The following is a 72,089-nucleotide window of genomic DNA, read 5'->3' as shown; positions in this document are numbered from 1 at the left end:
TCTGTATAGACTACAGTTTTAGAAAGAACAAGATAAGGACGGAATTTATCAAAAGCAAACACCAATGCTAGTAATTCTTTTTCTGTAGTTGTATAATTTTCTTGTGCATCATTAAGCGTTTTACTAGCATAATAAATTGGGTGGAAGTGCTTTTCTTTTCTTTGTCCCAAGACTGCTCCAACGGCAAAGTCACTTGCATCGCACATGATTTCGAAAGGAAATTTCCAATCGGGCGCTATCATGATAGGTGCATTGACTAGCATTTCCTTGAGGGTTAGAAATGCTTGATTGCATTCCTTGTCAAAGATGAAAGGTGCATCTTTTTCAAGTAATTTTGTTAGAGGTCTTGAAATTTTTGAAAAGTCCTTGATAAATCTTCTATAAAATCCGGCATGCCCTAAGAAACTTCTGATTGCTCTTACGGAGGATGGTGGTGGTAATCGAGAAATAGTTTCTATTTTTGCTCGATCGACTTCCATTCCTTCGCTTGAGATTTTGTGACCGAGTACTATTCCCTCTGTTACCATGAAATGGCATTTTTCCCAGTTAAGGGCGAGGTTAGTTTCCTCACATCGGGATAGCATTCGTTCAAGATTATCGAGACATTGGTCATATGAGTCTCCAAAGATAGAAAAGTCGTCCATGAAGACTTCCATTGTCTTTTCGATCATATCATGGAAAATGGCTACCATACAACGTTGGAATGTTGCAGGTGCATTACATAGACCGAATGGCATGCGTCGATATGCGAAAGTTCCGTAGGGGCGCGTGAAAGTTGTTTTCTCTTGGTCTTCTGGTGCTATCGGTATTTGAAAGTAACCTGAAAAACCATCTAAGAAACAATAAAATTTATGACCGGATAGTCGTTCTAACATTTGATCAATGAAGGGTAAAGGAAAGTGGTCTTTCCTCGTTGCTTCATTTAATCGTCTATAGTCTATACAAACTCTCCATCCTGTGACGGTTCTTGTTGGTATTAATTCATTTTTCTCATTAGTTATTACCGTCATACCTCCTTTCTTTGGGACTACTTGGACGGGACTTACCCACGGACTATCGGAGATAGGGTAGATTAGTCCGGCGTCAAGTAGCTTGATGACTTCATTTTTAACCACTTCTTGTACATTGGGATTCACTCTTCGTTGTGGTTGAATTACTGTTTTGTAGTCATCATTCATTAAAATTTTGTGCGTGCACATGGAAGGACTTATTCCTTTAATATCCACAAGCTTCCAAGCGATCGCGTTTTTGTGTTTTTTAAGAAGATTAACTAATTTCTCTTATTCTATGTTACTTAATTTAGAAGAAATAATTACAGGTAAACTACCATCTTTGTCTAGAAAAGCATATTCCAAACCTTTAGGAAGTTCTTTTGAGCTCAATGGGTGGGTCTTTAGAGGACACCTTATTTTGTGGCTCATCTAGATCAAGAACATTAAAGGTTTGTTCTATGGCGATTTCTTCTTCAACAAAGTGGTCTTCTTCTTTAGTTGTATCGGGTGGTTCAGCTTCATCTTCAATTAGGGGGTCATTATTACCAAAAGGATATTTCATTGAACGCTCAAGATCTATGCTCCTTTTGAATGCCCCTAACTGAAGAGGTAGATTGTTGAATTTCCGGTTTTTCAAAGCTTTATGAGTTTGTGCAAAAGGTTTTCCCAAGACTAAAGGAGCGTCATCGAGGATGACAAAGTCGGTTGGGATTACCATTTGATTTGTTTGAACCAAAACATCTTCAACTACACCGATTGATTTTATCACTTTTCGATCGGATAGAAAAATGGGTATTTGAAGTGGAGTAAAGTCACTAATACTTAATTTTTCAAAAATGTAGTTAGGCATTATGTTAACACAAAGATCTTTATCAATGGTGATATTACTAATAAATGAATTTTGAAAGAAACATGGAACCGGTGTAATGTTAATTTCAAAAGGATCTTCTTTTATTAGCGAGGTTTGATCATTAGTTAACTTAACACTTACTATTTCTTTGATTTTAGCACTAGTGTTTAACTCTTTTAAAAACTTGGCATGAGGGGTTACTAAACAATGATTTTCGAAAGTAGGTGACAAGAGATTAATTTCTTCAAAATTAGACTCTTCTTGTAATTTAACATTATCGGACTCACCTTTTTCGTTGTTTAACTCATGTGTCAGTTTTTCACTTTCTTGTTCTTCCATTTTTACATTTTCAACTATCTCTACGTTATTATTACAATTTAATTCTTCTCTTGCGCGGGACTCCTCTTCCCTTGCGCGAGATTCTTTCATGTAACGTTCGATAGTTTTAATGTGTTCTAATATCCTATTGGTTACTTCGGTGAGAGAAAAAGAATTTGGATCCTCAAAGCTTGAATCTGGTTGTTCGATCCTTGGTTCCTCATAGTACTCATATGAAGTAGATGGTTCACACCACTGTTCTTCATTGTGAGTATATGATGGATAAGGGTCGAAACTTTGTTCTTCATAGTACTCATATGAGGTGGGTTGTTCACGCCATGGTTCCTCATAATAAGAGTATGAAGGTGGTGGCTCATATCTTGAGTCTTCAAAGTATGAGTATGAAGGCTCATACCTTGGTTCATCAAAATATGAGTATGAGGGAGGAGGTTCATACCTTTCGTCTTCATAGGATGTGTATGAAGTTGATGGCTCGTACCTGGGCTCCTCATAATGGTTGTATGAATTGGATGGTTGATATGAGTTACTATATTGAACCGAGCGTGTGTTACGACAATTAGTGCAATAATTACCCCTATAATCATCCTCATCATAGGTGTAGTTGTAACCTCCTGAGTATTGATCCATAAGAATCACTCAGCAGACCACAACTGAGTCTCGGGACCAGAAAACAAAAACAAAGACGGAAACAGAAGCTGGACACGGCCCCGTGTTGGGTGAACACGGCCCCGTGTTCAGGGTTTGTATCTGGGCGTTTTAATTAAAGTTATTGGTCACGTTGGACACGGGGGCGTGTTCAGTGAGCACGACCCCGTGTTCAGACTCTGTATCTGGGTATCTAACTAAAAATATGCAGCACGGGGGCGTGTTCAGTGAGCACGGCCCCGTGTTCAGGCTACTGTGAATGCAAACTAATCTAAAATGCAGAAAAATATGCGCGCGTTTTGAAAAGGTTTTGAAAAACTGATTAGGCCGTTGATTTTAAGCTTTCTTAAAATCCTTGTGTCCCCGGCAACGGCGCCAAAAACTTGATGTGTGCGAGGTGTTATATATTTTTGATGTATATTTTAAGCCCTTTTACACTTTTTAGCCAAGTTTTAAATTTATAAAACACGATATTTACTAACACTAGACACACATATGGGCAAGTGCACCCATCGTGGACGTAGTATAGTGTTGGTAAGATACCGACGTCTAATCAAATCAAAAATTTAGAAAAAGGTTTTAAACTAGAAAAATAAAAACTAACTAAATGCTGAAAAATAAAAATAAAATAAAAACAGATAGACAAGATGAATCACTTGGATCCGACTCGTGTATTAGTATAACCTTTGATTATTTTCGCACTTTTGCACTTGTTTAAGAGATTATCTTAGTTATTGTAGTAGGCCCCTCTTTTGAAGGCGACGTTACCCTCAACCCAGTAGTTTGAGTCAGCAAGGATACAATCCTAAAGGGTTGGATTATTGGAAGATAATGAATTAAGTTATTAATGCAAATTATGGTAGGCCCCGCTTTTAGCGGTGACGTTACCCTCGGCTAAGTAGTCTGAGTCAGCAGGGATACAGTCCAAAATAGCCGGATTATAGTATTAATAGTAGTTAACTTATGGGGGGGTCAAAGAGTTTGGATCCCCGCCATCCAATACCTATGGGCATTGAAGGAGATCCTACTAAATTTGACCCAGGTCCCTTGCAGGACCTCTAAACGCTGAACAAGGGCAAGACCCTTACCAAACCGTTCCCTTAACCCCCGACCGGGTAGCCAACATACCTCCATATAGACCGTGGAGATATGAATGGTGAAAATCTTTTATTTTATATAGACAGTAAAATAATGCCAAGACACCACGGACAAACGATAAGGAAAGATCACCTTCAACATAAGAAACTAGTTATTAAAGTCATTAATACAAAACCAAATAAAAAGTGCAAAAGATTAAAAATAAAAAGTATTATACTAAACACTTGTCTTCACCAAGTGATGTAAGAGACTTAGGCAAACATGGCCTTGATTGTCAAGAACTCTTACTATCAATCTTGAATCCCGAGACGACTCACACACTCTACGATGGACAATGGATGATGGTGTTATGGTGGTGGTGGGTGGTGGATGAAGTGTGAGAGAGGTGGTGTGCCAAGGGATGAGTTGGAACGAAACCAAGCACTCCTATTTATAGGCTGAACAGAAGGCTGGGCACGGCCCCGTGTCCGCTGGACACGCCCCCGTGCCCGTCTGACACTCTCTCTCTTCATTAATTGTAATTCGCAATTACAATTAATGCGCCTGCTGTACTTTCGCCACGCCCCCGTGCTCACTGGACACGGCCCCGTGGTGGGCAATAGAAGCTTCTACAGGTTTGTCTTTTCTGCTGCTTCTTGGGCACGGCCCCGTGCTGGCTGAGCACGGGGCGTGTTCAGTCTTCTGTTTTCTCTTCTTTACTTGGGAGGATGCCGTTGAGGGTTCGGGCAATCTACTTTTGTTCCTTTTTTTGTATTTATGCTAGAATTAGCTGTCTTTTTGCTTCTTTTGTGTATTTGAGCTCATTTCATCCTGAAAATACAAAAGGAAGATAAAAACACTCTTTTTCCAACATTAGTACTTAAAAAGGGTTTGTTTTATGCCTCATTTGATGTAATTTATATGTTTCATTTTACACACATCAGGTTCGCGAATAGTGCGATGACAGAAGAGAGTAAACACACAAGTGTTCTCAAGCAATAACAAATAGTAAGCAATGTAATCTAAGAATACCACGAGCAAAGTTCTATGTAATTCTAGCATGTAGGCAATAAACATAAACCTTATTACCTAGGATGTTGAGTCTTGCACGTGGAGCGAGGCGTCGTTGTGGATCGTTTAGCACTCTACTGGTTATAGTATGGTTTTAATAAAAACGTTTTCCCCATATTAAACCAAGTTCTCTATAACCAATGGCTCTGATACCAATCTGTCACACCCCCAAAATCCACACGCGGAGTATCACCGCTTGGGAGGCGTGACATGACCAGGATCAAGCCACCAATCATATAGAACAATGTAAATTGTAAAAGTAATTGTAATTAAACCAAACCAATCCATATGAAAGGTGTTCCAAAACATATGTATAATAACTAAGTTTAGCGGAAGCAATTGAGTAAAAGCCCAATGTAAATAAAGTATGTAAAGTCATAATGTTTAATCAAGCAATCACGATCCTTGTCCACAACGACCGCGCCTCCCCATGCAAGCTCCATGAATACCTAACGACCTGCAAGGCATGTAACAGAGAGTCAACAACTAGTTGAGCGAGTTCATAGAAAGTAAGTGCATACTAGTAAGTTCGTTTGTAACGTGTGGCTCTACTGGGCCGATAGTATGTTCTATTGGTGGGGGCTTCCCATGTTGCATATACACTAGACTATTCGTAACCATAAGTGTTCTTCACAACCGAAAACAGTAGTACGTACAAGCTTTACGTAGGTTTTACGTAAGTGTCCTTCTTTACCCGAGGACAGTGGTACGCGTGGGGTTTACGTAGGTTTTACGTAAGTGTCCTTCCTGACTCCGGAAGACAGTAGCATGTGTGAGTTTACGTAGGTTTTACGTAAGTGTCCTTCCTAACTCCGGAAGACAGTAATATGTACTTGTTTACGTAGGTTTTACGTAAGTGTCCTGCTTAACCTGAGGACCATGGTAGATAGTCTAGTAATCGTGTATGTACGAGTAATTGTTCAATTCCATCATTCAACCCATTCCCTATCCCCGGGAATCCCATGCCTTAGTAAGAGTGTGAACTCACCTTGGTTTGCTCGGTATGTTATTGCTTCTAGTATTGACAAATAGTTAGGCCCGTTACACACGACCTAAGGTACATTGCACATAAACTTAATATAAGTGTTTACATTCAATTAGGGTTTACAAGTCCTTGATGTCTAAACAGTTGTGATTCGTGTGATATTCGTGTACAGAATAATGTGACACAGATTGTTCATACCTACAGTATCACACAGTCATATACAGTAACATACAGTAGCATGTTGTAATGTACAGAACATACAGTAGGCTCTGTACACTGGTGTTTACAAGTAACTCGTTTCATACATTACTTTGTAAGGTTCTGATTATACATAACATATGTAATTCTGACCACCATCAAAGCATAACACTCAGACAAGGCATTAAGGCATGAAAGTTCGGACACTATATCACAAGTAAAAAGGTCGGACTAGGCATGATAAGCAAATTCGGACCTTGAAACATCATATAAAGTTCAGACCTTTTTATATTCATAAAATTCGGACCTTTTGTGTCTTACAAGGTTCAGACATATCACAGTAACAAACTCGGACAGGTGCACTCCTTTAAGAAACTCGGGCCCTACATGCTTGTTACAAAACTCGGACCCTAAGCTTGTTACAAAACTCGGACCCTAAGTACACCTGCAAAGAAATTCGGACAATGTATTTAATTAAAAGTCGGACATCATCATGTGCCAAAAAAAACTCGGACTCCTTGTGCAACATATATATAATTCGGACCTCATGTAATATTAATTAAAAACTCGGATCCATTTCATCATATAATATTCGGTCAACACTACAATATAAAGTTGGACCCCATATATATATCTTAACAAAATTCGGAGCTTGTGCCATTTATTAAAAGTTCGGAACATCAAACATAAAAAAAATACAACCGATCATACACCAGATTAAACGGATTCCCTATTATACAAACCAGTTCAAAATCATATGCTCATCATCATTACTTTTGTCAATTTCAACACCAATGGCAGACAAGTGCAGATCCTTTTCATATTGCTATTTGACCAATTTATATATTGGTTGCAAGTTTCACTATCATTGGACCATCTTCTTGCATATTATATCTAATCTAAATCACATGCAAATTTCCAAACACAGTAGCCGCCCATTTAAGAAATTGTCCTTATCTATTTGACTACAATTTGAAAACATCACCCATGCACCATAATCATGACTCATCGATTGTATCATAGGCAAGATCATGTTCATAATATAGCCATACATCCTGTTAACATACTGATTAATGATCCCAAAAATAACATATCAAAACATCATTTAATTGCACGTTACAATCATAACAAAATCATGTAATTTCGAGTCCTAGCATCAATATGAAATCAATATCATCCACATGGACAGAATCGACTGAATAGAGTTACTACGAACATCACCCTATCGGCCATCTATTCAATCGTATTCTCACAACAACAATACGCTGGTACATGCATACATATAAGATAGTTGAATAAGTACTAACCCGACAACGAATTAAAGCGATCTAGAGAATTAATCATGCAAGAAAGGGGGTCAGCGAGATGCTCTCCTTGTTGTCGTTCACCAAATAAGTTTCTAGGGTTTGCAATGTTTATGAACAAGTTATATCACCCACACATGATTATGTATACATAAGGGGGGTTTGGGCCGAACAGTTTGATGAGTGGGCCGAGATGTAGCTTGCAACAAGAACAAGGGAATTGGGCCGGTTACAATAACTAACATTCAACCAATTAACATTGCTTAATAATTTAAAGATAGATAACCAGTGCACACAAAAGAACACAACGAATTTAGAAAACTAGTTGTGAGGAGAGACCTGGAAAACTCGGGTTGTCACAATAGTGGCGCTTCACGACATATGACAGGGAAGACTGGGTTGCTGTATGATGTAAGAAATATCAATAGTGGTTACGTAGGTTTTGCGGGTAATCAAGGAGGAAGGATTGTAGGTGAAGGAACGTTATCCAACGGGATTGTGACGTTTGAGAGAGTTAACTACATTGCTGAGCTGGAGAATAATCTGCTGAGTATCTCCCAGATCTGTGACAGGATGTATACTACTCACTTCACTGACAAAGAATGTTTGATATTGAAACCAGGATTTGTAATCCCTGAGGAATGGATTATCATGAGGGCACCGAGGGTTAATGATCTGTACGTGTTGGACATGAGTGTAGCTACTACAACCACGGGTCAGGCTCATTGTTTTGTGTCCAGAGCAACTGAGAAAGAATCGAGATTGTGGCACCGAAAGATGGGGCATATTCACCTAAGGAAGATGAATCACTTGGTGCACAACGATTTGGTTACAGGAGTTCATGTCAAAGGTTTTCATCTGGAAGGGGAGTGCATTAGCTGTGTTAAAGGCAAGCAGAAGAAAAAGTCGCACCCTACAAAGCAAGTCAATTCAGTTTCGAGACCTCTGGAAAGACTTCACATGGATTTGTTTGGTCCTGTGAATGTCAAAAGTATTACAGGAGATTACTACTGTTTGGTTGTAACTGATGATTATTCCAGATTTTCGTGGGTATCTTTCTTGAAGACGAAAGACGACACATTTGACAGTTTGATGGCGTTGTTCAAGAGAATTGAGAATCTGTACCAAAGGCGTATTAAAAGGATTCGAAGTGATAATGGTACTGAATTCAAGAACAGTAAGATGGAAGAATTTTGTGATGAAAGAGGTATATTTCATGAGTTTAGTGCTCCGTACACTCCGCAGCAGAATGGAGTTGCAGAACATAAAAATCGGACACTAATCGAGACGGCTAGAACTATGCTCGCAGATTCAAAGTTACCAATTAATTTTTGGGCTGAAGCTGTTTCCGCCGCATGCTATACGCTCAACAGGGTTCTCACTGTCAAGAAGTTCAACAAAACGTGCTTTGAGCTAATTAATAATCGCAAACCGAATTTGAAGTATCTAGAACCGTTCGGGTCACCCTGTACAGTTATAGAGCCTCACGGAAAGTTTGGTCCGAAGTGCATTGAGGGAATATTTGTTGGTTATGCAAATCCAATGTGACGTGTCTTCGTTCCAAGTGAGAAGCGGATTATTGAAGCTGCAAATGTTGAATGTCAAGGTTATACTATGCCGCCGCAGAATCCTGGTGATTCATGGCGTTATCATTATGACAAACTTTGGGATTCGTTTGACATGAGAGAAGAATCAGAGGAAGATGAAGATTTCTTTGATGAGCTGGATATTTTGCGAGAATATGAGTCGCAGCAAAGGTTCCCAGCCGATTATTCTAGAAGACCTCGGGAAACTTCAAATGATGATGAAGCAGGTCCTAGCAATGCTGGTGAAAAAGATGATGAAGTTGCTCCTGGTAATCAGTCGGCAGTAAATGATGATCAAGAAGCTAATAACATGCCAGTATTTGATCATGGTGATTCAGATTCTGAGGGGGAGCAGATCCAGATTTCAAGTCAAACAAACCAAGTTGGTGAACAAGATGCAGAACAGAATGTTACTAATCTGGAGGGCAATGTAGATGTTTCAAGCAAAGTTATGCCGCGAACTCTTTCATATCATCCAGAGGAGCTGATCATAGGAGAATTGCAAACAGGCGTTCGCACGAGACGTCAAATAGACCAGGGCCTTACATGTTTTTATTCTACAGTAGCACCTTTACAAACTGAATTTTCATTAAGTTGTTTTATTTCGCAGATCGAACCGCGAACTTACAAAGAGGCGCTTAGTGAAGACTCTTGGGTCATTGCGATGCAAGAAGAGTTAAGTCAGTTTGAAAAGTTGGGAGTGTGGAAGCTAGTGGATTTACCGGATGGTCACATGAAAATCAATACAAAATGGGTATTTAAGTGTAAGAGAGACGACAGAGGAGTTGTTGTACGAAACAAGGCTCGACTCGTTGTTCAGGGCTTTAGTCAACAAGAGGGGATTGATTTTACTGAAGTGTACGCTCCTGTGGCACGTCTAGAAGCTATCAGAATTTTCCTGGCATTTGCATCTTGGAAGAACTTCAAAGTATATCAGCTAGATGTAAAATCGGCGTTTCTCTATGGGAAGGTCAAAGAGGAGGTTTATGTCGGATAGCCGCCGGGCTTCACCGATCCGATCCACAAAAACAAGGTCTACTTATTGGACAAAGCGTTGTATGGTTTACACCAGGCCCCGAGAGCTTGGTACGAGACGTTGTCTCAACACCTACTAGCCAACAAGTTCATTCGTGGAAAAGTGGATGCCACTCTCTTCACCAAAGTAGTCGACGGTCATCTTCTAATAGTACAGATTTATGTGGATGATATAATTTTTGGGTCAACAAATGAAAGTCTGTGCAAAGACTTTGAATCAGTGATGAAGCAAAAGTTCGAAATGTCATCAATGGGGGAGATGAAATTCTTTTTGGGTCTTCAAGTTGAACAACTACCTGAGGGAATTTTCATTCATCAAACGAAGTACGTTCGTGATATTCTAGAGAAATTTGGGATGTCAAGTTCTACTCCAGTTGCTACCCCACTTGCAACAAATCATGGGATTCACCCAGATCTCACCGGAGACAGGGCTGATGAGACGTTCTATCGTTCCATGATAGGTTCTTTGATGTACTTAACTGCTTCACGTCCTGATATCATGTACCCAACGTGCCTCGCAGCAAGATATCAATCTAACCCGAGAGCTTCGCATATGATTATTGTGAAGAGGATATTGCGCTACCTGAAAGGAACTCCGTCATTGGGGTTGTGGTATCCTAGGAAAGGCGATTTTACGCTCGAAGGGTATTCCGATTCGGATTTCGGATGCTGCAAAGTCAATTCAAAATCAACAACTGCAGGATGCCAGTTCTTTGGACCTAGATTGGTTACCTGGCAGTGTAAGAAATAAACGTCTGTGGCGTTGTCTACATGTGAAGCGGAGTATGTTTCTGCTAGCAGTTGCTGCTCTCAGATCCTGTGGATACAGCAACAGATGCGCGACTACGGTTTGCAGTTTCTTAACACACCTCTTTTTGTTGATAATGAGGCCGCTATTAATATAACAAAGAATCCAGTACATCACGCTAAAACTAAACACATAGAAATTCGACATCACTTTATTCGCGATTGTTTCGAGAAAAAGTTGATACGAATTGACAAAATCCACACTGACGAACAAAAAGCTGATTTACATACCAAAGCGTTTGATAAAAATCGGTTTCAGTATTTGTTAAAACTGAATGGTATGAAATTGCTTTCGGTGTTGGATGGAATTGTGGGCGTTGATGAGAGTACTGTTGTGGATGAGGACGAAAAACATTCTGCAATGGTTTGTCGATTTTTTACCTGTTTTGGTATTTAGGGGGAGTAGATATTGCACATAGTTATGTTTTAGAAAATACAAAAACAGTAAAAAAATCGAAAAAATTCAAAAACAATATAAAATCTGAAAAAGAGCTTGTGTATATAGGGAAAATGATAGTACATCGGTTTGACAGTTACAGTACGCTAAAGATTTGTAAAGTATAAAGAATTAAACAGTCTCACTGATGATGTGTCGATAGGTTTTCGCACATTTAGTAGATTTATTCGGGATATAAACCTAAAATTTCAAACTTGCGAAATTTGTGGGGAACACTACTTGGATATATAGGTAACCCCTGAAATCTCGTTTGAAAGGTCTCTTATTCTGATATGCTAGGTTTTTATACTCGATGACGTCTGGGGTATTATTCCGGGACTTCTGCTGAATGGAAGTTCTGACCTAGTCCTTGGATAATACTTTGCTTCAAATGCTTGAAACATAACATTAGCCCTCAGCTGATTAGACAATAAAATTGATAATCATTGTTGTTGTAGCTAAAAGATCCTCTAAAGGGGACATACTGAAAAGTCGAAACTGATATCTCTCTGCGCATACGGAAGTATCGACCTGAGATCCCTCAGTCCTCGCATTACCTAATTTATGTACAGATATCATTGTAGTATAATCACTTGTAAGATTGAATTCTGAGATTCTGGATACGGGAGTATATTCAAGAGGTGGGACACATGAATGAGTTAAGTTCATAAGACATCTAAATCGTATCCTGAATAGATTAAACTTTGTGTGAGAATTTAAGATGGATCAGTATATCGACAATTGATGTGAATTGTTTAAGTCTGAGTATGAATTAAAGCTTAACGGTACTGATAACTTGTCTGATAACTGATATGATTCCCTGACACGCTCGCCAAAAATAAGTTTGTAAATAGTTTACTTTGTTTACTTTCTGCAGTTTAAGTTTCTGTATTTCATTTCTTAGTTTAGAACACATTATAAAATCCAAAAAGATTTTTCATTTCTGCTTTATTTTAGACAAACCAGAGTGGAAAGTTAATTGTCGGATTCTTGCAAGTTGAAGCAGATGCAGGAGATTCTAGACTGAAGAATGAGAAGAGCTTATACTAGATAAAATTTGTGTGTTAAAAGTCAAAGCAAGTTCATTAACTTGATACTTGTTATTTTCAGAAAAATGTGAAAAATGTTGTTTTAAATCAGTCTAATTCGTCAAATGATCAACCAGGGTCATTAAGTTGAACTTGGTAGATTAATCGAGTAATCAGGGTCATTAACTTGGACCTGAATACTTGAGTGGATTTCTAAAGCTGATTGAGTTTGTGATTTATTGTTGAAAAGATGGAATTGTAATGTTATTGGTTGAGTCACAGGTATTGGACTTCATTATTTCCAACGGAAGCTAATTGTCAAAGCTTGAACCAGATCAAGACCTCAGATTCTAGTATACTGAGAGGGGGAGTCTGTGAAAGGGGAGTCTGGATCAACGGTTAAAGGGAAGTCTGAAGATGAAGCCAGGACAAGATTGTGAACCTGTGAAGATAGAATGCTTATGATGTGAAGACAGAGAGTTGGAGAAAAGACCAAGACTGAAGACTCAGAGCTGAAGACTGCGTCAACATCCAAGGGGGAGTCTGTTGGGGCATGGAATGTCTGTTGACTACGTCTACATTAAGTCTTAGGTCAAGATATGTCAAGATAGGAGCTTGAAAGTCAAAATTAGTGTTTTATATTATAGGTTTCGCTTATATGTACAAATAGGTTAGAGGTTTCGCTTATTTGTCAGTTAAAGGTTTCGCTCATATGGTATTGAGGTAGTTTCGCTTATTTGGCATGTCATAAGAGCGAAACTACAGGCACTATATATAGTCACTTTGAGCGAAACCACATTATGAAGTCGTGTACGTTGGAGCGGAACCTTGTCATGCTTTGTGTAATCAAACTCTGTCAAATTTGAATCAGAAAGCATATATAGAGAAGGAATTGAATAGGAAAAGCTGTGTAACTTCATGTGCATTGATTCCGCCTTTGTATTTGAAGATGAACTACCTTGACTGACATTTCAGGGTCATAGAACGGTCCAACAAGCGTCGTGATAAAAAGAACCAACATAAGAAAATTATAAAGCGGCATGACAAGCTTAGTTAAAATTTGATTATATATACTTGATCACATAAAAACCCATTCCCACAAAAGTGAGTTTTGAGCCTTTATTGAGCATACAAATATACATCTTTACGCTAAATGCTCATTTTTCGTTTCTTGTGTGAATAGCCGCTTGGTTCTTACGACTCTAGAACTTGCCACGACAATTCATTCCCGGTCCTTACCAACTTAAACCCAAGTAAGTAAATGATGGAGGCATTAGGACTAACCCTTTTTTCTTTCAACACCATTATTTTTATTTTTCTTTTCACCTACCCAAAAATTCCCCCTAGTTAACCCCTTTGAGCCTAAACATTTTCATTTCTTAACCCAAAACCCTTTTACCCACCAAAACCCCTTTTCATTTTTTTACCCTTTATTTTAGTAACAAAGCTCGGTTTTTGTGTGACTATGAAAAAAAAAAGAAAAAAAATATATATATACAATTTTATGATGAAGTTGGAAATAAACAAACAAAGCTCCTAAAAAAAGCTTGTTTGAATAAATACTTCATTGAAAATAAAAAGTCACAAAAACAAAATGTTTTACGAAAAAAGACGCTTTTTACGCCTTTCGCTGTCACACCCCTTTCTGCGGTGGAAGCACGAGGTGTGATCATGAAAGGTTCTCATTGCATACGAAAGGTAAACATACTATATGCTCGAAAATAACTTCAAACATTACATTGCCAAAAACATAAGTCAAGTGTTTACAACACAAGATAGCATATTGTCTTAAAGGTTACAACTTTATTTAAAACAAAACATAGACGACATCCATAAGCATGCGTAGGACCGCGCGCACATCCACCTTTAGTTACCTGAAATACATGTGAGTTTTGGAAAAACATCAACATAATGTTGGTGTGAATTCATGCTGTGATTGTTTTTGAATGTTTAATATCCTTGAATGAAAACATAGTATAAAACTTGTAGAATGAATGAATGTTTGAATGTAACTCGTAAACGTATATGTAACTGGGTACTATGACTGTTTGAATGTGTGAGATTACTAGTGGTTTGCAAGGCCACTAACATATGTCACGACATAGGAAGCCACCAAACCTAGGCATTTTTGTCGACTTGACTGAGACACAGAAGCACTCTTTGGTAGAAGTAGGCCAAGAGTGGGGTTGCTTGAAACCCATTAGATCTAACCTTTTGTTCCGCGGTCTGAATGTATACGTTGATTAATGGTGCTTATGGTACCCTATTCGAGACATGGTCTAGAATGTTTCACTTGAATGTTTTCGTACCCATCATAACACATGTAAACATTGTAAAATTTGTAACATGTATTTCACCCCCGAAGTGTAAAACAAAAACAGTTTAAAGAAAAGGGGAAGCATGAACTCACAACTTTGCGTTCCTTGCGTCGTAAACTTCACCGGATTTGCTTAATTAACGTCGTGACCTATACGTGTTTTCTTAACGTTAGTTACTAGACTTGTATCGTACAAGTACAAGTCACTGTCTTTTATGTATATGTTTTCTTGTGTTAAAAAATAATTCGTATTTTTAACTAAGTGTCTTACTTATATTACTTTCTAGAAAATAAATATAAGTTTCTTGTATTTTGCACTTTGCACCCGAGTTAGGTATCTTGTATGTTGTATATGTGTTTTTGTTACAAAAATTATGGCGAGGTTTATATTCGAAAAGCATAGTTTAGAACACACTAGCAACATTTTTTCTAGAAAATATTTACTAAGTATGAGGGTTTTTAGAAAATGTCGCCATAGTCTCCTTTGTGAATGGAGGTGTCTATGCTAAGTAGCACATCATTTTCTTTAGCATATAACACTTTAGATCGTTCTCAATTAATCAACCCGACATTTCTGACATGCAAGATACTACTTTTGTCGTTTCAGTTTTAATATATAAAACTGGAATGTTTTCAGACATTTTAATAAAATGGCTATCTTATTCCAATAATTCCTAAATTTTTACAGAATGTCTTACCCGAACCAAATATTATTTGTAAAAATATCGGGGTCCAGTTCATCATCAATATTTTATAGAAAATCATTTACCAAACTGCGATCAGATTTGTTATTTTCTGACCGCAGCCTACGGAATAATTCATTTAAAATTCATCGTAAGTCCGTTTTACGAAATTCCAGTTGGAGGGTCATTCTGACATCAGTGATCATCTACGATATAAATTTTAGGGGCTGGTTCTACTCAGGTTTCAAGTTATGACGGAAAACAGAACGCTTATTTTCAGCAGTAAAAATGCAGCTCTAGCTGCTGTTACAAAACGACACTTTAAAAATAGTAAACGAAGTCCAAAAATTACGGTTCCAGTGCCATTAGAACCGTATTTCATAATACATAAATTTAGACTTCAGAAAATACATTTTTCGCTTAGTTAGGGCCCGGTTACAGCCCTTCGAAGTTGGCTGAAAATGCAATTCAGCATGTTTATTCATAGTTTAGACGCTACTAAATCGTATCAACTAATGTCCGAACAACGGGTTTATCAAGAAACCAACGATCAAATATCATGTATGATTTAACCCAACCCTCATCTAACAAGGTTTCATCTTCATATAATCTTTTATGTTCAAATTTCAAGTAAAGTTTCATATTCACCATCTTAGTGTTCTTGTTCTTGTGATTTAGACAAAATCATCATACTACAACTTGTAACTACAAAAACAAGATGATCAAGGGTGTACAAGTAACTTACTACTGGCACAAGGCTAGGGTAGAATCTAATGATGAAGATGATGAGAAAAAGATGAAGAACAAGCAAGAAAAAGGCCCTCTTGAAGCTCCACAAGTTGCAAGCTCCTACAACCCTTCTTCTACACTTGAAAGATGTTCAAAGATGGATGAATATGGTGGTTATGTGGTGGTGATGGTGGCGGTTTGGGGAGAGCCGAAAGTGGGAGAGAGAGTGAAGTTGGGAGGGTGATTTTGGGAAATGATGAATATCTAGGCAACCATACATATATAGATCATTCATATATTATGGCAAGATCTTCAAGCAACAATCTACTAAATAATTGGAATAAAATCTAAGATAAGATTGTGAGTATGGTAGGGTGATCTATGAGCCATGATTATATAAGATATGCTCATATATTATGTGTACATGATCAAGCAATAATCCAATAAACAATTGGAAGATAATCTAGACAAGATATGAGAGTATGGTGTAAATCTTGGGGTGGGTCCATTTGGGACCAATTTTAGTTAAGATGTAGGGAGTGGTCTAAGTGTAACTTTTGGTTATAAAATCATCTTGTAATCCAAATCTAAGATTATGATCTTTAGGAGATCTTGGTAGATCATATGGAATCCAAGAAGATATGTAGGAGATTTGGGAAGATTTATAAAAATCTTATGGTGGGGCCATGCTTGGTCTGAAAATCAGCAAAGGGGGGGGGGGTTTAGTGTAATTTTTGAACCATGTAGTTACCTTGAAATCATATACCAAGTATCTAGTTAGTGTAGTTAGTTACTAGATATTTTAGTGTGTGTTAGGGTGTTCGGGGACCATGACTACCTCAGAAATAATTAAACAATGCTTTTAACAATATTTTGATGTTCCGGGTTATGTTCGGTTGTTCGGTTAGATACCGGTTCGTTAAGGCGCTAAATTGCACTGTTTAGTGTCCTTTATGTTTCCTTTTGTAACCCTTTCAATTTCCAACACTTAGGGAAATATTCTGGACGATATGACATAATTCCTGCATGATATTTATTTGTTTAAAAGCTGATTATAGCTGAATTTAATAAAATTCCGCACTTAAAGTGCATTTCGGGTGCTTTTTAGTACGTATTAGCTTCCGGAATGTCTACATGTTAACCCTTGTATGTACTCTTGGGTTTTAATGTATTCTTGTCGTTGAACCTACACCTAGGCCCTAGTTCCAACGTCTGACTACTTTCTGCAGTTTTGCTGACACAGTGTGTCTTACCGGTGAGTTTACTAGTGTTTCTAACGCAACGCCCTCGATTATGCATAAAGCAATATTTTATATCATACAACGTGCATGAATTCACTTGTTTAGCATCAAATCAGTCAATGTTGACATTTAAGCACATAATTGCAATCATTAAATAGTAATTAAGGTGTACGGAGGTTACCGGTTTTGTGCCAGTTGTCACATTCGTCCTATTCTACTAACCACTAACCTAACTACCCACCTTTAGCCCAAGCCTAACCCTTCACCCAAAAAGTCCTCCTGATATTTACAAAGGTATAAAGTTAAAAAGGAGGAGGATTGATTGCTTGGCAAGCTTATGGTAGGAATAAGTTCCATGCCGCTCTCGAGTGATTCACTAAAAATACACCTTCGGCCGAGTGTGAGTGATTTCCCCCGTGAGATATGTGAACTTGTATATATATGGAATTTTAAAAAGATGTGTTATGCCTTAATAAATAATTTATCTTATGAAAAGTTTTTAATAAATCATGACGAAAAGGATTGTAAATAAATAAAGATAAAACCTAAAAGATCTTGGAAAATCCCGACACTCTATGACAAGCCCCAAAAACCTTCTCTTCTGCCTATTCCATTTGGGAGTGAATAAAGCCACATTGTAAAGAGTTTTGCTTGAGGACAAGCAAAGATTCAAGTGTGGGGGTATTTGATACGCGCAAAATGCAACATATAAATTATATCAATTGTGGCATAAAACTAACCCTTTTTTAGTACTAATGTTAGAAAAAGTGTGCTTTTGTCTTCCTTTTGTATTTTCTGGATTAAATGAGCTCAAATTAACAAAGAAGCAAAAAGACAGCAAAATCTAACATAAATACAAGAAAAGGAACAAAAGTGGATTGCCCGACCCCTCGACAGCATCCTCCCAAGCAAAACAGAGAAGACAGAAGACTGAACACGCCCCGTGCTCAGCGAGCACGGGGCCGTGCCCAAGAAGCAGCAGAAAAGACAAACCAATAGAAGCTTCTATTGCCCACCACGGGGCCGTGCCCAGCGGACACGGGGGCGTGGTCAGAGTGCTGCAGGCGCATTTATTGTAATTGCGAATTACAATTAATAAAGAGAGAGAGTGTCAGACGGGCACGGGGCCGTGCCCAGCGGACACGGGGCCGTGCCCAGGCTTCTGTTCAGCCTATAAATAGGAGTGCTTGGAGCCATTGCAAATCATCCTTTGGCACACCACCTCTCTCACACTTCATCCACCACCCACCACCATCACAACACCATCATCCACCACCATCATCCATTGTCCATCATAGAGTGTGTGAGTCGTCTCGGGATCCAAGATTGATCGTAAGAGTTCTTGACAATCAAGGCCATGTTTGCCTAAGTCTCTTACATCACTTGGTGAATACAAGTGTTTAGTATAATACTTTTTATTTTTAATCTTTTGCACTTCTTAATTGGTTTTGTATTAATGACTTTAATAACTAGTTTCTTATGTTGAAGGTGATTCTTCCTTATCGTTTGTCCGTGGTGTCTTGGCATTATTTTACTGTCTATATAAAATAAAAGATTTTCACCATTCATATCTCCACGGTCTATATGGAGGTATGTTGGCTACCTGGTCGGGGGTTAAGGGAATGGTTTGGTAAGAGTCTTGCCCTTGTTCAGCGTTTAGAGGTCCTGCAAGGGACCTGGGTCAAATTTAGTAGGACCTCCTTCAATACCCAAAGGTATTGGATGGCGGGGGTCCAAACTCTTTGATCCCCTCATAAGTTAAACTACTATTACTACTATAACCCGGCTATTTAGGACTGTATCCCTGCTGACTCAGACTACTTAGTCGAGGGTAACTTCACCTCCAAAAGAGGGGCCTACCATAATTTGCATTAATAACTTAATTAATTATCTTTCAATAATCCGACCCTTTAGGATTGTATCCTTGCTGACTCAAACTACTAGGTTGAGGGTAACGTCACCTTCAAAAGAGGGGCCTACTACAATAACTAAGATAATCTCTTAAACAAGTGCAAAAGTGCGAAAATAATCAAAGGTTAGACTAACACACGAGTCGGATCCAAGTGATTCATCTTGTCTATCTGTTTTTATTTTATTTTTATTTTTCAGCATTTAGTTAGTTTTATTTTCTTAGCTTAAAATCTTTTTCTAACATTTTGATTTGATTAGACGTTGAGGATAAACCGGTACTAAAAGCTCTTGTGTCCTTGGACGACCTCGGTATCTTACCAACACTATACTACGTTCACGATGGGTGCACTTGCCCATATGTGTGTTTAGTGTTAGTAAATATCGTGTTTTATAAATTTAAAACTTGGCTAAAGAAAGTGTAAAAAGAGCTTAAAATATATACCTAAAACATATTACACTACACACGCATCAATCATTCAGCATTTGTAATTTTTATGTCTGCTTATACCATGAATAGGTAATATCTGGCTTTTGTAACTATCATCCTGAGCTATAGTTGGAAAGATTCTTTCATCTTCTTCGTCTGCAAGGTTCTTCCATTTGACGTTTGATTTGTATGTTTATATATCTGTGTTGATTTCTTCTTATTTTTATACAAAGTTTTAATTAAACCCTAATTTCTAATTATAATCTCATCATATGGTTCCAGGGTTGTTTTCATCGATGGTCATCAAAGTTGAAATCCGCTTACCTGCGGATAGATTTCTGCCATGAACTGGTATGTTTGAATATGTTCAGAAACTAAGGGTTTTTTTCTTAACGGTGATGATATGAGTACAACATCTGTTGATTATTGATCTTTTAATATGTTGATTATACGTCTCGTCAAATAGTAATAAAACAATAAAATAAATGAAATTTAACGTATACGGGCCGTATACGTCTATACGACCCGTATAAAAGCATCGTATAATAGTTATACGACCACACTAAAATCTTATTCTAACATGGTATATACGGAATGTATAAGGTTATACGATCCGTATAGAATAAAATGAACTAACAAAGGCTGTTGAGCTGACAAAGGTTGCTGGCACAGCCTTTGTTAGTTCTATTTATTTTATACGGGCCGTATAACCTTATACGACTATATACACTGTGTTAGAATAAGATTTTACCATATGTAATTATTAGGACCCTCAAATAATCCAACTTGAATTAATATAATGATAAAATATGTTTCGAACAATTTCTGGGTTTAAGAAAAAACCTACTGGATAATAGACTAGGGGAAAATATGTAAGGTTTCTTGAGTTTTGTTTTTCTTTACCTTTTTAATTTGATTTGATTTGTCATGTAGAGGAGAGAGACAAAAGACCTGCGAAATGTCAAGATTACCAACCATGTACATTTTTCTATTAAACAATGGGAACTTGTATATTATCACCTACTCTGTAAACGAATAGAACGTTCATTAATTATTCGTGAACTTGTTCGGCGGAAAGTTCGTTTATATTCGTTTATTTAATAAACAAACGAACATGAACAAACAGGGCCGGCTCAACCATTTTGGTGGCCAAAGGCGAAGTAAAATCTTGTGGCCTTTTTCCCAAAAAAATGTATGTGATTGAAAGTTAAACTTGAAGGGCCCAAGTGTAATTATTTGAAAGATTATGTTAAAATTTAAAAACAAGAAAAAAAAATGGTGAACCAGGGGATTCGAACCAGGGTCTCAACAACATCCATACATACACAAAACTACAACACTACCAACCATCAATCTGTTGATAACCCATACTCTAAATCTTTTATAAATGGAGTGTGGTTTCATCAAATTGGGGAGGTCCAATAGTTTTGGTGGCCCAAGGCCCAAGCCACATTTGGCTTACCCTTGGGCCGGCCCTGTGAACAAAAAATTTTTGTTCGTGAACGAACATGAACACATCTTGTGTTCGTTCATTTATGTTCGTGAACATTCGTTTATGTTCGTTCATTTATGTTCGTGAATGTTTGTTTAAATTTTGGTAAATACATGAATATTTATATTTGTATAAATATTAGGTTTTCTAACTGATGTGTGTAAAATGCAACATATAAATTACATCAAATGAGTCATAAAACAAACCCTTTTTAAGTACTAATGTTGGAAAAAGAGTGTTTTTGTCTTCCTTTTGTATTTTCAGGATGAAATGAGCTCAAATACACAAAAGAAGCAAAAAGTAGATTGCCCGAACCCTCAACGGCATCCTCCCAAGCAAAGAAGAGAAAACAGAAGACTGAACACGCCCCGTGCTCAGCCAGCACGGGGCCGTGCCCAAGAAGCAGCAGAAAGGACAAACCTGTAGAAGCTTCTATTGCCCACCACGTGGCCGTGTCCAGTGAGCACGGGGGCGTGGCGAAAGTACAGCAGGCGCATTAATTGTAATTGCGATTACAATTAATGAAGAGAGAGAGTGTTAGACGGGCACGGGGGCGTGTCCAGCAGACACGGGGCCGTGCCCAGCCTTCTGTTCAGCCTATAAATAGGAGTGCTTGGTTTCATTCCAACTCATCCCTTGGCACACTACCTCTCTCACACTTCATCCACCACCATAACACCATCATCCACCACCATCATCCATTGTCCATCGTAGAGTGTGTGAGTCGTCTCGGGATCCAAGATTGATAGTAAGAGTTCTTGACAATCAAGGCCATGTTCGCCTAAGTCTCTTACATCACTTGGTGAAGACAAGTGTTTAGTATAATACTTTTTATTTTTAATCTTTTGCACTTTTTATTTGGTTTTGTATTAATGACTTTAATAACTAGTTTCTTATGTTGAAGGTGATCTTTCCTTATCGTTTGTCCGTGGTGTCTTGGCATTATTTTACTGCTATATAAAATAAAAGATTTTCACCATTCATATCTCCACGGTCTATATGGAGGTATGTTGGCTACCTGGTCGGGGGTTAAGGGAACGGTTTGGTAAGGGTCTTGCCCTTGTTCAGCGTTTAGAGGTCCTGCAAGGGACCTGGGTCAAATTTAGTAGGATCTCCTTCAATGCCCATAGGTATTGGATGGCGGGGATCCAAACTCTTTGACCCCCTCATAAGTTAACTACTATTAATACAATAATCCGGCTATTTAGGACTGTATCCCTGCTGACTCAGACTACTTATCCGAGGGTAACGTCACCGCCAAAAGCGGGGCCTACCATAATTTGCATTAATAACTTAATTCATTATCTTCCAATAATCCAACCCTTTAGGATTGTATCCTTGCTGACTCAAACTACTAGGTTGAGGGTAACGTCGCCTTCAAAAGAGGGGCCTACTACAATAACTAAGATAATCTCTTAAACAAGTGCAAAAGTGCGAAAATAATCAAAGGTTATACTAATAAACGAGTCGGATCCATGTGATTCATCTTGTCTATCTGTTTTTATTTTATTTTTATTTTTCAGCATTTAGTTAGTTTTTATTTTTCTAGTTTAAAACCTTTTTCTAACTTTTTGATTTGATTAGACGTTAAGGATAAACCGATACTAAAAGCTCTTGTGTCCTTGGACGACCTCGGTATCTTACCAACACTATACTACGTCCACGATGGGTGCACTTGCCCATATGTGTGTCTAGTGTTAGTAAATATCGTGTTTTATAAATTTAAAACTTGGCTAAAAAGTGTAAAAGGGCTTAAAATATACATCAAAAATATATAACACCTCGCACACATCAAGTTTTTGGCGCTGCTGCCGGGGACACAAGGATTTTAAGAAAGTTAGGAATCAACGGCCTAATCATATTTTTATTTTTCTTTTAAATTTTTAGGATTTTCTTAGTTTTTCAGCTTCTGCAGAGCTCAGCACGGGCCGTGCCTGGTCGGACACGGGCCGTGCCCAGCATCGTTACTGGCAGTTTTTAGTTTTCCAAGTTACAGAAGGCTAACCACGGGGCCGTGTTGGTGCAACACGGGGTCGTGTCCAACTTTCCAGTAACTGGGATCTGGAAAACAATCACTGTAACTCCGACCACGGGCCGTGTTCGCTAAACACGGGGCCGTGGTGAACCTTCTGACCAGCATTCTTTTCTATTTTTATTGCAGGACTTGGAACCAGATGCCAATCCTACCTAGTGTATGAGCTCCAGTTCTAATAACGACATAAAAGAACCTCTAGAAGAACCCGAACGCTTTCTCAGAAAAAGATTAAAAGCTAAAAACCAAGAGAAAGTTTCGGGTGATCCACCTCCAATGGCGGACCAACGTACCCTCATGGATTATCTACGACCCACCGTAGGTAACCTAGGCGCCGCTATCAATGCTCCGAATGTTGAAGTTAATAACTTCGAACTTCGGCCGCATTTGATACAAATGCTCCAAAACTCCGCAACCTTTCATGGGCTTGCGGACGAGAATCCCCATCTACATATTACTAATTTCTTAGAAATATGTGATACCTTTCGGATCAATGGAGCATCAAATGACGCCATCCGCCTCCGAATGTTTCCTTTCTCACTAAAAGACCGAGCGAAAGCTTGGCTTAACGCCCTCCCAGCTGGATCGGTAAACACCTGAGATGAACTAGCCCAAAAATTTCTATATAAGTATTTCCCTCCCGCTAAAACGGCTAAATTAATGACTGAAATTAATACATATTCACAAGAGGACGGGGAATCCTTATATGAAACTTGGGAAAGGTTCAAGGAACTATTACGCAAGTGTCCACATCATGGCCTTGCGATATGGCAACAAGTATCCACTTTCTATAATGGACTGTTGCCACACACAAGGCAGACACTTGATTCTAGCTCCGGGGGACTTTTAGGTAATCGCCGCCCGCATGAAATATATAACCAAATTGAGGAAATTGCTCAAACCAATTTTCAATGGCACACCCCCCGAGGCAATAAGTCTATTGCCCCGGGCGCCCATAAGGTTGATGAAAGCACTTCTTTACAAGCCCAAATCGAGGCCCTTTCTTCAAAAATAAAAAAATTAGAAATGACAAAAACAGTCTCGGTTATGGCTTGTGAAGGGTGTGGTGGGCCACATGAAAATTGGAGTTGTATGAAAGAAACGGACGATCAACAAGAATCGGTAAGATACATTGATAATAGACCTAGGCCGTCGGGTCCTCCAACGGGTACCTACAACCAAGGACGGCGTAACCACCCTAACCTTGGTTGGAGAGAACCCGACAATAGTAGTAACCAACAAAATCTAAACCAACGAACAAACTTTCAACAACCAAGAAACGAGTCACAAAATTTCTCTCAACAACAAGGTGGAAGAGAAAGGCTTGAAGATACTGTATCTCGCCTCATCTCCGACACCGAAAAGAAAAACTCGGATCGATTTCAACAATTGGAATCAAATTTTAGAAATCAACAAGCTAGTATACAAAACACTGAAAAAACAATTAAATCAAATAGCTCAAAATTTCTCCGAGAGACCACAAAGCGCGTTACCAAGTAATACTGAAACCAATCCAAAGGCACAAGTACATCTCATAGCATTGAGAAACCGTACCGTGGGTTCCGAAGAGGCTCCACCAACGCCAACTGAAAGAAGCCAATCCACGGCTCAGCAAGAAAAGGCTTCTCCACCAATTCAAGAGCCTACTAAAACTCCTCCGGTCCCATACCCCGGTCGGTTAATTCGTCAAAAGACCAATGAGCAATTCGCAAAATTCAAAAATTTACTAAAACAATTGCATGTTAATATTCCATTTATTGAAGTGGACGAGAAAGGCTTGAAGATACCATATCTCGCCTTATCTCCGACACTGAAAAGAAAAACTCGGAAAGATTTCTACAATTAGAATCAAATTTTAGAAATCAACAAGCTAGTATTCAAAACATAGAAAAACAATTGAATCAAATAGCTCAAAATTTTGCCGAGAGACCACAAGGTGCATTACCTAGCAATACCGAAACAAACCCAAAAGCGCAAGTTCATCTCATCACGCTACGAAACCGCACCGTGGGGCCCGCAGAAGCGCCACCACCAACAGAAGAAACGGTACCCCCGCCTCTGCAGGAGAAGAACTCCCCTCCGTCACCAGAGCCTACCAAGGCTCCTCGAGTCCCATACCCCGGTAGGTTAATACGTCAAAAGACCAATGAGCAATTCGCAAAGTTCGAAAGTCTATTAAAACAATTGCATGTCAATATTCCTTTTATTGATGTCCTAACCCAAATGCCCAAATACTCTAAGTTCATGAGGGACTTCCTCACTCATAAAAAGAAAATTGAAACTTTGCAATTAGTTAACTTAGGCGAAGAATGCTCTGCCCTCGTACTCAATAAACTTCCCCAAAAGAAAATCGATCCCGGAAGCTTCACGATTCCCTGCTCAATCGGGGAGTCCCCCGTTCGTAATGCACTAGCCGACCTTGGGGCTAGCATTAACCTCATGCCCTCATCAATGTTTAAAAGACTCGGCCTAGGAACAACGAGTCCTACAAAAATGAGCATACAACTTGCTGATCGATCCGTCAAATTCCCGCAAGGTGTCATTGAAAATGTCTTGGTAAAGGTAAGCAAATTCGTCTACCCAGCCGACTTTGTCATACTCGATATGGAGGAAGACACCGAGGTCCCCCTCATACTAGGGAAACTATTTCTTGCCACCGCACAAGCGGTGGTAGATATGAATGACGGAACACTCACCTTGAGGTATGGGGATGATGAAGTAAAATTCGGAGTTGGGAAAAGAATAGAGGACGACGACCCGGTCAACTACATGAAGGTTATTGATTCGAGTTTGGATGCTGCTCTCCGACGGTGCAACATGGGACACCAAGCATCCCACTCAGAAAATATATAACCTCACATTGGGTCTAGCCAAGGACCCTTATAAACGTGGCGCACCACGGAGGCATTCCGCGGAACTATCCTTAGTTTAGTTTAATCTTTTAATTTTAATTTGCAGGAATAAAACACACTCGTGGTGGTAATGGATGAAAAAGGGAACGAGAAAAATGGCCCCATGCACAAGAACGAGGCAACCCGACACAAATCTCCATTACAGAAGGCTCAACACGGGCCGTGCCCAACCAACACGGCCCCGTGCTGAACCACCTGCAGAAAAACGCCCAGTTCAGGTAACTGGACACGGGCCGTGTTCACCAGACACGCCCCCGTGTCCAGGCTTCTGTCTCATTTCTTTAAATTCTGTTACTGGCACCTGAACACGGGGCCGTGTCCGGTCCCCACGGGGCCGTGTCCAGACTGCCAGTAACATAAATCTTTGCTTTTTAACACCATATTACACATCCAATCAACCTAAAAATTTATTTTTGGGACACATTGAGGACAATGTGTAATTTAAGTGTGGGGGGGAGCTAACACCTCGAAATTTTGCAAGTCCGAACAACAAGCCTTACACAAAACTCTATTGGAACCACTAAACACCCCAAATTTTTTCAAAATTTTTCATTTTTTTTTTTACTTGTCTAAAGTTTAAGTTAGGAATCCTAATATTAATAAGGTTATATTTTTACAAATTTTACAACCGAGAGCATCGTGATAACAAGAACCAACATAAGAAAATTATGAAATGGCATAACAAGTCTAGTTAAAAATTTGATTATATATACTTGATCACATTAAAAACCCATTCCCACAAAAGTGAGTTTTGAATTGAGCATACAAATTTACATCCTTAGACTAAATGCTCATTTTTCGTTTCTTGTGTGAATAGCCGCTTGGTTCTTACAACTCTAGAACTTGCCACGATGATTCATTCCCGGTCCTTACCAACTTAAAACTAAGTAAGTAAATGATGGAGGCATTAGGACTAACCATTTTTCTTTCCACACCATTATTTTTCATTTTTTTTACCACCTACCCAAAATCCCCCTAGTTAACCCCTTTGAGCCTAAACCTTTCGTTTCTTTACCCTAAACCTTTTTCACCCACCAAAAACCCTTTTTATTTTTCACCCTTTATTTTAGTAACAAGCTCGGTTTTTCGCAAGCTCGTTCTTTTGTGTGATCTTTCCTTTAAAAAAAATCACTAAGAACAAAGTGTTTTATGAAAACCGACGCTTTTACGCTTTTCGCCCTTTTTACTAACCACTAACCCAACCACCCACCTTTAGCCCAAGCCTAACCCTTCGCCCAAAAAGTCCTCTTGATATTTACAAAGGTATAAAGTTAAAAAGGAGGAGGATTGATTGCTTGGCAAGCTTATGGTAGGAATAAGTTCCATGCCGCTCTCGAGTGATTCACTAAAAAAAAATACACCTTCGGCCAAGTGTTGAGTGATTTCTCCCGTGAGGTATGTGAACTTGTATATAAATGAAATTTTAAAAAGGCATGTTATGCCAAAATAAGTAATTTATCTTATGAAACGTTCTAAATAAATCATAACGAATAGTATTGTAAATAAATAAAAATAAAACCCAAAAAGATCTTGGATTCCCGACACTCTATGACAAGCCAAAAACCTTCTCTTCTACCCATTCCATTTGGGAGTGTAAGCCACATTTAAAGAGTTTTGCTTGAGGACAAGCAAAAGTTCAAGTGTGGGGGTTTTTGATGTGTGTAAAATGCAACATATAAATTACATCAAATGAGGCATAAAACAAACCCTTTTTAAGTACTAATGTTGGAAAAAGAGTGTTTTTGTCTTCCTTTTGTATTTTCAGGATGAAATGAGCTCAAATACACAAAAGAAGCAAAAAGACAGCTAATTCTAGCATAAATACAAGAAAAGGAACAAAAGTAGATTGCCCGAACCCTCAACGGCATCCTCCCAAGTAAAGAAGAGAAAACAGAAGACTGAACACGCCCCGTGCTCAGCCAGCACGGGGCCATGCCCAAGAAGCAGCAGAAAAGACAAACCTGTAGAAGCTTCTATTGCCCACCACGGGGCCGTGTCCAGTGAGCACGGGGGCGTGGCGAAAGTACAGCAGGCGCATTAATTGTAATTGCGAATTACAATTAATGAAGAGAGAGAGTGTCAGACGGGCACGGGGGCGTGTCCAGCGGACACGGGGCCGTGCCCAGCCTTCTGTTCAGCCTATAAATAGGAGTGCTTGGTTTCATTCCAACTCATCCCTTGGCACACCACCTCTCTCACACTTCATCCACCACCCACCACCACCATAACACCATCATCCACCACCATCATCCATTGTCCATCGTAGAGTGTGTGAGTCGTCTCGGGATCCAAGATTGATAGTAAGAGTTCTTGACAATCAAGGCCATGTTTGCCTAAGTCTCTTACATCACTTGGTGAAGACAAGTGTTTAGTATAATACTTTTTATTTTTAATCTTTTTCACTTTTTATTTGGTTTTGTATTAATGACTTTAATAACTAGTTTCTTATGTTGAAGGTGATCTTTCCTTATCGTTTGTCCGTGGTGTCTTGGCATTATTTTACTGTCTATATAAAATAAAAGATTTTCACCATTCATATCTCCACGGTCTATATGGAGGTATGTTGGCTACCTGGTCGGGGGTTAAGGGAACGGTTTGGTAAGGGTCTTGCCCTTGTTCAGCGTTTAGAGGTCCTGCAAGGGACCTGGGTCAAATTTAGTAGGATCTCCTTCAATGCCCATAGGTATTGGATGGCGGGGATCCAAACTCTTTGACCCCCTCATAAGTTAACTACTATTAATACTATAATCCGGCTATTTAGGACTGTATCCCTGCTGACTCAAACTACTTAGCAGAGGGTAACGTCACCGCCAAAAGCGGGGCCTACCATAATTTGCATTAATAACTTAATTCATTATCTTCCAATAATCCAACCCTTTAGGATTGTATCCTTGCTGACTCAAACTACTGGGTTGAGGGTAACGTCGCCTTCAAAAGAGGGGCCTACTACAATAACTAAGATAATCTCTTAAACAAGTGCAAAAGTGCGAAAATAATCAAAGGTTATACTAATACACGAGTCGGATCCAAGTGATTCATCTTGTCTATCTGTTTTTATTTTATTTTTATTTTTCAGCATTTAGTTAGTTTTTATTTTTCTAGTTTAAAACCTTTTTCTAACTTTTTGATTTGATTAGACGTTGAGGATAAACCGGTACTAAAAGCTCTTGTGTTCTTGGACGACCTCAGTATCTTACCAACACTATACTACGTCCACGATGGGTGCACTTGCCCATATGTGTGTCTAGTGTTAGTAAATATCGTGTTTTATAAATTTAAAACTTGGCTAAAAAGTGTAAAAGGGCTTAAAATATACATAAAAAATATATAACACCTCGCACACATCACTAACTACTGATATAAAATAACTAATTAGTAATTGAGTTTCTAGTAATAAAAAATGAAATTTTAATTTTTTTCTTAGATCGTAACCTATCACTTACTTAATATGCATATAAAAAAACTACTTAATCTTGTATCTGTGAATCCTAATTTAGATGTGCTTTCAGATGAACTGTAATATATTAGACAATGTTTGTTTGTGCTCACTAATGTTACATTGTGTTTGTTTATATTTGTTCAATTACATTCATTTGTGTTCGTTTATATTTGTTCAATCATGTTAATTTATGTTTGTTTATGTTTATCAAATATGTTCAGTTAATTTTTTTTTTGTTTATGTTCGTTTGTGTTTGTTTATGTTTGTGAACTATTTGTTTAGGCTTTAAATGAACGAACATGAACGAACACAAACATACCTGATTTCTTAATGAACGAACACGAACAAAAAAATGTGTTTGATTATGCGTTCGTCTTCGTTCGGTTCATTTACAGGCCTATGACACATGTTAAATTGCAGCTTTGATTTAGACCATCCAAACACATCTCATCAAAGGTTGGTGTGAGTTCCTTTTGTTATCTTAACTAAGAGTGGCTTTCACTTTAGCACCAGAACACCTCCCCCTTCCACCTCACTATCATTCCCCCCTTAACTGAAAAAGTACATAATAAAAAACACACAAATTCATAAAAATTGAAAATACGACATCCTTAAACGACATAAAGAACCTAATCCTCAATGACATGGACTAACTCTTAGCATTTGACAATGTGGACCAACTGAGTGCCTTTACTGTGATTTTGGTGGAGCAGACGATGATCATGACACTCAATTGTAATTGAGGCCCAAGTGGTTCCGCGGGCATCTAAATTCAAGTATTTAGAATCGTTTGTTCAGAGTAAGAGTAATGGAGAGATAGATAGTAACGTAGCTCACTGTATTCAGGTTGGATGGTGTTGGTGAAGAGCAGCCACAGGGTTATTGTGCGGCAAGAGGTTCCCAGCTAAACTAAAAGGGAAATTGTGGGCAGGGGCGAAGGTTTGTTGGTGTCCGGGGGTGCACCCGCCCACCCCAATATTTCGGCTAGAAATGTATAGGTTCCGGTTTTTTCGTCCGGAAATTTTAAAAATTATATAGGATCGCCTCCTCCCAATTATTTTTCCTAAATATTTATACAATATATAAATTAAAGTAAAGTTTGTTACCTCTTTGTATATAAGTGATAAGTAGTTTTGTAAATATATTTTAACTCTTATTTGTTTAACCCTAGGTTACCAACCACACAATAAACTTAATCACAAATTTTTATGTCCAAGAACGGGTCCTTTGAATGAATCAAATTTTTTAGTTTTATTTGGAACTATTATTATTTGACTTGACCCGAATTGATAGCCGACCCGACCTGAAACATAACGATAGGAAAAAAAAATTGGGTCCCATCACTTTACGCCCCCTCGAAACTTTTGGTCAAGCTCCGCCACTGATTGTGGGTGTGGTTCCCTCCCCCTCCCCATCCCACCCCCTTCTCCATATTTTTTTCTTTTCATTTTATCTACATTAATTTTATTAAAAGTATAAAAATAAAATTATTGATTCATTAATTAACTGAAAAAGTACATAATAAAAAAACACACAAATTCATAAAAATTGAAAATACGACATCCTTAAACGACATAAAAAAGCCTAATCCTCAATGACGTGGACTAACTCGTAGCATTTGCCAATGTGGACCAACTGAGTGCCTTTACTGTGATTTTGGTGGAGCAAACGATGATCATGACACTCAGATCACAATTGAGGCCCAAGTGGTTCCGCGGGCAGCTAAATTCAAGTATTTAGAATCGTTTGTTCAGAGTAAGAGTAATTGAGAGATAGATAGTAACGTAGCTCACTGTATTCAGGTTGGATGGTGTAGGTGAAGAGCAGCCACATGGTTATTGTGCGGCAAGAGGTTCCCAGCTAAACTAAAAGGGAAACTTTTAGAGTTGCAATTAGACCTGCTATGTTATACGGTACAGACTCTTAGGTAATTAAGAAAATTCACGCACGTAAGCTAGAAGTGACAGAGGAGAATGTTATGATGGATGTGTGAGCATGTTGGACAAGATAAGAAATAAGGTATTTTAGGAAAAGATTAGAGGTTGATAATATTTCAGATAAGATAAGGGAGGGGAGATTGAGATGGTTTGAGCATGTCAAGAGGAGACAAGCAACAACCACGATTAGAACGGTCAAAATGCTCGCTGTAGAGGGAAGGGGGAGTAAAGGTAGGCCGAAGATGACTTGGGGTGAGCGGATTAGACAGGATTTGCTAGATTTGCACCTTTCTGAGGACATGGTCAAGGATAGAACTTTGTGGAGACATAGGATTAAGATTAAGGACTTTTAGAAGGTTGGCCTAGTTTTGTTTTAGGTTCTTGTCTTAGAAGGTTAACTTTCAGTTTCTTTTAGGACTGATATGACAGTTTCATCATTTCCTGATTGTCGTAGTTTCACAAAGAAATACTTTTTATTTATATGTGTACTTTCAATATTTTTTATTTTTACTTTTTTAGTAGTTGTGTGCCTGCGTATACTTTCTGGAATCTTATATCTTGGTTATGGTTTTTGGAGCCGAGGGTCTCACTGGAAGCAACCTCTCTATCCCCTAGTTAGAGGTAAGGCTTGCCTACATCCCACCCTCCCCAAACCCTATCAATAGCTTGATTATAGATGTGATTATACTACGTAAAGTTGTTGTGGTACCGGTACCAGTTGGAACCGAGCTCATCCCGAACATCAAGTATAAATAAAGCACAACTCCATAACATAAGACTAACATTAAAGATTCCACATCTGTTACAATATGTTTAACTAAATCATACCGTTAATTTTAGCCCCACTCTATAGATCAAATGATACAAAACCATTTTAAGGATCCTTCATAACTAAAAGATTAAATTTACACATCTAATTACTTTTATACGGCATTGGTTCATATCACAAATTCAGTGATTTAAAAGCAGTGGACCTTGCTTGCAATGAAACTCTAGCGTAGGTAAGAACATATGAAAAAGCATTTAATTTCCTAGCATGGATATTGTCAGGGAACCAGTTGAAACTTTAGCATGCGCTCATGAGCACGCACCTTTGGCTAATTAGCAAGACGTGACACATTGTTGCTCATTTTGGTAAACCGCTCAAGCTCTCTTTTTCATGACTTGTGTGGATGGTATGCCAAATGCATTTGACCTTTGAGAAGTTGGTAGCAGACCTCGTGCGATGGCTAAAACCGCAAAACCCATGAAGATGTAGTAAAAAGTCAGTAGCCTTTTTGATGCTCTTCCAGATCCCATAAGTTCTGCTAAAATTGCAACCTGCTAAACAACAGAAGAATATGAGAAGATTGGATTGCTAGCTACTCCTTTAGTGATTCATAACGTGTAGAAACTGCGACCCGTTGACTTTTAAATGAGTCAATTTGGGTTATATACCTTCTTTAGCGGGTCAAATGCACAAACTTTAGAAGATTGAGTAAAAATGATATGTAAGTTACTCAAGGTAACCTTCTAAAATATGCTTTAGATACAACTTAGATTATTACTTTGATACAACAACTTTTGTAATCACAACTGATACTTTAACAATTTGTAAAAAAACAAGATAATAAACAAGCAAGCGTTAGCTAGACAACCTAGCGTCCGTTAAACCATGGTTGTTAAGATCCCGGATCTTGATTTTAAGATCTTAATTTTCTACAACATAAAATCCCAAACTTGATCATGGGATTTTAAGATCTTGATCCGATCGAATTTTGCAAAGATCAATATATCCATCATGCTGTCAATAAAAATTCCATGAAAACTAGTCTAGATTTCTGTTCAAATTCACTTGCTACTGCATCAATCATGTATTTAACTTTATCCACATTTTCAAAATCACAAAATTGTGACAGAATCACACTTCAAACCTCCAACCCCATGTTTATATAACATGTCAGACATAGAGATGGCAAAACGTGTTTAACAGATTAGAATATAACACGATTAACACGGGTACCAACCGCAAACACAACCCGTAATATAACATGTCGTTTACTTGATCCCACATGTAAATTTTCAATAAACGGGTTACACGACACAGCCCATATAACATGTTGAGTAACAGAAATGACCTGGACATTTTAACATATAACAAGATAGTATAAGGGGTTGTTTGGCAACTTCTTAATGGTTAAGGGTTTAACCAGTAAGAGGTCAGAACCATTAAGAGTCAGTATAATGCTTAACCATTCATAGGCAAATGTCTGACCAATTCAGATTAGTGGTCTTAACCATTCAGACTCAGTGTAATACTTAACCATTTAGAGGCAAATGTCTGAACCTGCTCGCGAAACAAACAGTCTGAACCATTAATTGTTGAATCAGTAAAAGTAAAAGGTTTGAACCATTAAAGCCTCAATTGGCAACATATTCAAACCAAAACCCCATAAAATTCTTAAATAAAAAAATGAGGGAAAATTAGGAATACCAGTGCAGTAAAAAAATAGACGCCATACATCAAACAGGTGGTGGGCACCCAAGATTTTCCATCCACAATGCCATAAATCGAAGCTATCGAGATGGGCCACGCGAAAAGAAGCTCGAGCCAGGCAATACCAACGTAGAAATGGGGTTTTTCAGATATCAAGTAATTTCCCAGTATGTTGGCGAACCAGTTTTTGAAGCGTACGAGGATGTCCGGGAAGATACTGGATGGAAGACAGACCTGAGCGTCCAGAAGTGGAATTGCAAATGAGATTATGAGGAAATAGATGAACAAGATTGTGTCGATTAGCTTCATTTGTCTACTTTTGGGGTATTTTGTGCATCTTGTTTTGATGTTTCAAACTTAGTAGGGATCGTGGTTGGGTGATGGGTAGAGTTGACTTATAGATATTGCAGCTTTCCCGGGTACTTCTTGCTGGTTAAAAATAATATTGTAATTAAGCTTATAGTTATGTGCATATCGTCACGTCAACGTCTAAGGATGCCGATAGTAAGAGGATGAAGGATGGGCCTTCCCTATTTCTTTAAAAAAAATAATTTTAATAAATTAAATATGTAATCTATACTATATAATAAAATAAACCTGTTTTGTTACACTTGTCATTCTCTCATTTAATTGATTAAAATTATTAATAATACTAAAAAATAATAATATTTAATCTAAATTAATACAAATCTCGAGTAAACTTCCGTTTTGCTCCCTGTGGTTTGGTCACTTTAGCGGTTTTCTCCCAATCATTTAAAAATAGTCATTTTACTCCCTGATGTTTTGGTTTTATTGCCAGTTTGCTCCCTGCGGGGAGCAAAATGGAAACACAAACAATTTAGATGGAGTTAGAGGTGGGGAGCAAACTGGCAAAAAAACCGAAACATCAGGGAGCAAAATGGCTATTTTTAAAGGTTTGGAGCAAAACCGTTAAAGTGATCAAACCACAGGGAGCAAAACGAAAGTTTACTCAATTCTTATTATTAATAATATTTAATCAAATCTAAAATCTAATCTAATCTAAAATCTAATCAAATCTAAATTAATACAAATTCTTTTTTTAAATATATTTTTTTTATTATTTGGTATATAAAATCATATTTATTCAACCCATGTAATATATATTTTTATTATTTGGTAAACAATATTACATTTATTCAACCCGTTTAATACAGTTGTTTTAAAGATATATTTTTTTTATTATTTGGTATATAATATTACATTTATTTATTCAACCCATGTAATACACGGGGGTTTTTAAAAATATAACTTTTTTTTATTATTTGGTAAAAAAACAATGTTACATTTATTCAACCCGTGTAATACAATGGTTTTAAAGATATAATTTTTTTTATTATTTGGTATATAATATTACATTTATTCAACCCGTACAATACATATGGTTCTTATAGATATAACTTATTTTATTATTTAATATATAAAATTACATTTCTTCAACCCGTGCGATAAAGGAGGCTTTTAAAAAGATAATGTTATATTATTTGATATATAAAATTCATTTATTCAACCCGTGTAATACACGGGGTTATAACCTAGTATATATATATATAGGGATGGTTCAAATGAAAAACACTTTTACGGTGAAAACTCGAAAACTAACTAAAAAAAGCCTAAAAAACACACCAAAATTTTTTTTTTCGATTTTTTTATAAAAATCGCAGGTTTTATATATATTTATAAAAATCGCAGGTTTTATATATATAAAAAAACTTTTTTTCAAAAAAAAAAATTTGTAGTACACATACACATGTGTAGTATTACACATGTTCACTACAAAAAAAAATTTGAAATTTTTTTTATATATATAAAGCTACGAAAATTGGTATGCAAAAAAAAACTTGATATGTTTTTTTGGCCTTTTAATTAGTTTTCGAGGTTTCACAATAACTAGTGGTTTTCATTTGAACCTACCCCTATATATATATATATATATAGGGAGGGGCTCATGCGAGAATCACCCTTATTGTGAGAACCTTGAGAACCAATGTGAACACAACCTAAAATAGCTAAAAAAACCTAACCCCCATCCCCCTCCCTCCCCAAAAAACCTAAACCACCCCCCCCACCCCCCACCCCAAAAAAAAAAAACCTAACCCCCCCCCCCAAAGCTAAATGCTAAAAACTAAAACCCCCAAAAAAACCTAAAAAAAACCTAAACCCCCCTCCCCCACCCCCCAAAAACCTAAACCCCCCCCCCCACCAAGCTAAAATGCTAAAAACTAAACCCCCAAAAAACCTAAAAAAATCTAAATTTTTTTTTAATATTTTTTATGCTCAAATCGCTACTTTTAGTGGCCAAAAAAAATTTTTTAAATTAAAAAAAAAATTTGGCTTCGAAAAGTAGCGATTTTTATATAAAAATATTAAAAAAAATAAAAAAATTTGTGTGATTTTTAGCTATTTTTAGGCATTTTTGGTGTGTTCACATTGGTTCTCGCGGTTCTCACAATAAGAGGTGGTTCTCGCATGATCTTCTCCCTATATATATATATAGGGGAAGGTTCATTTGAGAAGAAGTTTAATGTGAGAAGAAAAAGAACAATGGGCATATTAGTAAAATACTATTTCATTTATAACTCATAACATTAATTTTTCTCTCTTTAATTAATTAGTCAACTAATCATTAATTATCCTACATATAATCTACAAAACCTACACATATCAAAATTTTCCTACATATACCCTACACATTATAGAATTTTATCCTACACAATCGAAATTTATCCTACACACCTCGAAATATATCCTACACAACTCGTAATTTATCCAACACAACTAGTAATTTATTCTACACTTTAAATTAAGTTGTTTTTTAATTTAAAAAAATATATATTTTGAAAAGGAGTTACAATTTAATTTAGTTAGTTATTAAATGGGAAGAATACAAATTAATGATTTATGTAAGTTTACCAATATACCCTTTTATTAAAATTAAATGCAAATATTAAATGAAGTAAAATAGAGCATTCTTATTGGTTGAAATTTCTTCTTACAAAAAAACTGTTTTCATTTGAACCCTCCACTATATATATATAGGGTCGAGATTTAGAGAAAACGGTAGAAAGTATGAGAACGGTGAGAATGCTTATGGATCGATCGATCAAAACAATCTATGGACTAGATTAGCGCGGTGGCGTTTTCGTAAATAACATCAATTTTATTACGTGGACGCGCTTCATTAAGGGTAAAAGCATCTTTTGACTACTCCAAACAAAACGCCATCTCATGAAAATAAAACGCCAAAACAAAAATCACACACCATTCTAGCTAAAAACGCCATTAGATATAAAACGCCAAATTTAATTATAGTAAAATCCCGCCTAAAAAAACCACCCAAAAAATCCCATATATACAACAACTCATACCTTCAATTAAAAAACACACACAAAAACCCCCAAACGCCATATTTAATATATACCATTCGTCTGATAAACGCCAGAAAACCCAAACATCAAATATATTGTTGTCAATAAAGTGTAGTTGTATGGTGTGGACAACATTGTCAGTTATCTTTCTTAACTGAGGATTAACAATGTTATCCATCACCATACAGCAACACTTTATTGATTTTAGCATGATCAAGTTTACAGTTTTAAGATGGTTTATTTTGTAGCTTTCTTTTTCTGAGTAAAACGCCAAAAAGATAACATTTTGGCTAAAAGGATGTAAACTCAATAACATTTTGCTGCATGAGATGGACAAAAATTATAGAAAAAGAGGCTGATTTCATACGAAAGTCGAAACAGCAAGTGAAGATGCTTCAAAAGAAGAAAGAGACTGGTGACAGTGAAGATTTGGAAGATCAATATTTATTTTGTTTAATTTTCTTTTTCAGTTGATTGTTATTTAATAAACAACGCCATATCTAATAAAAACGCCAAAATGTCTTACACCTTTGGCGTTTATCAAACCATCATAAAATTAATTTGGACAAGTATTATAAAAAAACAAAAAATAAAAATAAAAATAAAAATAAATTAAATAAAAAACAAACTTGAAAATGTAACTAGAAACAATAAATACAAATCAGTAATACTGAAGATAGGGAAAATTTATTATATTAGAATCTAAAACGCCAAACTTGAAAGATGGGACGTGTTACGGACTTCAGAGATAAATCTTGTCAAAAACAATAATTACAAACAGTAACTGAAAAGAGGAATACTTTATTATAATAACGCACGGCCTAACTTAGGCGCCAAAAAGAGATCCTATAAAATGATACGTCTCAGCAACTTCCATTTTGATCAAACCAAAAAAACAAACTCCAATACTACTAAATACCACTCACTGTAAAACGCCAAAAAAAAAATCAAAGATGGCTAATATGCTTTCTTGGATATTCAGTATTGTTATTCGTCAAGTTTCACTGAATGAATTGTTAGCGGGGGCGAGTAACTCAGTAAGATTTCCTGACCCCTGGGTTACAATGGCATACGATTTGAATAAACGCCATAAATGCCAAAATGTTAATACGGTGAAACCATTAAACGCCATTAATTATTGAATTTGGTTAACGCCAAAAATCTTAAACCCCAAAAATTCAAACAATATTCGGAAAAGCAGAACTAGAAAAGCAGAAGATGAAAGGACAAAAAAGCCCCTCCGCCCTTCTCTATGCCACGTGCCACGTGTTGGGCCAGGATGCGTTCTCACCGTTCTCACACTTTTGAGTGTTTTCTCTTGATCTCGTTTCTATATATATATAGTGGGTGTGTGTGTGTGTGAAATACAGTCCCGTTTATGGCGTTTATTCAAATCGTATGCCATTGGATCCCAGGGGGTCAGGAAATCTATTTGAATGGCGTTTTCCAAGGCGTTTTAAACAAGATGGCCCATTGTTCTATTATTTTTTATAAACATTTTGGCGTTTGTGTTCTCTTGGCGTTTTACTATTGTTAGATTATATTTCATCCACAGGAAAAAAAAAATACATGGGAAGAAAATAAATTAAAAATCCTAATCGGATCTCTCTTCACAATATTCACTGTCATCAGTCTCTCTCTTCTTTAATAGTACCAGAACTGTCACCAAATATATGGCGTTTTATGTAAAACTTAACAAACCCATTGGTTTGATTTTTTTGCCTGCTCGTCTGTTGAACTGGCTTTTTTTGTGAATGTTTGGGGACATAGATCTATGACGTGTGAGTGGGTTTTTCGCTTTTTTCTTTATCTTGATCTTCATCTTTATAATCAACCCACTCTTCAGTATCATTGATCGCTTCTTCTCATCCAAACTTTCTTCAAGAACAAAAAATACAAAATGCCATATGACTGGCATCAGTATCTTTTTCTTGAATTTTTGTCCATCTCATACAGCAAAATCTTTCTGAGTTACTCCCTTCTGATCAGAGCCGGCCCAATGAGTATATGAACCTAGGCCCAAGCCTAGGGCCACCAATTTTCCAATTTGAAGGGCCAGCAATTTTCTAATAGATGAGGCCCAAATCTCTCATTTGTAAACATACATAAACCTAATAACCCAATTCTAATAGATCAGGCCCAAATCTCTCATCTGTTAACATTACATAAGCCTAATAACCCAATAGCACTAAGAGACGTTTGAAAGCATGGGCAGCGGTGGGTGCAGAAGCCAAAGCGGCGATATATCACAGACCCTCTCTGTAGTGCTGTTTAGTTTTGCTCAGTTTTGCGTTTTTATGGTTGGCGATTTAATCTTGTGGCTCTCACTCAGGTTAGACATTCACATCCTCATTTGTTGAATAGGGAACTAGGGTGTATTTTCCAATTTGAATCTCTTGTTTAGGGATTATGCTTATTTCATTATTTGCTGATTTTAAGTTGTTGAATTAGGGCTAATTTGTTGATTTTAAGTTGTTGAATTAGGGCTAATTTGTTGATTTTAAGTTGTTGAATTAGGACTAATTACGATAATTTCATCAAACAATTTGCTTCAGTTAAAGCTAGAAAAGTATATTTTATTTAAAGATATACTATAATTATAGAAAACATATGACTTTCAAAAAAAATTTAACTATGCGAATTATAAACTTTTTAGTTTATAATTGCCGGTCCCAAGCCCGGATAAAGGAGTAATGTTTTGTTACTAAATATGTTGAAAATGATAATTTTGCAAAAAGGCCACCACTTCGTAGTTCGATTAGGGCCTCCGAAAACGTAGGAACGGCACTGCTTCTGATAACAATTCATTCAGTGAAACTTCACGAAGAACAATTATGAATATCCAAGAAAGCATATTAGCCATCTTTGATTTTTTTTATTTTTTGGCGTTTTACAGTGAGTGGTATTTAGTAGTATTGGCGTTTGTTTTTTTTTGTTTGATCAAATGGAAGTTGCTGAGTCGTATCATTTTATAGGATGTCTTTTTGGCGCCTAAGTTAGGCGGTGCATTATTGTAATAAAGTATTCGTCTTTTCAGTTATTGTTTGTAATTATTGTTTTTGATAAGCTTCATCTCTGAAGTCTCTAACACGTCCCATCTTTCAAGTCTGACGTTTTAGATTCTAATATAATAAATTTTCCCTATCTTCAGTATTACTGATTTGTATTTATTGTTTCTAGTTACATTTTCAAGTTTGCTTTTTATTTTTATTTTTTTTTTTGGGGGGGGGGTTATAATACTTTTTCAAAGTAATTTTATTATAGTTTGGGAGTTTTTGGGGGCGTTTGATAGGATAATATCGTTTAAAACAAGCATTTTGGCTGTTTTGGCGTTTTTATTATATGTGACGTTTTTATTATATAACAATCAACTAAAAAGGAAAATAAAATAAAAGAATACATAAACAATTGATCTTCCAAATCTTCACTGTCACCAGTCTTTTTCTTCTTTTTTGAATCATGTTACCTGGCTGGTTCGACTTTCGTATGATTCATTTTGTTTTTTGTTTTTCAAGTAGTTTTATGTGTGGCTGTTTGGAAGCACACAGTCTGACATCAGCATCTTTTTCTTGAAGATTTGTCCATCTCATGCATCAAAATGTTATTGAGTTTAGACCCTTCAGCCAGCAATCTTGAATTTCACAATGAACGATGTTTGATTTTTTTAACCTTTTTGGCGTTTTACCGATAAAAAGAACGCCATGAAATAAGAGCACCTTAAACCTCAAAATTTGATCATGCTAAAATCAATAATGTTTTGCTGTATGAGATGAACAAGAATGTTAATCCTCGGTTAAGAAAGATAACTGACAATGTTGTCCACCCCATACAGCTAAACTTTATTGACAACAAAGCTCAATAATGTTTTTGTATGTTTTGGCGTTATAAATTGGATGGAAGTTGAGGATTAGTCAATAAGATTTTTACTCAATGAAATGGACAACATTCTCACTTAAGGATTTTGTCCATTTCATTGAGCGAAATATTACAGACAACCAAACTGAATTTCAAAAAAACGTTTTGGGTTAGAAGATATTTGATGTTTGGGTTTTTGGCGTTTCTAAGGCGAATGAGATATATCAAATATGGCGTTTGGGTTTTTGTGTGTGTTTTTAATTGAATGTCTGAGATGTTGTACATATAGGATTTTTTTGGCGTTTTTTAGGCGGTTTTTTTAGGCGGGATTTTACTATAATTAAGTTTGGCGTTTTATATCTAATGGCGTTTTTTCTTAGAATGGTCTGTGATTTTTGTTTTTGGCGTTTTATTTCATGAGATGGCGTTTTGTGTGGAGAAGTCAAAAGACCCTTTTACCCTTAATGAAGCGCGTCCACGTAATAAAATTGATATTATTTACGAAAACGCCACCGCGCCAATCTAGTCCATAGATTGTTTTGATCGGACGATCGATGAGTGTTCTCACCGTTCTCACACTTTCTACCATTTTCTCGAAATCCCGACCCTATATATATATATATATATAGAGGCTAATTATAAGGAGAAAACCCACTCCAGTTGACTAAACCCAAGAAACCCAATTGTGTGGACTAGAAACATCCACGCCATTTATGTCAAATATGAGATAAAGGGCAATTTTGGAATTTTACACTAGACAAGGAGAAGCTTTTTTTGCTGACATCCCTTCATCACCATCACACATCTCTACCTCATCCCAAACACTTCTCTCTCTCTCTCTCTTTCTCTCTCTCTCTTTGAATATCTTTCTTCTTCAATACACCATTCTTTCTTTCTCTATTAACCAGATCTATCTTCTTCAACACACCTTCCACATTTTTTTTGAAAAAAAAATTCTGCAACAAAGAATCAGAGTTGAAAATCCAGATCCACGATGTCTCTTTCTCTCTCTCTCTCTCTTCACAAGATCCAGATTCAGCAACTTGAAGAAAATCGCACATGAATATGAATATGAAGATGATGATGATGATGATGATGATGATGATGATGATGAATAAGATACAAAGATGACGATGAATCAGATATGAATCTTGTTACTTTTTTTAAATTCTCTTTATGTTTTTTTTATCTAAAATGACACATTTTTTGTAAGTGTTTTTAGTTGAATCGGGTATTTAAGGTATGAAATGTGTAAAAATGTGTTATTTATGACTTTTCTCTCTCTCTTTATATCTTTATCTTCTATTTCATTTCCAGTTCTTAAAGATCTTCATCCAGATCTAAAAGTGATCTGAATCCAAAATATGATCCAGTTCAAAAGATCATCATCCAGATGCTCCAACTTTTTTCTGGATATGTTTTTTTTTGTTCAAGAAGATGAATGTTTTTAATTTCTTGATTTATCAATTTTTTGTGTAAAATTTTTTCAAGAAAAAATGCATGTTATATTTTTCCGTGTCACATAAATAATGTACGTTTACATAAAATAAAGTGAATTGTTACACCTTTTCAGATTATTGTAAAAATAAAGTGTGTTGTTACATGCAACTTTTTTCTGGATATTTTGTTTTTTTTTTTTGTTCAAGAAGATGAATGTTTTTAATTTCTTGATTGATCAATTTTTTTGTGTTAAATTTGTTCAAGAAAAAATGCATGTTACATTTTTCCATTTCACATAAATAATGTACGTTTACATAAAATAAAGTGCATTGTTACACTTTTTTAGATTATTGTAAAAATAAGTGTGTTGTTACATTTTTTTATGTTACAAAATGATAATCAGTTTCAGAGTTAACTAGGATCATACCAGGTCTTTTGAGGAACATCAACAACCTGCAAGTTGAACTGTTTACCCGTGAGCAAGAAATTCGGAAGAAGAAGAGGGTTATATGGTTACTGATATTAGCGTTAGTGATTGGCAGCTTACTTGTTAGCATTGTTTGTTGTGATTAAGAAATAGGTGGTACTTAGTTGGATTATCCTTGTTAGTATGTTAATGACATTTTCGGTAGTATGTATTTGTTGATGTTTGGTTGAATATGAGAATTTTCTATGTTATGGATTTTTTGGTTTTGTTTTTAACATGTTACATTTTTTTCCCTGAGATTTATGTAGACTTTTGATGTGTTGAATCTGAGAATTTTATATGTTATGGATTTTTTGGTTTTGTTTTTACCATGTTACATTTTATTTTTGCCTCAGATTTTTGTACATTTTTGCTGTATCCGTGTTACATTTTTTTTCACTGAGATTTTTGTACATTTTTGCTCTATGTGTGTTTGATCATGTGCTTTTGTTGATGGTTGCTTGAATATCTTTTTTTTTCATGACAACGTTGTATATTAATTAAGAAAATTAGTATATAGAAAAAGAATTCACCATTTTGACGAGCATTTTCGGAAATTTTCTTTATACCAACAAAATAATAACAATAAATGACGGTTATTAATGACAAGAAAATGTGGTGATTGTAGTTAGCAAGATTGAGTTAATAAAAAATAATCACAACATAAAAAGAGGAATCGAACCCAGCCCTCATGCACAATAAACAAGCGCAATAACCAGTAAGCCAAACAAAATTGGTATAAAGGAAATATGAATTTGTACTTTTTACCTTTTTTTATATTATCTTACATTGGGAAATGACATCTTGAGAAAAATAATGTTGGTGATTATGAAGATATGGATCAAGATTCTTGCAAACATTGGATAAAAATGACTTTATTGTTTGTAATTATTTACATATATTTGTTCAAGTTTTTATTATGTATATAATAAAAATAACAGATTGAATAAACGACTTTTGGGTTTCAACAATATTAAATTTGTGATAATAACCCAAGTGACCAAGAATCTACTGCTTTTTTTTCTGTAAAAAAATTTTTTAAAGAATTTTGAGAGATGGAGGATGATGGGATGAAGAGAGAGAGAGAGAGATTGTTAAAAAAATGGATGTAATAATGATCATGCAGACAACTGAGAAAAGTTCCATTCTTCCAAGAAGAAAATTGTCACACATTATTCCCATTTTACCCCTTATGTGTACTATTACTGATTAGAATATTAAAAAGTAATATATATTACACTAAAAGACATCACAACCATCCATCTTTTTTAATCAATGGTAGATCTTGGGTTTTCAGGGTTTAGTCAACTGGAGTGGGTTTTCGATTTATCCTTGCCCTATATATATATATATATATATATATATATATATATATATATATATATATATATATATATATATATATATGTAACTAAAATTAATTTAAACTCTAAAATAAATATTAATTCTTACATTACATTAAAAACAACCTAAATTTATAAAAAAAAATAATTCAAAAAACTACTAGTCTTCATCCAGCATGTCGTCATTGGGTTCGCTTTGTGCGTTCTCAATTTATTCCACCAAGTCCGCTTAAAGGTTTGATGTGTGTACTCGTTACGTAGGGAGAATCCATTTAAATCTTTATGTTCTACACTTACCAGAATAGAATTCCTGTTAGGCACGTTTTATTCGTACTCACAAATCGCTCTACCTTCGTCTTCGATGATCATGTTATGCAGCAACATACAAGCATACATAGAGTATCGCAACTTCTGTGGTGTAAAAGCACGTGTTGGATGTTCAAGGATGTGCCATTTTTTATAGAACCCAAAACACTGTTCAATGTCTTTTCTCGCCGCCTCTTGAAACTTGGCAAATTTCTTTCTTTTATTGTCTATCGGGTGCGGAATAGTTTTAACGATTGTAGAGTACGTTGGGTATATTCCATCCGCAAGGTAGTAACCGTGCCTGTATTCCACCCCCCGAAACCGTAAAACTGGTGTCTGGACTAGTTCTTGTTATGACATTATTAAAGATCTCTGATTGGTAGATGACGTTAAGGTCGATAAGTGAACCAGGAACACCAATAAAGCATGCCAAATCCAAAGATCTTGTGACGCAACAACCTTTAGTATTATTGTTGGATGACCATGATCGCTTCTAGTATTATAGTCGAGTGTCATTCCGTATGCCAGTTGGCGAATGGCCGTCGTGCATTTCTGTAAAGTGGTGAATTCCCTATGGTCCCTGGCATCGTATCGAATGATGTGATAGTATGTGCCTCTTCTTATTGAAGTATCTATTTATAGCCTTTAGACAAGGGTTAATGGGTTATGAACCCATTTTTTGTCGATCTAGAGGAAGAATAGTTAGTCTGGAGGGTGTGGTATAAAGTTCCTAAGGGCTTTATCACGTCACGTTAAATCCACCTAGTCTGGAGGGTGTGGCTTTAAAGCCCCTCCCTTTAACTTGCATGCAATAGTTTAAAGCCACCATCATCTTTACCTAATTATTTTTTATTTAAATTTAAACATTATTTAATTTTGATATATTAATTTGAAACTCATAATTTAAAGAGTAAATTGTCAAAATCGTCCCTGAGGTTTAGGCCTGTTTGCCATTTTCATCCAAAATGATTTTCTTTTTGTGCCAAACAGCCCTTCACCTTTGGCATTTTTTGCCGTTTTCATCTGAACCACTAACTTAGTTTACTTTTTATGTTAAGTTGAAGGGTATTTTGATAAAACTCGCAAATATAAAACGTCAGGGACGATTTTAGCAATTTACTCAAACTCTTTTTAATTTTTTTTATTTAATTAATTTTGTCACACGTATATAAAACAGAACATACATGCAGTTTTTATAAAAAAAATAATAGTCTTGTCACATAATTTTTATAAATTTTCATACAAACCACTAACTCAATTTATTTTTTCTGTTAAGGTAAAGGATGTTTTAAATTTTATAAATTAAGACAGAAATTAGTATCCAAATTTTTATATAGATCAGTTTTATAAAGAGAAAACGATATATAAAATAAATATCAATGGTGTGTAGCACATAACAATCGATTACAACTTTTAGTATTTAATCAAGTGTAGAGATAGAAAAAAAAATTGTAAAACGTTACATACTTTTAAATGTGTTGAGCACATAAGAAATATGTTGGCAGAAATAAAATATTTATTTAATTAAGATTATGAGGATAACTAACTAATATTTATTCCGAGTGGTTTGAGTAAAGAAACTTTTGGTTCATGGCATTATACTTACTACTTGGTGGGTAATTTTAAGGGTTGGTAACGATACATTGTTTGATTGGGGGAGGGGGGGGAGTGGCTTCTGTTTTTTGTTAGAAACGAATTTAAAAGAGTAGAAGATAAATTATAAACTTGGTACATATGATAAGATTTGTTTATTTGACATTTTTTATAAGGTCACTAGCATTTTAGTTTTATAAAATTTAGAGGTTGAATAGATTTTATTTTTATAAAACTGATGTATATAAAAAATTGGAAATTAATTTTTGTCTAACTTTATAAAATTTAAAAGATCCTCACCTTAATAGAAAAAAAAATAACTGAGTTAGAGGTTAGATGAAAATATATAAAAATTATGTAACAAAACTATTAGCTTTTTATAAGAACTGCATGTATATTATGTTTTATATATATGGGACAAAATTAATTAAATTAAATAAATTAAAAAGAATTTAAGTAAATTGCCAAAATCGTCCCTGAGGTTTTATATTTGTCAGTTTCATCCAAATATCCTTCAACTTAACAGAAAAAGTAAACTAAGTTAGTGGTTTGGATAAAAATGACAAAAAAAAAGCCAAAGGTGAAGGGCTATTTGGCACAAAAAAGTCATTTTTGATGAAACTGGCAAATAGAAAAAAAAATTGTAAAACGTTACATATTTTTAAATGTGTTAAGCACCTAAGAAATATGTTGGCAGAAATAAAATATTTATCTAATTAAGATTATGATGGTAACTAACTAATATTTATTCCGAGTGGTTTAAGTAAAGAAACTTTTGGTTCGTGGCACTATACTTACTATTTGATGGGTAATTTTAAAGTTTGGTAACGATACGTTGTTTGATGGGGGGGCAGTGGCTTCTGTTTTTTGTTAGAAGCGAATTTAAAGAGTAGAAGATAAATTACAAACTTGGTACATATGATAAGATTTGTTTATTTGACGTTTTTATAACGTCATTAGCATTTTAGTTTTATAAAATTTAGAGGTTGAAGTAGATTTTATTTTTATAAAACTGATGTATATAAAAAAGATTGGAAATTAATTTTTGTCTTACTTTAAAAAATTTAAAATAACCTCACCTTAATAGAAAAAAATAACTGAGTTAGTGGTTAGAAGAAAATTTATAAAAAAAAAATATGTGACAAAACTAGTAACTTTTATAAGAACTGCATGTATATTATGTTTTATATATATGTGACAAAATTAATTAAATAAAAGAAATTAAAAAGAATTTAAGTAAATTGCCAAAATCGTCTCTGAGGTTTTATATTTGTCAGTTTCATCCAAATATCCTTCAACTTAACAGAAAAAGTAAACTAAGTTAGTGGTTTGGATGAAAATGACAAAAAATGCCAAATGTGAAGGACTATTTGACACAAAAAAGTCATTTTGGATGAAACTGGCAAACAGACCTAAACCCCAGGGACGATTGTGGCAATTTACTCTAATTTAAATAAAAATAATATAATGGCATAATTTAAATAAAAAACACAATGTCGTAATTTAAATAAAAAAATACAATGTCATTAAAAAAATCACTCGTCGTCTCCTTCTTGTTAACGATAAACCCATAGGTGCTCGGTCACGTATCCTCGCTCGGATAACTTCTTTTTGAAAAAAATTTCACAAATGTCTCCCTCTCCGGATAAATATCGTCGACAAGACAGTCGACAAGACAGTACCCAGACTTATACTCCACGTCGTTTGCATAGAATGAAGTATCTGGTGCAACACCATCTATGACATCGTCGAAAAGATTCGAAGATTGTAAAACTGCGATGTCATTGTTTGCACCGGCCATGCCAAAGTACGCATGCCAAATCCATAAATCTTGAGACATGGCCGCTTGTAATATTAGGGTAGGACGAATCGGATGAAGAGTGAGATGACATTTTTAAAAATGATTGGAGAGAATTTATGTATTTTTTGTGATTGGTGTGTGTTTGAGTTTGTGATTGGTGTGTGTTTGAGTTTGAATATATATTAGATTTAACTTTTTTTATATATGACCGTTCACCAACGGTCAATTTTTGACCCACACATCTTTCCACGCGTTAAAATGGACGTTACTCGTTAGCACGCTGGCGACATAGCCATAGCGCCCCTGTCATAGCGGGCTCGGGGTAGGGTGGGGTACCAGAGGGCGCTACTTTTGATGAGTTGGTGGGGTGGCGCGAAGCCACACCCCTGGCCTTAGGCCGTGGGGTATGGTGGGGCGGGGGTTGGGGCTTGGGTTGGGCATTTGGTGACACGTGTCCGCGGAGCCAGCCCACTGCCAGGTTACGTGTCCGCGGGGTATGGCGGGGCGTGGGTTGGGCTTGCGTTGGGTGAACCGCGTGGCATAAATGGTTTTTTTCTTAAAAAAATACAAAAAATTTATAAAAAATCACACAACATTTATAAAAAAACCTACAACTTCATTAAAATTTTAAAAATTACATAATCCTAAAAATTACAAAATAAAAAAACCTAGAGCGTTAAAACAATTTCAAAAAGGTCGATCTTGTCGAACGCCTTGTTTTCCTTGCCTCGAAACTCTATGTTCGCCACCGCCACCCGGTCCTCGTGGCTTAACTCGCCACCGGAAACCGCATCGTAGTAAGCCTTGAAACGCTCGAGCTTGGGCCGTAGCTCGCGCCATTTATGTTGGCACGCGTTGAGGTTGTGGCGGTCGTTACCGACGTTTTGTCGGTAGGCCGCAAATGCTTCCGCCCAATATTTTGTTTGGCCCGGTGGCCGCCCCTTCATAGCGTCGACGACGCTAGTTACGAGTGCCATTTCTTCTTGACGGGTCCAGGATGTCATTTCTTCTTGGGTTCGTGGGATGGGGGGGACCAGCGGGGTAGCGGGTTCAAGACAGTGGGTGTAGCCGGTGGGGTGTTTGGTTCGTGGGATGGGGGACCGGTGGGGTTGGGGTTGCAATATATAGGGCCTTTGGGTGACCCGGGTGGCGGTTATAGAAGATGGGGGGATGGGGGGGGACCAGTTTGAATTTTAAATTTCAAAATTTTAAACACCCGACGTGGCGGGAGCAAATGATAGTCCGCCAGCTAGCTTGGCCAAACCGCTCCACGCCCGGCTTGAAAGCCAAGCCCCAAGGGGCCACGCCACAACCCAAGCCCACCCGGGATGGTGACTTGGACGTTTTACCCCAACCCACGCCAAAACTCCCGCCCCCATACCCACGGCCTTAGTCATCAGTCAAGCATGCATGTTCTTACTCATTTAGTGGCTTAATTTTCTGTTTGCACTTTGTTTTCACTCAACAGGTTGTTGTCCCATGCGATATTATAATGCAAAAAGGAAAACATATTACAAGTTTTGCAAGACTTTCTGTGTTCAGGCGGTATTGTTATTCATGGTTATGCATAATATATTAATATATTAGGGAGACTTAAATTATGTGAATAATTTTCTCAAATCATACACTTGTTACTTGTTTATTCATAACCTGAAAACATTATGAAAATTGAAAACATTTCAACTGGCCTAATACTCTTTAAATTTTCATTTTATTTTTCACACCCATACCCAATTTCAAGTTTTTCTTTCGATTCTTATTTATTCTAGCCATTACATGCGACTATTTACTTATTTAGGACACTGTAGATGGAGGCATATTTTTAGGGGTAGGGGGGGGGGGGGGGGGGAAGGAATCACAAAAATAGCCAACACTTGGTCAAAATTTCAAAAATAGCCTGTTGACACCCCAAAAAATGTCGTTTCACGAATCCCCACCTGGCTCAAAAAATCCATTCAAGCAACCAACCCTTTTTTGCCACGTGTCCATTTGTCCCCTAGTCTCTATATCTCTGTCACACGTTGCAGCACGTTGCAGGAGGATAAAAGTTGGTACCAGCATAAAACCATTTCTCTCACATCTATTTCAACTGAAATCTGCCGCCAGTGTGTGTTTGTGTGTGAGAGAGAAACACATTCATCTCCACCGCCGGGGGGTGGGGGAAGGAATCACCAAAATAGCCAACACTTGGTCAAAATTTCAAAAATAGCCTGTTGACACCCCATAAAATGCCGTTTCACGAATCCCCACCTGGCTCAAAAAATCCATTCAAGCAACCAACCCTTTTTTGCCACGTGTCCATTTGTCCCCTAGTCTCTATATCTCTGTCACACGTTGCAGCACGTTGCAGGAGGATAAAAGTTGGTACCAGCATAAAACCATTTCTCTCACATCTATTTCAACTGAAATCTGCCGCCAGTGTGTGTTTGTGTGTGAGAGAGAAACACATTCATCTCCACCGCCACCATCACCTCCACCACCACTGCTCCGCCTCCTTAACCCATACCCGCCTCCACCAAACCACCATAACACTACAACCGCCGAACCAAAACGCCACCCCTTTTCCTCCTTCCCTCCTCTGCCAACAAACCCACCATCACCAAGCACCACCTCCCGTTAAAGATCAGTGTTTTTGAGAAAGAGAGAGAGAGAGTACTGGTTTTGAGAAAGAGAGAGAGAGAGAGAGTACTGGTTTTGAGAAAGAGAGAGAGAGAGTACTGGTTTTGATGGTGGCGGTGGAGTGATGGTGGCGGTGGAGGTGATGGTGGCGGTGGAGTGATGGTGTGCCACGAGCCGGCACAGGTATGCTATGAGCCGGAACAACACAAGGTTCGAGCCGGTTCAGGTATGCTACGAGTTGGCACAACACAAGGTTTGAGCCGGTTCACCTGCTCGGAGCCGTTTCAGCTGATCCGGCCGTTTGTCGGACACGTGTCTCCATCAGATTGGTCATCGTTGAAGGAACTCCTTGAGCCGGCACAACACAAGGTTCGAGCCGGTTCAGTTGATGGTGCCGGCTCGTGGAGCCGGGTCAGTTGGCCAAAATTGAAAAAATGGCGTGGTCAAGGCTAGTTTCGTGATTTTCCCTTTTTAGGGGCTCAAATTGGGAACGATAATATATAGAGTAAACTGCAATTTTACCCTATGGGGTTAGATGCGATTGGCAACCTTACCCCCTATTACGAAAATCTTGTTGTCTGACTCCCTGACGTTTTCTGATTGCATCAATGTACCCTCCTGAGGGGTAAAACAGTAACCTTACCAAAATGGTATTTTCGTAATCGTACCCACATTTATATAGTAAACTTCAATATTACCCCCTGTGCTTTACCTAAGCCGACACGTTTAAACCCTGTTTTATTAAAGTGTCTTCTCTGGCGATATTCCAACCACCGGAGAAGCGTATTCCGACACTCCGGCGATATTCCGACCATCGGAGAAGCCTCAAAATCTTCTGGTGAATCCACATACTCACCAGCTCAAACTCTGTGACTTTGGAAGTGCAAAAGTTTTGGTAATAAGTTTGTCTGGTTATAAATTGCAATGGTATTGTTATCTCTATAACGTTTTAGGAAGTTGATCTTATTATTGATGTCTTTGTCCGCAATATAGGTGAAAGGTGAACCAAATATTTCGTATATATGTTCCCGATATTACCGTGCACCTGAACTTATGTTTGGGGCAACCGAATACAGAGCTGCAATTGATGTATGGTCAGTTGGCTGTGTTCTTGCTGAACTGCTTCTAGGACAGATTCTTTCCCATAATAACATCCTACTTTTAATTGTGGATTTTTTAATTATGATTATTATAATTATTATTTACTTTTTCCTTTGTGCCTTTTTGTACTCTTTAGCCTCTGTTCCCAGGTGAGAATGGAGTTGATCAACTTGTAGAGATCATCAAGGCAAGTTATATTCATTTTTTAAAATACAAAAAAGAAAAAAAATGAGTTTTCTGAATTTAGTAATTCCTGTGTCTGTAGGTTCTTGGTACACCAACCCGTGAAGAAATCAAATGCATGAATCCAAACTACACAGAATTTGAGTTCCCACATATATCCTTTCTAACTTAATGTTTAACAGACAACTGCATCCTGCATTTTTCTTCACCATCCATATGCTCCTTATTTTCAGATTTCTGTAGAACCAGTGCAAGGAAAGAAACTTGAACACAATGGCATTAAAATAGAGCTCCTTGGTCAGATTGGTGAGTTTCCCTATTATGTATGTATGTATGTAGTATATAAAAAGTGTCAATCCGGAACTACTATCGCACGGAGTTAAGTGCTCCGGTGGTCGGAACATCGCCGGAGAAGACACTATAATAAAACAGGGTGTAAACGTGTTTGTGAAGGTAAAACACAGGGTGTAAATGTGTTATTTACTTCTATTTTCTTATTATTATCAGGGGCAAAAAAAGTCTTTTCACGTTTCAGGGGGGGTACATTGATGCAATCAGAAAACGTCAGGGGTCAGACAACAAGATTTTCGTAATAGAGGGTAAGGTTACCAATCGCATCTAACCCCAGGGGTAAAATTGCAGTTTACTCTAATATATATCTTTCTTACTTATTATATGCAGATGATGTCTTGATTATTACTTATAGGGTTATTGGATTTTATCATCCCCAACTATCGACCTTTGGCCGTTGCCACCCCCAACTAACACTTTAACGCCCGGCACCTCCAACTTGACTTTCAGTTTATGCTGGCACCACTCTGTCTGTTAGTTTTTGATCCTACGTGTCACCATCTTTCCTACGTGGACATGATTACATGGCGATTATGTGTCAAGCACCTCCATCCCTGTTCCAAATCTTGTTTAAACCCCATTTGTCTCTTCTCACTTCCTCACTTATTATCCAAAAACAGCCACAACAAGTCAAAATCAGTTCAATAGTCAAACATGTATCTACTGTAAATTGGTAATCCCCCCCCCCCCCCCTTCTCATACGAGTTTCTCCGGTAACAATGGCAACAAACTCAAAAGGCCAAGCATGGTATACGAAAACCGGCAAACCGGAACTGTTGTTTCTTTCTCTGTTTGTATAAATCTGTTCACCTAAACTTGCTTATTCTTTGAAGGTTTAGTAGCACCGGTTTACCAAGCGACGTCGTTGTGGATGTTGACGACATGGTTTTCCATCTCCATAAGGTAATCAGATCCAAAATGCTTTTAGCTTATTGTTCAAGTGTTGAATAATATGTAAATTAAGTGTTTTATGAAATGCTTTCAGTTTCACCTAATGGCAAAGAGTAAAAAACTCTTATGACTTTAAAACTGAACAAGAGGATAATTTCACCTCTAATGTTGTTAATGAGACGACAAAGTTCTGTTACACCGTGAAAATTGAGTTATCGTCTGCTGTGAAACGAACAAGGTGTATGGACATCTAGGTGGTTGTCATCGGCTGTGAAACGCTAGCCGCCACTTATCGGGTCGCCGATCTAAACTCAGATGCCGTCGACTTTGGACCTTCTTCAAACCACTATCACAGCCGTAAAGGGGCTGCTTTGGAACCGATAACTTTCGTCTGAACGCAGTGGTTGTGTTGGAGATACAATGTTGGCCGGTGGTGGTAACGGAGGGTGGCAGCAAGAGGGATGAAAAAGATTTAAAGAAATCTGAAAGATGAAGAAATGGTTTGTACCAAGATTTAACCAATATGTGTTCATTATATTTAATAAGGGATCCACCTCATCTTGCCACACTGGAAATGGAGTGCCATGTAGGATAAAAAATTAACTAAGTTAGTGTTTGGTTAACGAGGTGGTGCCAGCACAAACTAAAAGTCAAGTTGGAGGTGTCGGGCGTCAAAGTGTTAGTTGGGGGTGGCAACGGCCAAAGGTCGATAGTTGGGGGCGATAAAATCCAATAACCCTTACTTATAGGGATGGTCTTTAACGATATGATTCTTAAATGTTTTTACTTGGCTTCAGAGTTGAAGTCTAATTTTCATAAGTCATGTTTGTACTTTGTGCATGAGGGTGTTTCCCACTGTTGGAACTCATGACCTCAAGGTCACAAAGCAGCAACCTTACCACCCGCTCTAAGTGAAAAGACTAACGCATGGAAAACGTCGTGATGAATTCTATCATCGGTTACAATAATAGCATGCACCGCGTTTATAAAAAAAAAAAATCAATGGTGATTAAGTTATAGATTAGCATTAGTTCATAACACAAATTTAGTGATACAATCATACAAAGGCTGCAAAACTCAAAATGGAATTTTCATATACATCAGCAGAAGATATGAAGATTAGTGACATGTGGCCCGCTAATGCTAATCTTGGTAAACCATTCAAGCTCGTTTTTTCCTGGCCACCGCAGGTCGTGTGACACTCGCGTTCGACTTACTAGAATGCGGTAAGAGCCCCCGCAAGATAGCTAAAACCGCAAAACCCAAGAAGGGGTAATACATTTTCAATAGCTTTTCTGATGCTTTTCCAGATCCCACCATTTCTGATAGAATTGCAACCTGGAAAACAAAATGCAAGAAAATGAAATGATTATATTTTTATGGCTTTCTTGTCTCCTTTTTAATAAACATTCAGAATTAATAATATGTTATTATTAAATATGATTAGAATAGGCGGCATTATTACGATAGTGTGATTCATTGCAGCCTTAAATCAAATATTTATTTAACAACCTTATAACGAACATATACAATAAATAGTAATAACCCATGTTAATGAGACACAAAAATTGCAATTTGCATAGAATGCACCCTTACCGGGATCCCCTCATCAAAAAATAAATTTGGTTAAACGGGTTGGCGGGTCGGCCTATTTAATTGAATGGGTTTACGGGTTGACGGTTAAATAGTTCAGCCTGAACACGACATGTTTAATTAAGAAGGTTACACATGTCAACCGTAACATGACCCATTTGATTAAGCGGGTTAAACCAGTCAACCCGAACACGACCCATTTGATTAAGCCCGTTAAACAGGTCAACTTGAACACGACCCGTTTGCTTAAGCCGGTTAAATAGGTCAACTTGAACAACGACCCATTTGCTTAAGTGGGTAAAACATGTCAACTATAACACGAGCCGTTGGCTTAAGATGGTAAAACAGGTCAACCTGAACAAGACCCGTTTGCTTAAGTGGGTAAAACAGGTCAACTTGAATAAGACCCGTTCACTTAAGCGGGTAAAACAAATCAACCTGAACACAAAACTCATACTAAATAAGACCAGATTCAAGTGCAAATTTTTCATTTTTAGCGAATCAAAATGGAGAAAAAGAAGAAGAGTAGAAAAGAATACCATAGCAGTCAAAGTGGAGACACCATACATCAAACAGGTGGTGGGTAACCAAGATTTCCCAGCCACAATACCATATAGAGAAGCGACCGAGAGGGGCCACGCGAACACAAGCTCGAGCCAAACCAGGCCAACAAAGAAATGGGGTTTTTCAGACACCAAATAATCACCGTATTCGTGGGCGTACCAGGTGTTGAGGCGCACGAGGATGTCCGGGAAGATGTTGGACGGAAGACAGGATTGACCATCGAGAAGTGGAGCTGCAATCACGATTATGAGGAAGAAGACGAACAAGATTGCATCAACTAGCTTCATCAATGCCCCCATCTAGCACTTCTTTGGATTGATCGAAATTGATGTTTTGTTTGTGAAATATGGGATTTTATATTGAATTATGTTTAGATCTGTTCTTCATTATTTTATTTACACATGTTTCAGCCACTAAGATGTAAGGCACATGTTCCATAATTCTATATTCTTAATACTTTAAACTGTCAGTTTATTAATACATTCAAATATTATACAGCATACAAACAAAATGGTGATATTATATAGCATTGCAACCTGTAGAACAACATGCAAGAAACGCGAAATAATTATGTTTTTTATGGCTTTCTTGTCTTTTGTTTTTTTTTTTTTTTCAAAATTTCAGAATTAATGATATTAAATATGATTAGAATAGGTATTATATTACGATATTGATTTGAGTCTTTTGGATACAGATATTAAGGAGATTGGAAAACTTGATTATCCCACGAGTGCCTTTCAACCCGTTAGCTGCATCTCTTTTCAATTTTCATTTAACCCGTTCACAAAAAAATAGACCTGAATTGACCCGTTTTCCTACGAATGGATTAGAATCACCTCCCTCTAGCAAGATTGATAAAAAAAAGACAGAATAAGAAGAAGGTTAACTAATGACATGCCTAAAAGGATGACTCGGGTCGGCTTTATAATGGTCTCCATGACTTAAACCGGTGAACTTTTGATTGTGATGGGGAACACACAATGGATTTGATCAGCTTCATCGCAACCTTAAATCGAATATTATAACAACCTAATAGTGAATTCAAACAATAAATGGTAATAACTCATGTTAAGGAGAAGCAACAATTGCAATTTGCAAGGGTATATACAATACACTAGAATCCCCTCATTGAAAACTAACCGGGTCATAAAACGGGTAGGCGGGTTGATGGTTAAACATGCCACAGTATTAAGTGGGTTATACAGGTCAACGGAACATGACACGATTAATTAAGTGGGTTAAGCTGGTCAACCCAACTAATTAAGTGAGCTAAACAAGTCAACCCGAACGCGACCCGTTTGATTAAGCAGATTAAAATGGTCAACTCAAACACGACTTCTTTGACTAAACAGCTCAAACCGATCAATCTCTACACTATTATTAAACCGTTTAGATATTTCAACCCAAAGCCTAATTGTTCCATGGTTGTGTTCATAATGTACTATCTTTTTCCCCAAATTCACACTAAAAAGACCAGAGTCAAGTCCAGATTCAACCAACCAAAAGTGAAAAAAAAAAAAACAAGAAAAGGGGGGAAAACAATACCATAGAAGTCAAAGTGGAGACACCATACATCAAACAGGTGGTGCGCACCCAAGATTTCCCAGCAGCAATACCATATATAGAAGCAATCGAGAGGGGCCAAGCGAAGAGAAGCTCCACCCAAATCAGGCCGACGAAAAAATGGGGTTTTTCAGAGACCAAATAATCTCCGTATTCGTGGGTGTACCAGGTTTTGAGGTGTACGAGGATGTCCGGGAATATGTTGGAAGGGAGACATGTTTGAGCATCGAGAAGTGGGGCTGCAATCGCGATTATGAGGAAGAAGATGATCAAGATTGTGTCGATTAGCTTCATCAATGCTCCCATTGTTGCTTCTTTGGGTTGATTGGATTTGATCTTCTTGGTTTGATTTTGTGCGTAAACTTGGAAAGATCTGTTTGTTATTTGAGTAGAACCACCAATCATATCCATTTTCATTATATTATACTAAATAGTTATACACTAAGGTCGTGGGGTATGGTGGGGTTTGGGTTCGATGCATGAGTTGACACGTGAAGTTCGAGCCCCCCACCGGTGAGTGACGTGTCCGTGGGGTATGGCGGAGCTTGGGTTGGGGCGTGGCTTGGCAGTTTATTAAAAAAAAGCGAATAGGACATGACCAACAAAGCGAATAGGAGCCCGCCATATAGGATCGCTAGCCCGCCCCACGCCCGGCTTCAAACTCCCGCCCCTTAGGCCACACCCCAACCCAAGCCCCCGGGGTGGTGGCTTGGGCGTTTTCAGTCAACCCACGCCCCAACCCAAGCCCCATAGTCTAATACAGGAGAAAACTCAAAAAATCTGAAAAAAAAAAAAAACCATTCTCATGACCTAATGGTCCCTGAGCCTTATCTCACCATACCTCTTGTTTATTATTTAAGCAAAGTGAAATTTGCGTTCACATGGTTGGTTTGGTGACATGATTAACATAAAACCCTCTTATTTTTCATTGCCGAGGACTCGTGTTACAACACTCCTGTCGTTAACTCTCTAAGGACTCGGGTCGGGTTCAACCCACACGGTAAAATGTAGGGATGACAAAAATACCCGAGCTCGACGGGTATACCCGACACAAATGGGACGACGGGTATGCCCGATACCCGACGGGTATTTGGCCGGGTATGGGATTAGTTTTAAAAAATTTCGTGGGTATGGGTCGGGTATGGGATTAGATGATAGCCGACCTGATTACTCGAAACCATATACCCATTTACCTGAACTATATACCCGAATTTTTTAATTTTTATTTTTCATTAACCTTTGTCTATTAGTGATTTATTTTAGAGTAAATTACAAAAATCGTCCTTTATACATGCTACTTATTGCAAACTGTGTCTCTTGTCTTTAATAAGTACAAAAACCGTACTCGATTTGCAAACCCTTGCACATTATGTTCTTTACCCCTAACTCAATTAGTTTTTATGGTTAAGTCTGACCAATTGGACCCATGTAAGGGCAAATTAGTCTTTTTATTCAATTTTAAAGAACTTTAATAAATATTTTTATTTAAAAAAACAAATAAAACCCAACCATCCCACCCAGGGTTGTAAACGAACCGAACGTTCAGTGAACAGTTCGTGAACCGTTCGGGGAGAAGTTCGTTTATGTTCGTTCGATTATCTTAACGAACGAACACGAACAAAAAATTTGTTTGGTCAGCTTAGCGAACGAACACGAACACATGTCTCGTTCGTTCGACTGCGTTCGTGAACGTTCGATAACAAGTTCAGTTACATTTGTTCATGTTCGTTCGTTTATGTTTGTTTGATTGTCTTCAAAAAATAATAAATAATAAACTTTTTATCTAAACATATTGAAAACTTGAAACCCTATTTCTTTCTAAGTTAGCTAAACTTTGGACATTCTAAGACATTTTTTGGGATAATTATTATTGATCCACTTTTTGTGTATGTAGCTTGTAGTTAATTATTGTACTGTATAAACGATCTTTTGTTTTGTTTGTTTGACTTTTGATGTAAGTTAACCAAGTCAAACTTCCTCCTGTTTGACTTGGACAACAAGTTAGTGATTTTTGTGGTTATGTTAGTCTGTTCGCGAAGGTGACCCATGAAGGACCTTCATGAACCTTCGTATTCACGAAGGTGGTCCTTCGTGTTCACGAAGGTGGTCCTTCTTGTGGAATGTCCATGAAGGTGGTCCTTCGTGTGGAATAGCCACGAAGGTGTTTCCTTCGTGTGAATGATGTGAGACGAAGGTAACTTCGCATGGAATAGGTGACCTTCGCCTGTAGACTGTTCAACTTCGCGGATACTGCTGGGTATGCCTATTGTCACACTCTGACTTTTGCGGAAGCGTGGTTATTTGGTGTGACTTCTTAATACCATAGCATTCAATCATAACAACGCTATATGATAAAAACATGAGATGTTCATCCATTAATTGATTTTAGAAAATACCACAACATACTTGTCTTGAAATCATTGACCAAATTAAGTTACAAATAATAACATGTTCAACTGAGTTCATAAAGACTCAACAAAAGACGTTAATTAAAACCAAGTTAGAAACGTGTATCCCGTCTAGGAATAGGATACATCTCCTAAACTCTACGACCATGGATGACATCCTTTATTTAGTACGCAGCTCGAAACACATGCAACATTTGCCAGATCCATTAGTTCCCTGAAATACATGTAATTTAAAAACATCAACAAAAGTTGAGCGAGTTCATGTGTGTGTATATGAATAAACCTTTAAAGTATGCCTTGTATGTATGTATATCCCTGGCATGTAGCAATAAGGAAAAAGAGATCACCAATGGGTTGCAAAGCCAATGGTATGTGTGAAATGGTGCAGGAAGACTCAAACCTAGCAAACTTGTCTTCGGGAAGAAGACATAGTCACCACATGGGTGTGGGCTCGCTACACCCAAATAGATCTATCACTCATGTCCCTTGGTCCTATAATGAGGATTAATGGCCTTAAGTGTTATACCCACCTTTCACATGATCTAGCAGTAAAACCCTCCTTAAGCTAACAATACCATGTATAAAACGTTTGTAATAATCGTAACATGTATTTCACCCCCGAAGTATAAAACTGAAAACAATTAAAAGAAAAGGGGGACATGAACTCACAGTATTGCGTCTTCAGAACTAGCAACTCAAACCTCCGTAGCTAACACAACTACCTACAGTGTACTAACGTCTATTAGACAAACGGGTCATGCCTTGGCTTAGAGTTTAACGTTTTGAGCTGCGTTTCTTATGTTATTCCAAGTTATAATTATTTGTTAAAATAAATTATTTTAACTTTAAATTATATTTCGTTTTGGAATAATTGTTTTAAGCAATATTTTGTCACAATACTTCTCAAGTATTTAACTTCGTATTTCCTTCCCAAGGATGGGGGTATTTCATACATGTATATTTGTAGTCTTGGATAATATACTTTTAAGTCGCACTTAGAAAATATATATACAACTTTTTGTCAAAAATAATGTATTCCAAGAATATATATATTTTTCCCAAAAATCATATATTTTCTAAATATACTAGGAAAAATACATTTTTATCTCCCAAAAATAAAATATTTTCTTTTTGTCAAAAATAGGATATAACTTGGAAATATGTACAAAAAATCATATTTTCACTTCTTTCGTTTCCAAAATATTATTTACCAAAAATATATTGTAACGGTATTTCCCGGAATATTCCGTAAGTTACGTTTTATCGTTCGGCTTCACAATATTAAATGTGTAACTTATATTTCATTCCGTGAGATTTTTGGTATTATTTTGGTGTTGTAAATTCTTGGTATTATGTTAAGTTATATTATTTTACCCTAAAGTAATATAACTATTTCACAAGGTAAACAAATATTCACACAAATATCTTAATATAAAATATATATTCTAAATATATATTTATCCATTTTTATTTACAAAAACCAACCTCCAATACTTGTATTTTTGTTACAAAAATTATGGCAAAGTTTATATTGAAAAACATAGTTTAAAACATACTTGTAAACTCTTGTTTAGAAAATATTTTCTAAGTGTTTGAATTTTTAGAAAATTTCGCCATAGTTTCCTTTGAAAATGGAGGTGTCCATGTTATTTAGCATATCATTTTCTTTTCAAAATCAACACACAATGATCAACAATCCAACCCTAAACATCTTGCACTTACCAAGTGCAAAAAAACTATACCATTTACAATACAACATGAACTTGATCTTTCACAAAAACGCGTAGTAACTTGGTAAAGTGTTTAGTAGCCTTAGTTACCCTCCAAAATATATTTACTACTTGGTAAACTTCATTCTTGAAATTTTTAGATGTTTATAACTTGTAAACATATTTCACAAAAATGTTTATTTATTAGATCTTCTTGTTTCAAAAGTATTTCTACACTTATTTTATCACTAAAAATAGTATAGGTTTAATAAAAACCATGATCTTTCAAAAATCATCTTTTTAAACTTGGTTCTTTTAGAAGAATCATTCATAAATCTTGGATCTATAAGTTCACTAGGTTACTTTTATCATTGTTTTACAAGAAATCATTTTTATCCATCAAGTTCATGTCTCCACAAGAAGATGATAATCATATGTTATTACATGATCATCCTCCCACTTGCTAGATTATGTGTTTAATCACCATCTAGCAAGTTCCATGTGATGATTAACATCATCATCTCTAGTAACAACAATCAAACATCATACATGCATTAAACAACATCATTTCAACAAGATTTCATCATATTTCCTCTTATGTTTCAAGATTCAAGTGTATGTCTTTTAGTGTTCTTGTGTTAACCAACATACTACAACTTTTAACCACTAAAAATATGAAGTAACAAGTGTTAAAAAGGATCTTACTACTAGCTTCAAGCTAGGGAAGAACAATGATGAAAATGGAGTGGATAAAAGCAAGCAAAGGAGGTCCTTCAAGATCCGAGTCCACCAAACCTTCTAATACGGCTTCTTACACCTTGAGTACACTTGAGAATGGATGAACTTGGAAAAAAAATGGTGATGGTGGGGAGGGGATTCTCGGCCATGAGCTTTAGGGGAGGAGAAGAGTGAGAGTGTGATGATGAAGATGAAGGTGAAGGTTACTTATAATCAAGGTTTAAGTTTTACACAATGGTTCTTATGTTCCTCCTAGTACAAACATGATCTTTCAATTAGATTACTAGAGATCTCACGGGATCTTAAAAGATTTGAGGGGATTAAGGTGGTGGGGACCACCTTGAGCCGTAAATGAGAGGGGGGGGGGGTAAATGTAAGTTTTTGATGATAACTTGGGTAATTAGTGGAGGTTAAGTGTAAAAGTCTAGTGTTTATACATAAGGTATGTTATATAGTGTGTTAGGGTGTTAGGGAACCATAACTAGTTCAAAAAATAATAAAACAATGCTTCTTGCAATATTTTGGTGTTCCGGGTGATGTCCGGTTGTTCGGTTAGATACCGGTTCGTTAAAGTGTCAAGTGATTCCGTTTAGTGATTTTTAAGTACCCTTTTGTGACACTTTTAATTCCCGACACTTAGGAAAGCATACAGGACCATTCTGCCATATTTTTGCATGTTACTAGCATGTTAAAATGCTGATTTTTGCTGATTAATGCAGAATTCTGCACTTTTAGTGGGTTTTAGGCACTTTCCGGCACTTAAACTATCACCCAGTGACGCAGTTTCATGGTCCTTACTTCCCTACACTCCATACTAGTGTAGTACCTTGTCTCCGGCACTTTTAGTGTGTCTTTGGTTTGTATACAAACTTGGATTCTGTTTATCGAACAACAAGGAATAGGTTATCTTAGATCCATTCTATGGACCTACAATTATGTCTAAGTTAGTTAAACGTGATTCGTCGTTTGGTGGTGTGGTACACTTCTTGTGTTTTGATGGTTGTATTTAACTACTTATATCCAATGTTTAAGGATAACAATGTTTTTGTTTTTTATTTTCAAGTTAAATGTTCGTTTGCGGTCGTTTTTATTTGCTTGCGTTCGTTTATGTTCGAGACCAGTGTTCACGAACTATTTGTGAACAATTGAATTTCCTTGACGAACAAACACGAACATAAACTTATGTTCGGTATGCGCTCGTGAACAGTTCACGAACATGTTAATTTCCTTAACGAACGAACGAACACGAACATGGTCTTGTTCGTGTTTGTTCGGTTCGTTTACAGCCCTACCAGCTATCTATACTATATTATAATGCATGAGTGAGTGGCATTTTAAGATACCTAAAAAATAAGAACTTTCTCTCTCTTTATTTAGAGTAAATTACAAGTTTTGTCCTTTATGTTTACATCAAATTTCAGGCGCTGTCCTTTAGCGCAAAAGTTGATAGGCGGTGTCCTTTATCTTTCAAAATATTGCACGTTATGTCCTTTAACCCTAACTCAGTCAGATTTTTTTGTTAAATATGATCATGTGACTTGCACATGAGGATAAGTTTGTCATTTTATCTTTCAGGGGCTATTTTGCAATAAATTATTAGTTAGGGACTATATGTAAAACAATCAAAAATAAAAAATAAAAAAAGAAATATTAAAATTCTCCCTTCTCTCTCTCTCTCTTCTCTCTCTCTCATCACTTCTCCCCAAGAGCAACTTTCTTATCAGCTCTAGTTTCAGATGCTCTGTTTCCCTTCGATTATCCTTTTCATTTTCAGGTGATAGATATGATGAGAGGTGACAAATCAAGGAGGCCAGGTTATGGGTCAAACAGGTTGTTTTATGTGTGTGCCGTCATCGGACTCTGCTACAGACGACGGCGCATCATCGTCACCATCGTCATCGGAAAAGTCAAAATTGAAATCATCGTCTTAGAGAATTTGCTGGGGGTAAGGTTTGAAAAGAGGATAAGAATCTGAAATGGATCTGGTGTATAAAGAGGTTGATTTATGGCGCCACATGTCTAGAAACTGTAATGGGGAGTTCGTTGTGTAAAGAAAGATTGGAAAGGAGGGAGGGGTTTTGTAAGTATTTAATTCCGGCTTCGAAGTCGCTGATGAGATCGAGGTCTACAATTTTCATTTTGATCTTCACTGATGATAAGAGGATTTGTGAAAAAAGCATGGTAACTTCAATAAAGCTGTTTTTATTTTTGCATAATTTGAAAATAAAAGTTGCCTGTTGATGTCACGATCTTTGAATATCTGGAGTTGATTAAACCTTGAAGAAGGTTACTCAGAGAGATTTAGCAAGATAAACCATTGGGTGGTGTGGTGGAATTGGTGGTGTTCAGTAGGTGTGGCTGGTGGCGATGAAGGTTGTGGGGTGGTGGGAGGTGGTGGTGGTGGATAAAGTCTAAGAGAGAGAGAGAGAGAGTGAACGGCGTGGATATGGTGGTGGTGTGTCGGTGAAGCGGTGGTGTGTGGAGGCTGATGGTGGCGATGAAAAAAGGGAGAGAGGGGTGGTGGTGGTGGTCTACAGTGGAATTGTTAGAGAGAGAGAGAAGAGAGAGAAGAGAGAGAGGGACTCAGATCAAGAGAGAGAGAGAGAGAGTGTGTGAGAGTTTTTATATATGTTTTATTTTTAAGTTTAATACAGAATAGCCCCTTGATATAATTTATCTTACAAAATAGTCCTTGGAAGGTGAAATTACAATAGTAGCCTCATGTGCCTTGCACATGACTAGATTTAACTAAAAAATCTAACTGTGTTTGGCCTAAAGGACAAAACGTGCAAGATTTTGAAAGATAAAGAACACCGCCTGTCAACTTTTGCGCTAAAGGACAACGGCTGAAATTTGATGTAAACATAAAGGACAAAACTTGCAATTTACTCCTTTATTTATAAATGCACCCCTAAAATGAGGGTAAAATGGTCTTTTAAACAATAATTATATTTTAAGTCCCCATCTTATTACACTTAAATCTCTGAGTTTTAACATAATTATAGGTAATTAGTTATACGTTTCCCCTCCACAACAAACTTACAATTCTTATACGTATTCTTGACATATCTTATAAACTATAATGTTGTAAAAAGAAATTCAAAAGTATTGTGACGACCTACTTATTTTTGGCGACTTTTCGATAGTTTTCTTGGTCAGTACTTACGTGTGGATTAAAAGGTACAAGTAGATGATGTCTTAGTGTACAAGTGACTAAAGCCAATGTACTTAGTCATTATCCCATAATGTTTAAAAGCTACATAATGTTACGTGATGAAATATCGTCAATTTAATACTTTCATCTAGATTGCACTTTAGTCCCTTAGTTTTAACAACATTATAGATTATTAGTTAGTAGTTACACTTTACCCTCTTATAAAAAATTAACTTCACCCCATGGTTTTTAAACAGTCATAACTTTTTGGTAAGTTAATATTTTTTTAAATTACACCATATAAATTAGTATTATATTCTCTTTAATTTGAGTATAATATTTTTATAGTTTTTTTAATTAATAAAATTAATATGTTACGTGATTAACAGTGTCTAAGAGTGAGTAATAACTGAATCGTTAACCGAAATCAACCAAACACTGAATTAACTGAAAACTGGTTAACCGAAACCTTAATTAACAAAAACGGTTATCGACTTTTTTGTACCCTCATTTAACCAAAATTAACTGAACTCAATCATTCACATTTTCATCTATTTCTAGCTTTTATACCTTCATTTCATGTATTTCATATTTATACCCCCATTTTATGTATTTACATCTCCATATCATGTACCTATACATCCATTTCATGTATTTATACCTAAATTTCATGTATAGAAAATGAAAAGTTTTAGCCCAAGTTTGGTTTTGGCTATTAACTGAAATTAAATGAATTAAACAAAAAATCGTCAATCTATCTGAATAAACCAACCGAATAACTGAAAACGGATTGGTTAATAAAATAAACTAATCGATGACCTCGATTTCGGTTGAGGATAATAATCTAACCAACCGAACAATACACATTGTGGCAATGTCAGTGTTTACTGCCGCATCGCGCGCAGACCTATTGGTTATTAACCAAAATCGGTTATCGATGAGCAATAACTAAATCGTTAACCTAAACTAAACCGAAAACAGACGAAACCGGGCCGAAATCAACCAAAAACTGAATTATTTGAAAAGTGAAAACAGAAAACCAAATTAACCAAAACCGGTTATCAATTTTTTTATACTATCGTTTAACCAAAATTAGCTGAACCGAACCGAATCATTCATATTTTTATATATTTCTAGCTTTTATACCTGCAGTTTATATTTTTCATATTTTATATCTTCATTTCATATATTTATACTTTCATTTTATGTATTTATACCTCAGTTTTTATATATTTCAAAGCAAAAGTTTTAATCCAAGTTTGGTTTTTGCTATTAACGTAAGTTCAATGAACCAAATCAAAAACAGTCAATCTAACTGAATAAATCGAAGGAATTAACCGAAAACCGATTGGTTAATAAAATAGACCAATAGATGACTTCGTTTCGACTTCGGTTAAGGATAATAACCGAACCGACTAAACCACACACAACAATACAATGAAATGGATTAACCGCACACCGCATCGCGCGGACATTCTGAATGTATATTCAATTGCATATGTAACCACCCTCAAGACGCACGTATAAACATGCAACCACCACCTACCTATAACTCTCTATACACCACCCCTGTGTTAAATCATAATTATTGGTGTTTTAAACTAAAATATAGGTTAGGGGTCGTTCTGTAATTAGTAGTTAGTTAGTTTATGTTGTAATTAGATTAGTTAGAAAGTACGAGGACTAGATGCGACACTTTGAAAGATTGTAACCTACACTTAATCAAGGGACGCCTCTCCTGGAGACATACCTGTTCGGAATCAGCGCCAACAAGAGAGGAAGCAAGAGACACGATGTTTCAAGGAGACACACCTCTTCAAGATCAATCTCAACCACAAGTTCAAGAGTCGCAACCGTTCGTGAAGAGATATGTCTCTACAATCGCATCTATTCGTATAGTATATATAGGGCTCATGTATGTCAATTGTAATTATCACTTTTTCATTCAATACAAGCAAGTTTATTATTCTTGATTCTCAATTCTTTTATATTTATACCTGTGATTCGCATGTTCGATTGCCAACAGTGGTATCAGAGCACCACGTTAATCGATCCAGGAAGCAAGAAAGAAAATCACAGTGCAAGATTACGAGCAAGAAACGAAAATCCGAGTTTGCCGATTGAATCAGAGAATCAGAGAACCAGGCGACGTGTTCGATTTCGTAAGTACGTTTTTTTCTTTTGATTTAGTCGAACCACAATAAAGGAATAATAGGGTCATCGGTTCTGTGTAAAAAAAAGGGTCAAATTTGTTTTGGTTTGATTCCAATTAATTTGTTGTTACTGATTCATTAAAGAATCATAAACAAGGAGCACGAGTTTATATTTTAATTGCAAGTTTGACTTTTTTTTTGCAAAACCATATTGGAATCACACTAATTGTGGAACTGGTGTTCAAAAGGAAAAAAGAAATCAAGTTTTTTGTACGTTGAAAAGGGGATCATTAGCATGTTGTTTAAAATAAAGCAAGTCAATTTTGCATCATAAACGATACGTATAGCAAGAAATCGAACCCGTATCGGTTCTAGCAAGTCAAACCGATTCTTGGTTCAAATAGCAAGTTCCGGACCGTTTGGTTCAAAATAGCAAGTAGCACGTCGAATCATCACGATTCAGTCTAGCAAGAAAACGACCATTCTTGGTCAAAGCAAGAAAAAGCAAGTACAGCGGGTCGATCTGTCACACCCCCAAAATCCCACCTGCGGAGTACTACCGCTTGGAGGCGTGACTGACCAGGATCCAGCCACCAATCATACTGAACAAGCATATGAATAATCATAAAAGTTTAACCAATACGATTGGTGTTCCAACAAAACCAAGTTTAAGTTGTAGGCGGAAGCATAAGTTTAAAGTTATAACATAAGTTCAAATGTTTTCGAATAAAACATGACACGCAGCAATCCGTGTCCCACAACGACTCTCCTCCATGCAAGCTCCAGCTGAGTACCTATGGTCCTGCAAAGCATGTAGTAACGAGTCAACAACTAGTTGAGTGAGTTCACGGTTGGGTGTTTGTTTTAGTTATTCCGAAAACAGTTTCCTTTACTGGCATCCTGCCGTGGGGGTTACCCCATAGTTTAAAAACGTGACATGTTCATTCCCAGTTACTCCGGCACTCCAGCCGTGGGGGCTACCCCATGTTAGTTATCAGACATTTCGGCCGTGGGGGCTACCCCATGCGTACACTAGACTCGTTACCATATCGACTGCTGACTGTAGTCATGTTTATGTGCCCTGAAAACATCAATGTCTATCATCATTGACGTGCCCCAGATCCATTAGTTCACGCCCGTCCTCTGCGGCACGGTGTGAGGTTTGTCAGACCTAAATAGCGCTATCTAACTAATGACCCGCTCGCCATTGGCCCGACGATTAAGTCGATACAAAAAGGAGGGACTTCGTGATAGAGTTTTAGTCTAGTACGTGTTATCCGTCCATCCGGACGAGGAATCACATTCCTGAACCACTGACGTCCTACCCAAGGAGGACGAGGAATCCACGTTCCTTAACCCCGTTCCCAACCCAGGGAATCCCATGCTTTGTAGAGGGTGTGAACTCACCTTGGTTTGCTCGGTAGTAACACAGAAAAGATAATCAAATTTGCAGGTAACCAATTAGGTCCTATCACAGATATTATTCGTATCAGATTCAAGCCAAGCAGTGCACGTATGTTCAACACGTATTGTACACAGGTAATATTCACGGCAATACGTTTAGCATTAACAGTTCACAGTTAACAGTCGTATACAATCCAAAGTCTAAGTGTGAGGCCCTAACAGTTGGGCTCGTAGTAACAGGCCCAAACTACACGTTAACAGTAACACAGAAGTCCATAAGTCCGGCCCACTAACTTAGGCCCATAACTAAACAAGTCCAATAAGTGTAGTCTCGAGTCGCAACCGGACTCGCAAGCATGGTTTCGAGTCATGCTGTTTGTGTTGATCATGGATGGTTGCGAGTCGCAACCTATGTCGCAACTGTGGTCTCGGCTAGTCATGTTTTGGTATCGAGTCGCAACGGGACTCGTAACCTGTGTCGCAACCTGTGGTCTCGGTTCATCATGCTGTGGTTGCGAGTCGCAACCAGGTGTTCTTGACTCGCAACCGGTGTCGTAACCCGGAGATTTCGAGTCGCAACCAGGGGTTCCGACTCCCAACAGTTGCTGATTCTGCGCAGGTCGTACTATCCAATAGAATTCATGCAGAAATATGTACCAGCCACTAAACATGTTTTGTTGTCTAAAATTTACTCAAAATGGATCAAACAATGCAGATTTCAAATATTCAACCCACATTCAAAGCATATTCAACAAGTTCTTCATGTTCTTCAAACATTCAAGCATATTCATAACATATTCAACCTTTGTTCAAGCAAAATTATGAACTATAACTCACTAATGTGCATCCTATTATGACAAACATATTCATTTAGTGGTTTCAATCCTTACACATGCAAACCGATTTCAGAAATTCCCTTATTCAAACACTATCATGAACACAACCTTCTAGTATAAACAAGTCATTCGGGTTTAGACACATACAAGTCGATTATAACATTTCATCATCTCACAATATCATTATTTGACAACAAACAACTATTTTCTATCTAGCAAACATCTTTATCATAGATAGACAATCACCAAGCCAACACATATTATCATTCAACCTCATTACACATCAACAACAAACCGAAATACAATATGAGTCACTAACCGGTTAAGAAGTATGAAAGGTGAACTCCAAATGTTGATTTCCAAGTTGAATCCAAGGATTAAATGTTGGCCGAAAATGTGTGCTTGTGAGAGAAGGTAGGAGAGTGTGTGTGTATGTGTTGTTCAACAAAATGGTAAAATAACTAAGGGTGGTGGTATATATATATGCTAGTTCCAAGTGTGTGCCCTAAAGGGCTTATAAACCGGTCACTAGGTTCTCGACCCAAGGCCCATTCGGTTACTATACACTCGAGACCTCATGGTCTCGAGTCGGGTCCTTTGTTCTCGGTCGGGTTCTCGGCTCACATATAACACGTACATATATACATACAAATGCACACATAAAAAAAAGCACATATCACATAAAAGGTTCACGTTTATCATTAAGTTTAAATCGGTTAACTAGTCACATAGCGTACAAGTATGTTGCATCAAGACACAACGAAGGTTCTAGATTTCGAGCTGTCACTTCATCCCCAAGTTGAAAGAAATTTCGTCCCGAAATTTGATGGCACTCACTGAGGAAGCTAGTTAAGTTGTAAGGTTTTCCCGGTTATCCTGGGGTGTCACATCCACCCCCCGTTGATCTGGAATTTCGTCCCGAAATTCCGTAGCTTCAGCCTCAGTAGCGGTTGTACTGTTCTCAAACAGTTGGGGATACTTTTGTTTCATTCTGTCTTCGCGCTCCCAGGTAAACTCTGGGCCACGACGTGAGTTCCAACGAACTCGAACGAGAGGTATTCTGGCGCTCTTGAGGACCTTTACATCCCGGTCCGTGATTTCGACTGGTTCCTCGACGAATTTCAACTGTTCGTCGATCGTGAGCTCCTTTAGAGGAACTACGTGGGTCTCATCTGACAGACACTTCTTCAGATTCGACACATGGAAAACGTTGTGAACTGCACCGAGTTCTGCTGGTAAGTTCAGTCTGTAGGCCACCTTGCCTATTTTCTCAATGATTTCAAAAGGTCCAACGTATCGTGGGTTGAGTTTGCCTCGTTTACCAAAACGAACCACACCCTTCCAGGGTGAAACCTTGAGTAATACCCGCTCCCCAACCTGGAGCTCAAGTGGTTTCCTGCCCTTGTCGGCGTAGGCCTTCTGACGGTCTCGAGCGGCCGCCATGCGTTGTCGTATTTGAGCAATCCGCTCAGTAGTGTCTACCACATGTTCAGGACCAGTGATTTGACTATCCCCCACCTCTGCCCAACAAAGAGGTGACCGACATTTATGTCCGTACAATGCCTCAAACGGAGCAGCTTTAATGCTGGTGTGGTAGCTGTTATTATACGAGAATTCCACAAGTGGCAGATGCCTTTCCCAGCTGTTGCCAAAGTCGATTACACAAGCGCGAAGCATGTCTTCTAAGGTCTGGATAGTGCGCTCGGACTGCCCGTCCGTCTGTGGGTGGTACGCTGTGCTCATATCTAGACGTGAGCCAAAAGACTTGTGCATTGCCTGCCACAGTTCCGAAGTAAAACGTGCATCTCGATCAGAGATGATAGAGGTGGGCACCCCGTGCCTCGAAACAACTTCCTTGAGGTATATTTCCGCTAAAGTGGAGAACTTATCCGTCTCCTTAATTGCCAGAAAGTGTGCGGATTTTGTGAGTCGATCCACGATCACCCAGATAGTGTCGTTTCCGCGCTGTGATCTAGGTAGGCCAGTAACGAAATCCATGGAAATTTGCTCCCATTTCCATTGTGGTATCTCTGGTTGTTGGAGTAGGCCTGAGGGTTTCTGATATTCCGTCTTGACTCGCGCACAAGTCAAACACTTGCTGACGTAAGTTGCTATGTGGGCCTTCATGCTAGGCCACCAATACGTAGTTTTAATGTCGTGGTACATCTTGTCCGAACCAGGGTGTACCGAGTAGCGAGATTTGTGCGCTTCATTCATCACAAGTTCTCGTAAGTCGCCATAGAGTGGGACCCAAATGCGTCCTGTTACGTAGTAAGCACCGTCTTCCTTCTGTTCTAGGCGTTGTCTTGACCCGCGTAGGGCTTCGGCCCTTACGTTTTCTGGTTTCAGTGCTTCTATCTGAGCAGCTCGTATTTGCGAAGGTAGACTAGAATGGATCGTGAGTTGTAAAGCTCTTACGCGCTTAGGCGCAGTATCCTTTCGACTCAGGGCGTCGGCCACAACATTGGCCTTGCCCGGGTGATACCTGATGGAGCACTCGTAGTCATTCAGTAATTCGACCCATCGTCGTTGCCGCATATTCAGTTCCTTCTGCTTGAATATGTGCTCTAGGCTCCTGTGGTCGGTGTAGATGGCGCACTTGGTTCCGTATAGGTAATGCCGCCATAACTTAAGTGCGAAAACAACAGCTCCCAGCTCTAAATCATGTGTTGTGTAGTTCTTC

General features: G+C 37.3%; 2 protein-coding genes, 1 long non-coding RNA gene and 1 other non-coding gene across 7 annotated transcripts; 1 reads left to right on the top strand and 3 right to left on the bottom strand.

Annotated features, from left to right (window-relative positions):
- Positions 1–23,839: 23,839 nt before the first annotated feature.
- Positions 23,840–23,946, bottom strand: LOC118489377. Its single transcript, XR_004887396.1, has one exon. It is a non-coding gene; the product is annotated as a small nucleolar RNA R71 (small nucleolar RNA).
- Positions 23,947–32,222: 8,276 nt separating this feature from the next.
- Positions 32,223–34,397, bottom strand: LOC110912995 (sigma intracellular receptor 2). 2 transcript variants are annotated; one of them, XM_022157850.2, is made up of 2 exons: positions 33,947–34,397; positions 32,223–32,796 (listed from the first exon to the last, which is right to left on the bottom strand). In XM_022157850.2, exons 1-2 carry the CDS (start codon positions 34,256–34,258, stop codon positions 32,617–32,619), a joined length of 492 nt encoding a protein of 163 aa, XP_022013542.1. In that variant the 5' UTR covers positions 34,259–34,397; the 3' UTR covers positions 32,223–32,616. The 2 variants fall into 2 exon arrangements, with proteins under 2 accessions (XP_022013542.1, XP_022013543.1); XM_022157851.2 differs by having other exon boundaries at positions 32,223–32,793; positions 33,947–34,396.
- Positions 34,398–52,102: 17,705 nt separating this feature from the next.
- On the top strand, positions 52,103–54,124 carry LOC110912997. Of its 2 annotated transcripts, none has more exons than XR_002578324.1 (4): positions 52,103–52,348; positions 52,550–52,641; positions 53,227–53,296; positions 53,379–54,124. It is a non-coding gene; the product is annotated as an uncharacterized LOC110912997 (long non-coding RNA). The 2 variants fall into 2 exon arrangements; XR_004885803.1 differs by having other exon boundaries at positions 52,550–53,141.
- A 147-nt stretch (positions 54,125–54,271) lies between these two features.
- Positions 54,272–57,401, bottom strand: LOC110912996 (sigma intracellular receptor 2). 2 transcript variants are annotated; one of them, XM_022157852.2, is made up of 2 exons: positions 56,987–57,401; positions 54,272–54,622 (listed from the first exon to the last, which is right to left on the bottom strand). In XM_022157852.2, exons 1-2 carry the CDS (start codon positions 57,308–57,310, stop codon positions 54,446–54,448), a joined length of 501 nt encoding a protein of 166 aa, XP_022013544.2. In that variant the 5' UTR covers positions 57,311–57,401; the 3' UTR covers positions 54,272–54,445. The 2 variants fall into 2 exon arrangements, with proteins under 2 accessions (XP_022013544.2, XP_022013545.1); XM_022157853.2 differs by lacking the exon at positions 56,987–57,401 and adding an exon at positions 55,417–55,792.
- Between the last annotated feature and the right edge of the window lie 14,688 nt (positions 57,402–72,089).

Source organism: Helianthus annuus, chromosome 17, assembly GCF_002127325.2.
Source record: "Helianthus annuus cultivar XRQ/B chromosome 17, HanXRQr2.0-SUNRISE, whole genome shotgun sequence".
In the NCBI taxonomy this organism is placed as follows: Eukaryota; Viridiplantae; Streptophyta; class Magnoliopsida; order Asterales; family Asteraceae; genus Helianthus; species Helianthus annuus.
This window is presented reverse-complemented; position numbering and strand designations above follow the sequence as displayed.

Bases quoted from the DNA above. Each gene is read 5' to 3' on its own strand.
- LOC110912995 (XM_022157850.2), bottom strand. From the start codon at position 34,258: ATGAAGCTAATCGACACAATCTTGTTCATCTATTTCCTCATAATCTCA. The intron at 32,797-33,946 runs GTATTCCTAATT...TCTGTTGTTTAG, and splicing joins TCTATTTTTTTACTGCACTG to CAGGTTGCAATTTTAGCAGA.
- LOC110912996 (XM_022157852.2), bottom strand. From the start codon at position 57,310: ATGGGAGCATTGATGAAGCTAATCGACACAATCTTGATCATCTTCTTC. The intron at 54,623-56,986 runs GTATTGTTTTCC...TTTGTTTTCCAG, and splicing joins TCTCCACTTTGACTTCTATG to GTTGCAATTCTATCAGAAAT.